At 34.3% G+C, this 72,089-nt stretch overlaps 5 protein-coding genes and 1 non-coding gene across 15 annotated transcripts; 2 read left to right on the top strand and 4 right to left on the bottom strand.

The window, feature by feature from the left end:
- The first annotated feature begins 14,113 nt into the window (after positions 1 to 14,113).
- On the top strand, positions 14,114 to 19,855 carry LOC102614015 (uncharacterized). Of its 10 annotated transcripts, none has more exons than XR_008055649.1 (6): positions 14,123 to 14,432; positions 16,325 to 16,833; positions 16,916 to 17,141; positions 17,285 to 17,378; positions 18,015 to 18,366; positions 18,477 to 19,109. XR_008055649.1 is itself a non-coding variant. In XM_025092448.2 (4 exons), exons 1-3 carry the CDS (start codon positions 16,336 to 16,338, stop codon positions 18,095 to 18,097), a joined length of 663 nt encoding a protein of 220 aa, XP_024948216.1. In that variant the 5' UTR covers positions 14,114 to 16,335; the 3' UTR covers positions 18,098 to 18,366; positions 18,477 to 19,109. The 10 variants fall into 10 exon arrangements, 4 of the variants coding, with proteins under 4 accessions (XP_024948216.1, XP_024948215.1, XP_015389586.1 ...); XR_003062077.2 differs by adding an exon at positions 19,152 to 19,855 and having other exon boundaries at positions 14,125 to 16,833; positions 18,477 to 18,966; XR_003062078.2 differs by having other exon boundaries at positions 14,121 to 16,833; positions 17,224 to 17,378.
- A 1,403-nt stretch (positions 19,856 to 21,258) lies between these two features.
- On the bottom strand, positions 21,259 to 21,362 carry LOC127898907 (small nucleolar RNA R71). The gene has a single exon (XR_008050620.1). It is a non-coding gene; the product is annotated as a small nucleolar RNA R71 (small nucleolar RNA).
- Positions 21,363 to 32,306: 10,944 nt separating this feature from the next.
- LOC102614890 (pentatricopeptide repeat-containing protein At4g02750) lies at positions 32,307 to 35,890 on the top strand. Its single transcript, XM_006490687.4, has 2 exons — positions 32,307 to 33,999; positions 34,758 to 35,890. Exons 1-2 carry the CDS (start codon positions 32,470 to 32,472, stop codon positions 35,562 to 35,564), a joined length of 2,337 nt encoding a protein of 778 aa, XP_006490750.1. The 5' UTR covers positions 32,307 to 32,469; the 3' UTR covers positions 35,565 to 35,890.
- A 3,640-nt stretch (positions 35,891 to 39,530) lies between these two features.
- Positions 39,531 to 42,320, bottom strand: LOC107178661 (double-stranded RNA-binding protein 4-like). Its single transcript, XM_015534114.1, has 6 exons — positions 42,278 to 42,320; positions 41,509 to 41,768; positions 40,168 to 40,378; positions 39,956 to 40,075; positions 39,832 to 39,860; positions 39,531 to 39,647 (listed from the first exon to the last, which is right to left on the bottom strand). Exons 1-6 carry the CDS (start codon positions 42,318 to 42,320, stop codon positions 39,531 to 39,533), a joined length of 780 nt encoding a protein of 259 aa, XP_015389600.1.
- A 3,701-nt stretch (positions 42,321 to 46,021) lies between these two features.
- On the bottom strand, positions 46,022 to 51,540 carry LOC102615190 (kinetochore protein NDC80 homolog). Its single transcript, XM_006490688.4, has 4 exons — positions 50,312 to 51,540; positions 49,037 to 49,283; positions 46,715 to 46,861; positions 46,022 to 46,489 (listed from the first exon to the last, which is right to left on the bottom strand). Exons 1-4 carry the CDS (start codon positions 51,400 to 51,402, stop codon positions 46,244 to 46,246), a joined length of 1,731 nt encoding a protein of 576 aa, XP_006490751.1. The 5' UTR covers positions 51,403 to 51,540; the 3' UTR covers positions 46,022 to 46,243.
- Positions 51,541 to 55,304: 3,764 nt separating this feature from the next.
- On the bottom strand, positions 55,305 to 64,912 carry LOC102615466 (mitogen-activated protein kinase 9). Its single transcript, XM_006490689.4, has 11 exons — positions 64,301 to 64,912; positions 63,124 to 63,532; positions 62,925 to 63,052; positions 62,724 to 62,783; positions 59,122 to 59,271; positions 58,767 to 58,922; positions 57,682 to 57,819; positions 57,506 to 57,579; positions 56,913 to 57,014; positions 56,357 to 56,582; positions 55,305 to 55,702 (listed from the first exon to the last, which is right to left on the bottom strand). The coding sequence occupies exons 1-11, from the start codon at positions 64,592 to 64,594 to the stop codon at positions 55,625 to 55,627; spliced, it is 1,815 nt and encodes a 604-aa protein (XP_006490752.1). The 5' UTR covers positions 64,595 to 64,912; the 3' UTR covers positions 55,305 to 55,624.
- Between the last annotated feature and the right edge of the window lie 7,177 nt (positions 64,913 to 72,089).

Here is a 72,089-nt window from a genome sequence, read left to right as displayed (position 1 = left end):
GCTCATAAAATATTTTCAGATCAATTCAATGATCTTAGAATATATTATTTGCTGGCCAAAAATTAAATCAAATGTGCGAAATTACAGATAAAATAAACGGTTAGACGTTTCTAATAAACGGATCACCGTTTAATTCCAGAAACGAGATTATATGTCTGTCCATTTACTCTTTCACCGTTTGCTACAGTCGGTAAACCGTTTTACAATAGAGAGTCCTCTAATAGTTACTCCTTAGCCGTTAAGCGCTTAGGCTTTCACCGTTGCCCTTTCTTTAGCCTCTGGAAGTTACCCTTTAACCGTTTAAATAAACGGTTAACCGTTTTCGTGGGTATAAAAATTGTTCAAAGGTTTTCTTCTCCTTCTCCAGCTATCCCCTCACCGTTTCAACCATTATTGCGCAGCCGAAGGTCTCTCTACCCTCAAACCCTCATTTTTCTTGCTTTTCTTGCCAAATCAAACCTTCAACATCATTTCTTATCACCTTTAGAATAATTTCACCGATTCAAAACGTCAAATCAAGCCTAAACTTCAAAAATCCCAAATCGAAACCCTAACTGTCGCGGGTCGGATTTCTTCGTTTTTAATCCGATTCTTCCCCTTCTTCAACCAAATTGAGCACCCAACTCACATCCCCTATTCATCCATAAGCTAATCATCAATTCATTTTCTTCTCTCCTGCATTTTCCATGGCTGAACCCTCTCGGAGAAATCCCAGGCGTAAATCTGTGCCTCCAAGGAATCTTATACCTCCTCGGGAAGTCTCTGAATTTGCAAGGATTCACTTCCCCACACCTTCCTTGGCCAAGCGGTTCGAAGAACGCTTCGATGGTCGAAAGGTACTTGACTCTTTCTTTGTTGACATTGATGATTTCCGCAATTTAGTTGTTTGTGGTAGAAGCATTCGGGATATGCTTCAGCCTTGGGAGGCTGCCATTGACCTTGATGACCGGGTTTATCTAAATTTAGTGCGAGTCTTTTACTCCAACATGAAAATCTCAGATACTCGCCCAAATAGGATAGTTACTCAAGTCGGTCGTGTGCCAATAGAATTTGATGATGCGGACTTAGCTGACTTTCTTGGTATCTCTTGTGAGGGGCTTGATATTTACACCTCTAGGAAAGCCTTTTCCTTTGACACTTTTCGTCATACTGATGGTGTCCGCAATATTTGTCGTCGTCAAGACTTGTCCGATAAGATTTGTTTGCTTCTTTTTCGGTCTCAACTTTTACCCCTCCAAATCCGCATTCTTCACACTATTTTACAGCACATAGTGACACCTAGAAAAGGTCACTCGGATGAGGTTACGAGGTTGGACGTTGCCCTACTAGATAGCCTACTTATAGACCGTCCCATTAACCTCGGGTATATTATTGTGCGGCACATGTTGAGTACTCCCGTGGTCAATCACCGCTTGCTTCCTTATGGCAGTATCATTACTAAGATACTGCAACGCTTTGAGGTGCCTCTTCTTGATACTAGACACATGAAGACTAGATGGATTAGTCCCGAGGCCATGACTAGTATCGGTTTCTCTAGAAAGAAAGGAGAGTGGATAAAGACAAGCAACTCCAAAAACCGGGATACCTTGATTGCTCCAGAGGACGATCGGATGCTCAATGATGTCTATTCTCCCGATCAGCTTCCTGACTTTAGATTAGGAGCTCATCCTCATCCTCCGCGTCGCCATTTTGTCCCTCGGCCTCCAGCTGACTCAGACTTTGAGGAGCGTGCGATGGATGCTGATATTCCCTCTTCTTCCGAGCCACCTCCTGCTCCTGAGCCATCTGTTGTTCCTGAGCAGCCATCTGCCTCTATGTCGCCTTCTGCTCCAGTTCAGCCCCCTGCTTCAGATGCTATGCAGCAGTTGGTTGCTGATGTTCACAGGATTTCGAAGCGCCAGCAACTGATTCTTGATCGGTTGGACATTATTTCCCATGACCACCAGCAGTTCAGCTCTAACTTTCAAACTTTCCAGCAGCAGAGCATTGATCAGCAGCTTGAGCTTATCGCTGGACAGCGGACTCTTCTCCGCTATTTCGGCTATGATCCGGGGAGCACATCTTCTCCGTCTCCGTAGTTTCTAAGTTCTATTTTCGCACATACATTTCATATTTTGGTTGTTTGCATTTATATTTTTTATAGATTTTGATGACATGTTTGTGATGTTCTTGATGATTGGTGATTGCTGATTGTTGGCTATTGAAGTGTTGGTTTATTATGTGGATATTGAAGTGTTGGTTTGTTTGTTCATGGAGTTGTTGGTTTGTTAAAAGATGAAGTTGGTATTAATCTATTTTGGAAGTGTTTTAATTTCGTTTTGTATTAGTGGTTTTGATCATTTTTAAGAGGAAACTCTGCCAAAATTTTCGCTCGCCAAAACCGGGTAACTTCTTTAACGGATTTGCATTTTTCATATTCTTTCTTTTCTTTTTGATGATGAAGGGGGGAGATAATTATGGTATTTAAAATGAATTTATGGTATTTAAGAAGGATTTAAAATGGGGAGATTAAGAATGAATTTAAAAATGTTTTCTTGACCAAAAATCATGTTATTGAACATTTCTCAATTTGGCCATACATTTAGGGGGAGCACATATTAAGGGGGAGCTAAACATTGATCGAAATTTGTCATCATCAAAAAGGGGGAGATTGTTAACATAAATATATTAATAATATTGATTTTGATGATAACAAATTTTAAATGGTTTTTAATAAAAATATTGGAGCTATTTCTTAATAAACGAAAGCCTTAATAATCATTCCATTCATTTTTTTATAAAAGATAGACTTTCAAATTAGAAAAAGATTCTCTGCAAAAACTGGTTTAAAATGCAATTCTGGTTATAAACGGTGAACCGTTTATTTAAACGGATAACTAATGTTCATCTTGCAGGTCTTTGGAATTTAATGGCGAAAGGTTAATCCTAAACGGCAAATCGTTTATTTGAAATCTGGCCCAACGGTAACTTTGACCAACCGAAACGGTTAACCGTTTAGGGTTAACGGCGAACCGTTTTCTGTCCGACAGTTTGTAACGGCTAGATTTTCAGCTCCAGATATAAATAAGCTCATTCAAATCCAAAGAAGGTTGATCACAACACTACCACTGAGCTTATATCCGAGAATACAATCTTCATAGAGCTTTAAACACATTCTCTCTTCATCTATTCACACATTGGGCATTGGTTTGTAATCTTAAATATTGTGTGAGAGAAAAACAATTTGCAATCTTTTACTTTGAGTGATTGTAAGTGTTGGGATACACTTGGGTTAAGAGATTGGGGATAATCTCTTGTTGTAAAGGTCCATTGATACCTTGGAAGTCAATTGTAAGCGTTTGAAGCCTTGGGTGGCTAGCTTAGTGAAATCCTCAAGCCCGGTGAGCTTGGAGGTGTGGACGTAGGCGGGGATTGCCGAACCACGTAAAAATCATTGTGTTTGCTCTCTCTTCCCTTATCTTTTTATATTGTGATTGATTTATCTGTTAATGCTTTAAATTTGTGTTGGATTTGCATTGAGTTTTGCTTTAGAATTAAATAATTTTTAATATTCCAATTCACCCCCCCTCTTGGGTTTGCCTAGTTAGTATTTCAAAAAGGCCCATAAAATCAATTACCCAACAATCAAATATTTCAATGACAATGATGGGGTTTAAAGGCATCATGAAATGGACCCTACCATTTGATAATTCTTACACAATTTGCAGAATGCACGTGAATCTTTAAATAATGTAGGCCAATAAAATCAATGTTGTAATATTTTTGCAGTTGTCTTTTTTGAAGAAAAATGGCCACCACATGCTTTAGAATGACAAAATTGAATGACCCTACTTACCTCGTCGTCTGGTATGCATCTTCGAAGAATTTGATCAGAGCAATACTTGAATAGGTATGGATAATCCCAGTAAAAGCTTTTCACTTCTGTTAAGAATTTTTTCTTTGGGAACTGTAGTCACAGGGCATTTCACCTGTTGCAAGATAATTAATAATATTAGCATACCAAGGCATTTTGTTTATAGAAAACAAAAATTCATCTGGGAAAGAATCATTGATGGGTGTTGTTTTAATTGAAGACTCGTTTGTAAGTCTTGAAAGCTGATATGCAACAATATTTTCGGCGCCCTTTTTATCCTTAATTTTCAAGTTAAATTCTTTAAGTAGCAAAATTCATCGTATCAACCTTAGTTTGGCATTTGGTTTCGACATTAAATATCTCACTGTAGCATGATCAAAATAAACAATAGTAAATGAACTAATAAAATACGAACGAAATTTATCCAATGCAAATATTATAGCTAGTTCTTTCTCGGTTGTAGTGTAATTCATTTGAGCACTATTTAAAGTTCTACTTGCATAATAGATGACAAAGGGCTTACTTTTCTTTCTTTGTCCCAGAACAGCACCAACGACATAATCACTAGCATCACACATTAGCTCAAAAAGTAAAGTCCAATTAAAGCGTTACATTTTGGGGCTGATGTCAAAAGAGTAGTTATGTTTTTCAAAAGCTTGTTGACAATCTTTAGTACATTCAAAAGGTGTGTCTTTTATTAAGAGGTTACAAAGTGGTCTAGATATGACACTAAAGTCTTTTCTAAGCCTCCTATAAAATCTTGCATGTCATAAAAAAGAACGGGCTTCTCTAATTGTCTTTGGTGAGGATAATTTTGAAATGAATTCAACTTTGGCTTTGTCAACTTCAATTCCTTTTGAAGACACAACATGGCCCACGGCAATTCCAGAAGTGGTCATGAAATGACATTTTTCCCAATTTAAAACTAGTCTTTTTACTTTGCACCTTTCCAAAACTCTTACTAGATTATCAAGACGTGTATCAAAAGAATTACCTAATACAGTTAAATCATCCATAAAAACCTGTAGACAATTTTCAACCATGTCACTAAAAATGTTTGGCATGCACTTTTGAAATGTTGTAGGAGCATTACAAAGTCCAAAGGGCATTCTCTTAAATGCAAATGTTCCCAATGGGCATGTGAATGTGGTTTTTTCCTGGTCTGCTAAGGCTATAGGGATTTGATAATAACCAGAGTAGCCATCAAGAAAGCAGTAGTAGGGATGTCCAGCTATTCTCTCAAGAATTTAGTTTATGAATGAAAAGGGAAAATGGTCTTTTCTGGTGGCATCATTTAATTTTCTGTAATCAATACAAATATGCCAACTAAATGGAATTCGTGTTGGGATTGGTTCACCTTTTTCATTTTTTACAACGGTTATTCCAGATTTCTTTGGTACTACTTGTGTTGGACTTACCTATTTACTATCAGAGATAAGATAGATAATTCCTATATCTAGTAGTTTAAGAACCTCATTCTTTACCACTTCTTTCATATGAGGGTTTAGTCTTCTTTATGGTTGACGGGTTGTTTTGCATTTTCCTTTAAGTATATTCAGTGTGTGCAGATTAAAGGATTAATGTCTTTTATGTCTTTTAAGGTCCAACCAAATGCAGTTTTATTCCTTTTTAGTACAAACAACAACTTATCTTCTTGATCATGCGTGAGTTAGGAAGATATTATCACCGGATATGTCTGATGCTCTCCAAGATAAGCATATTTTAATTCTTCCAGTAAGGGCTTTAATTTGAGCTCTGGTGCTTCTTTTTCGATTGGTTCTTAAGATTGTGTCGTATCTTCAAAGTTTGATTGATCATAATCACTTATAAGTACCAGCATAGAATCAAGTATATGGTATATGTTAGCAGTATCACAATCTAATTTTTTACTTGATTCAAAAGAACCAGCAAAATAAATTTCCATAGATTTTATAGATTATCATCCTGAATGTGTTCCTCAATGATTGGCTCGATAAGATCAATCTCCTCATTCTCATTATCATCATCTTTTTGGTGATAAGGTTATTTACGCATGTTGAACACATTGAGTTTCAATGTCATGTTGCTGAAAGATAAATTCATTACTCCATTCCTACAATTAATCAAAGCATTAACAGTATCTAAAAATGGTTGACTCAATATAACAGGAATTTGTTTGCATTCATTAGCAATTAGTTCCGTTTCCAAAACAATAAAATCCAAAGTGTATATGAATTTATCGACTCGGACTAATACATCTTCAATTTTTCCTTTTGGAACCTTAATCAATCTATCAGCAAGTAAAAGAGTGGTAAAAGTCAGTTTTAACTCACCGAGATTGAGTTGTTGGTACATTGAGTAAGGAAGCATATTAACACTGGCACCAAGATCAAGTAGAGCATGTCCAATTTTATGATCCCCAATAATGTAATAAATAGTTGGACAGTCAGGATCCTTGTATTTCAAAGAATTATTGGTTGAGAGAATGAAACTTACATGTTCTACTAGAAAATCTCTCTTTTACACCTTATGTTTTCTTTTCATCATGCATGGATCTTCCATAAATTTAGCATAAGAAGGCACCAATTTAATGACATTCAGCAGAGGAATGTTGACCTTTATTTGTTTAAAAACTTCATAAATTTCTAGACTGTGGTTTGATTTTTTTGGTTTGATTAGTGCTTGAGAAAATGAGGGTACAAGGGAGAGTTGGTGATTTCTTTATGAGTTAAAAGTTCAACAGACTCTTTTCTATTTTCTGAAATTGAATATTTACTAGTTTCACGAGGGTCCAAAATATATTTTTCGACAACTTTACCACCACGAGGGTTATAATTGATTTCACTTGACTCATATTTTGGTTTCCTGAATTTTCCATTTCAGGATGTTGTTGACTTTTGGGGTTTGGTTCAGGTTAAGTAGGAAACTTTCCTTTTTCATGCATGGTCAGAACAGATGTAAGTTTGGAGATAGTTTCTGTCAAATTGGTTAAGCTTTATATCTTTTAGTTATTGATGGACTCTTGTTTTTCAACAAACGAATGTAATGTGTCTTTCAGAGTTTTTCTTTGTGGTGGGACATATAGTGGGTAATTATGGGGGTTTTGGAAATTTTGACGTGAAGGAATTGGTTGTGAAGGTTGTCCATGATTGTCATTTCTTCAATTGAAATTTGGATGGTTTCTCCAACTAGAGTTGTAAGTTTGGGAGTATAGATTTGGATTTGGCCTTTTGAAATTGTCAACGACATTTACTTGTTCATGCAAACTTTCTCTCAGAGCTAGCAAAGTTGGGCAGTCCTGCGTAGAATGGTCAATAGAATCACAAACATAACATAAAATATTTTGAACAGACTTTACATGATCATTCTTTTTCGACTCTAATATTTTGATTTTTTTATCTAAGGATGCAAATTTTGCTTGAAAAACATGGTCTTCTCTAAGGTTATGCGTGCCTCCTCCAGATGGAGATGACTGAGGTTTACTTGATGACTCATAAGAACCAACTGTTGTGCATTCTCTGCTATATAGTCAAGATAATCTAATGCATCTTCAGGACTTTTATCCCTAAACTCACCATTGCACATCATTTCAACGACTTGTCTACCTTGGGATGTTAATCCCTCGTGGAAATAAGACAATAATCTCTATATTTCAAAACCATGGTGAGGGCAAATGTTAAGTAGTTATTTAAACCTATCCTAACATTGGTAGAGGGTTTCTCTTTGTTTTTTAGTAAAAGTGGTGATTTGTCTTTTGAAAGAATTTGTTCTGTGGGGTTGGAAGAATTTTTTCAAAAATTGTGCTTGCATTTCATCCCAAGTTCTGATAAATCCTGACATAAGATTTTGTAGCTAAGTTTTAGCTTTATACTTTAGTGAAAAAGGAAAAAACTCAAGCCTGATTATATTCATGCTATAATTTTTATCAGTACATGTGTTATAGACTTCCTCAAATTCCCTTAAATGCAAATATGAATTTTCAAACTCAAAATTATGAAAAGTGGGAAGAAGTTGAATAATACCATGTTTGAAATTAAAACATGATGCATCAGGAGGAAAAACTATGCATGATGGTGACCCTATTCTAGTAGGATGCATGAAGTCTGTAATGGTCCTAGGCTGTTCATGAAGATTTTACAAAGCTTGGTTATCTTCGTGCCCTGAAAAATTTTCAGCTCCTATGTCAGTCATATCTAAGGGTGGTGAAGGTGATCTCCTAATTAAAGAGGTCCAGGCAAACCATTTATTGTGCAAGCGTCTGAAGAATCGGGTCCTCCTCCATACTTCATATCATTTTCTACTGCATTTACATCTCTATTCCATCATTCACGTCTACTCAACCACACACATAGTTTTGTCACGACAAAGTAATTCACCATCTCAGTATTGTTTAACATGTGTTAGATCTTGATCGAGTTTATATTTATTACTATTAAAATGACAATATTACACTACCTGTCAATTGATGAAAGATCATGTATATATGTAACATCGCTTCTTCACCAATAACCAATGAGAAAGAGAGGATGCATATAAAATTATAAGATTTTGAAAATTGATAAAGAGACAAAAAAACTACAAAAATAATGTTAAAACCTGTCCGTTTTACTATGTTAAAAAAAATGATACTCATTCCACCAATGAACTCCACCAAGATAAATGTTTGGTGCAAATTTGTCATAAATTCAAAATTTGGGACAATTTATTATTAATTTAATTTTTATTTATTACTGTGTTGGGTTGACGCGGGGTTTGAAATGAGCTCTCTATCATTGCTCTAAAATTTAGTGACTAAAATAGGCCTGATTTGCTCAAAGAAACTACCGGTAATTATTTGCCCAAATCTAGTCAATAAAGAAGAAACAAGTACGAACATGCAAAAACCAAAGCCAAACTGCATGCCCAATGGGATTATTTGGAAATTTTGAAAATAGTTTTCCACTTTCTGTTTATATCAATGGAATAAGACCATTGATAATGAAATCAGAATGACACCTTTTTTATGTAGCATATTTGAATGGAATAATTTAATGTTATTCTTTTTTTAAATGGGTTATATGATACAGACAGTTTGTGCGTGTATACACACACAAACAAAAGACACATAAACAATTGAAATAAGTACCGAATATAATGGGGATTTCAGCTTGAATTGGAGCTGAAAATGGATAAGGCATGCGAGGGTAGATGATGAAGGCACCATAAACAGAGGCTCTTTGCCAGGAATGATGGGCATGCCATAACAATGTGCCTCTTTGGTTTACTATAGTGAACTTGTATGTGTAGGACTGCCCTCCTTTTATAGGGCATTGGGTAATATAAGCGGGTCCATCTGACCATCCCGTCCTCAATTGCCGAATGCCATGCCTTGGTGCGAAGAATTAAAGATCAGCACAAGTAAGATCAACAATAAATCTAAATCCAAATATATATTTATTAATGAAATCTCAAGAATCTTTAACACATTTTTTTAATCCATTGGATGCATACACTTCCAATAGTTGGATTAAATTTTATATGAATAATTAACTGTGATAATTGAATAAGGTATATGTTTTCTGTATTATTCCATTAGAAATTAATGAAAAGATGTTGCATAAGCACCGAAAATACTACATAGCCCACACATACATATAACTGAAAAAATATACGGTCCAGTGCAAGTCTTGTTTGTGAATTGATATGGCTGGAAAATCAAACTTTTGGCTTGTAATATAAAAACCAATTGAAAGAGATGGCAAAACCCCGGGCCGAGTCCGGGTATTGCCATGACCGGACCCTTCCCGGAAGTAACCGGTCCGGGTCCGGGTCCGGGCCGGGTTTTAATCCGGGTACTCGGATTTTATATTTTTTAATATTTTATGTGTATATATTTTTTATTTTTTGGTAATTTTATAAGTTTTAAATTTATTTCAATAAAATTTGACATAAAAATATAAATTTTAAGTGTTTAAAACTTTATATATGTATAATAAATAAGTCAAATAAATATAAAATATTTAAAATAATATATATTTTATAATTTTTTTTAATAAAATCCGGGTTTCGGATTTATCAAGTGATGCCCAAGACCGACCCGGCTTCATACCCGGGCCGGATAATACCCGGCCTGCAACGCCCGGGTACGGTCCGGGTCCGGACCGGACGGGTATTTTTGCCACCTCTAAAAGCCATGAACCACGCTCCATGAAAGTAAAAGAAATATATATATATATATATATATCAAATTTGCTGAAAACAAATGCTAACTTGACGTGCGGGTAAACTCAATGAAAGTCCGCCCAACAGCAGGATGCACTCAGCAGTAGGGTGGCTTAGAAATGGGCCGCTTTACAAAACTAACCAGCCGTAGTATGCTTAACAAGTGAACAAGTTCGGCCCAAATTCTAGAATTCTCTACAATTGTAAATAATCAAGAAGTTTCCATACTTTTATACTTTAGTCCCTGAGAGTAGGAGATATTCAGGCACTTTGCACTCACTTGCTAGGAAGTTTCATGAGCTAGGCATCCAACTCTATAAATAGGGACTAGCGCCCCGTTTTGCACAACACACAAAACTACACTAGCAACACACAAGCAACTCAAGCTGTTGTAAAAAGCTCTCTTTTATTTTCTCTTTTACGAGTAGTAAAATTATATTTAACTATATTGCTTTCTCTTCTCTCCAATATTATCGCAAGCATACTTGCTTATCTAACTTGAGAAGATTGGAAGGCTTATTTAATAACTTTTGTGCTAAAAGTTGTCTAAGTGCTGCACGGGATATATATATAATGTAATAAGCTACTTTAGAGCTGGCCAACTAATTTCTGTCCAATTTGTTATCGTTGTTTAAAATGCTTCATTATTTTCGGATATGAGATTGCTGTAATAATAATTATAATGATAATCAAAACTAAAGTTCTATTATGATGGTAATAATTCAGCTAAATATTACCCACTACGGTAAAAGGATTAAGACACGCTATTATTAAATATGATTGAATAGTCGATCAACCACAAAATTATAAATAAAATAAAACGTTGTCGAAAATATTATTAGTATGATTATTTATGTAATTTTGTTTTTTAAAACTAAAGTTATAAAAGATATGCTAGGCTGTCAACCTAGATAAAGCATGCAGATCAGCAAAATGGGACATCTTTCTTCAGGAACATGCATCTGTGCTGAATATATCAAAGAAACAAAAAATAATATAGTATATAATGTGCATTTTGACTCATTCGGGGCAGTTTGATAAAAGAAAATTTCAGCTGTTAACTTTCACACATGACAATAAGTTTTTTTTATGTCCGCTTAGGGTTTTACTAAGTCATAAATAAGTATATTTTTTGCATTGTTTTAGTTGAGTTGTAAGTTACAATAAATATAACTTAACGAGATCCAATTGTTTATGACTTTATTGAACAGATCTTATCAAGTGAAATGACTATAACTTACAAAGTCGAGATATAAAATTTAGGATACAGATATGTTAGAATCGCTCTAACGTAGAGCACGTCTTCATAACCATACGATCAAAATTATAACGTGTTTTTTATTATTTATCATTTTACGTGTGTGATTGCGATTTGTGCTATACCTTGGAACAGCCCCAAGGTAGCCATTCCCTAAAATTTATATTTCAAATCTTATGGTATATGTTGTGGCATTATTAAAATTTTTAATATTTCAAGATTTATTTTATAATTTTTTGATGCTATTTTATTGTATCATTTCTCTTCTATGTACTTGGTGATTTAAAAGAGATTACATATATATATATGAGTAATGATACAGCCACAAACTCTTGTACAAACTTATTTTGTACAAACTGACGTGGCATGATTTCATTGGTTGAATGAAAATATAAATTAATAAAAACAAATCATGTGGGCCAAGTGATATTCAATTCAACCAATCTTATTATGCCACATCAGTTTATACAAAATAAGTTTGTACAAGAGTTTGTGGCTGTATCATTACTCTATATATATATATAGAAATATTTCAGTCCGAAATTTTAAAGTAAAGAAAAGTCCGGTAAATCTTTAAATCCGCATGGTTTAAAACGCTTGAAATTGTAAGCTTTTAAAACCGTGCGGTTTTAAAGCTTTCCTGGATTTTCCCGCACTTTAAAATTCAAGACCAAAAAACTACTATATATATATATATATTATTCAAGACGTAAGATTGGTGATGCTTCTAGTAGATTGGTCAATTAATTTTCAAACAACTTTCTTTAATTAATAATCCGATTTCGAAATCTTTGAAAAGGTAAGGGGATAAAAAAAAATCAATATGGCTTAGCCACCTAACTTCAAAAAGGGGGGAAAAAAGATACAAACATTGGATTCAAATTTATAAACGAAGAGAACTCATCAAACGATAGAAAAGGAAATGCTACAACTCAAAAAAAAAAAAAAGATGGAGGGAATGAATTCATAGACACGTTTGAATTAAAGAATGTTTTTATAATTTTGTCTACATTTTGTTATGTATAAAATATACGAATAAATAAAAAGAAGTGTATACGAATAAATAAAAAGAAGTGTACTGACCAACGGATGGTAGTGTTTTGGGCAACGCGATTAGTGACCTTAATTTGCACATTGTCTCCTTCATAGACAGCAATGGCTAGCCCAGAATATTCTCCATTCACCGTCAGAAGTAGTAGCTTTGTATTGCACAAACGACTCACCGTTTTCCACTCCACCTGAAATATAAATATTAACATTAATTCTCTTTTAAATTACTTAATTAGCTAGTATATGAACAAGTTAATTCTCTTACATTAAATAGAAAACTTTTGATTGTTTGTGAAGAAGAAAATGGCAGCATAGTGATAAGTATCTAATCTATTCCAGTGGAGTAACACTTGGAATAAAATCCCCCATGAACTTATGAAAATAACTAGAAGCAAAAAACTCATTCTAATTCATGATTTTGGGGTTTAAGGGGACCACGCCCAAGATCATAAGAATAAGGAAGCACATAAGAACATAATAAATGACGTAGGTGCAAAATAAATATGTTTATTTCCCTACATCAAATTCACATTCATTTGTACAATAATAATGGGTGACACATGTCATTAGGAAAAGAGTTCAAGGCAAAACCCTAAAATAATGTCACTCATCACCTATAATTAGGGACCATCTCACTAAGAAATGGGAGACCCTTAAAGATAGAAAAACGTAATTTTATTTATTATTCTTCTTTCCTCAAATCTTAATCAAACAGTGAATTGGTCATCGGAATGCCTTTTTTAGGTACCCACCTCGTCGGATTCAAGTTCAACAAACATCACAAGTTCTCCACAAATATTGGTGTTAGGGGGGCTGTTGTAGTTGTTTATTTCTTCTGTTTTATGTTTATGTCCTTCGTTTTTCATTTTTTTAATAGTACGTTGTATTGGTGATGCGTTGTATTGCTGTGTGTAACCAGACTCTTTGATTTCTTTTTTCGATTGGTAGGGTCCGTTGGGATTTCCCCTACGCTAGTTATGGTAGGTAGGACAAGTCCTGTAAATTTCTTTATATTTTTAGAGATTTAATGGGTGAAATCTTTCTCTCCTAGGAACTAGAAATTCTTAGTGTCTGGAGATTTTAATATCCGTGTTTTATTGTTTGAGACTGTATTAAGTTAGTCTCATTGCAGAAGTTAGGTTGGAATCATAGTTCTCTATCCTAGTCATAGTACATAAGTCGAATGTAACCTCATGGCGCTTGTCTTGCTAGGCCTCATGTGCTCGAGGTGTTTTGTATTATTGGTGTTCTGGTCCTTCAAACGAAAGTCATATTTTAAAAAAATAAATGTTAAAAGTTCACTTCAATGTGAAATCTCTTTAAATAGGTTAATGAAAAAATTTAATTTTAGTATTTACAGAATTGAGAAAATGGAGACATCTACACACATTTTGAATTTTGAATATACAATTAGGATGAGATTTAGAACGATTTTTATTTCCCTAACAAATGATCACGATAAGATTGGGATTAGATCGTCCTAACCCATCTCTATCCATGAGTCACAAAGCCGCACTTATACCGATCTTATGTTCGGCATGGTATCATTCCGCGTTAAATTTCTTTTTTTCTAGGACTCGTAATTTTATATCATGTATTTGTAGATTTGTATTTGAATACATATTTACTAAGAGCATGTTTGCTTATATTATTAGAGCTCGTCATTGTATTAGAGTATTATAATACCATATTTGGCAATTACACCATATAGTATTATAATGTGGTCAACTCAAAATCTTATGCGGTCAAACCCGCATAAACTAAACCCGAGGGGGGCAGGTTTATATGGGTTATTAACTATTTGTGAGAAAAAAAAATTAAGACTTCTCTCTCTTTCTCATCTTATTCTCAAATCAACTACGGTAGCTCTCCTTGTCGATCTATGATTTCTCCCTGTGCAGTGGCTTAACAAGAGCTAACTCAACGATGCTCCACACCATATCAGCTGCCTTTGCCGCGCAACACCAACTCCACCGTAACCTCATCGTACGATACTCACCCACTGCGCAATACCACTTCCACTGCAACCCACTATGTGACACCATCTCCACCTTGCAATACAACTATTCTCCCTGTCCTTCACCACCTAAGGTTTGATTTTTCATTTGGGTTTAATTTTTTCATTTAGGTTTTATTTATTTATTAAGGTTTTATTTTATTTGCTTTCAATTTAATCATATTTTTTCCGTTATAATCAAACATTCGTGGTAATTGATAAATGGAAAATAAGGGGCTAATTGCTCGCGGTGGGTTTTTAGCCAAGCACAGAAAATTGCCCCTATTTGGATTAGATGAGAACAAAGGAATACATCTCTCTGCATATACTTTTATATATGTGTGTGTGAAATGCTGCGGTAAAATGCAAAAGCATCTACTTGAATGTCTTTATCTATAATGAGCAGCTAGCAATAGGTAGCCAAATGTGGGCTCTAAGCTTTATTATAAGGATGACATATCCATTAAACTGGTAGTTCATCTTTTACCATGAAGATTGGAGGCCTAAAGCTTTTATAATCTTGTTAGCAACGCAGGATAATTAACTTCTATTATTATTATTATTATTGTTGTTGTTATTATTATTATTATTATTATTACTACTACTACTGCTACTATTACTACTTATGTTAGTAAGAATTTGCATTGCTAACTAATTGTGCTAAACTTTTTGGTCAAAAGGTAAAATTCAAAAGACAATAACTTTTTGAACAAATGATTAAAGACCAAACCAAAAATTCAAAAACACCATTATTGTTGAACATTATCTTCTTTTATATAATATATAACCACTTGTAGAGTAATATTGGTGCAATGGATAATCTTTTTGCGAGCAAATTCATGCTGTGTATAGAGGTGGTAAAAATACCCGCCCGGTCCAGACCCGGACCGTACCCGGGTGTTGCGGGCCGAGTAATACCCGGCCCGGGTATGAAGCCGGGTCGGTCTTGGGCATCACTTGATAAATCCGGAACTCGGATTTTATTAAAAAAAATTATAAAATATATATTATTTTAAATATTTTATATTTATTTGACTTATTTATTATACATATATAAAGTTTTAAACACTTAAAATTTATATTTTCATGTCAAATTTTATTGAAATAAATTTAAAACTTATAAAATTACCAAAAAATAAAAAATATATGCACATAAAATATTAAAAAATATAAAATCCGGGTACCCCGATTAAAACCCGGCCCAGACCCGGACCCGGACCAGTTGCATCCGGGCAGGGTCCGGTCATGGCAATACCCGGACCCGGCCCGGGTTTTGCCATCTCTAGCTGTGTAGGGATAAAAAAGTTCTCAAGTTTTGTTGTCCATTCATAAATTAAAAGGAAAAAAAATAGTTTATGAGTAATGAGTTTGAGTTTAAGTACTCATATGAATTTTTATAAGTACTCATTAGTTGCTATATACACACACATATTTATAGCTATTCTAGCTAGCAAATGTTGAATACCTTATATAAATTTTATTTCTAGAGTTAATTATTCATTAAAATTGACATCTTTTTATTAATTTCAATGGGTTATTTTTATTTAGGTTCCAAAACAAATAGATAAACTGGCATTTCATTCCAACGACTGCTGCTTGCTTCCAATGAGTTCAATTTCTTACCATTTATTATTTCTTCAACAAGAAATGGCTTATGAAATATAATTCCTTGGATTTCATTATATTTCCTGTATGCTCTGTTATATGTGTGATAGGCATGATTTTGTGGCCAATCAAATCAAATAAGAATGGATCACATGTTCTATTCCCTCTACCCTTTATTTATTATTATTATTATTATTATTATTATACATACATACATACATACATACATACATACATACATACATATAAAATCTACCTCTATTCTCTTCTTTATGATTCTATTTAGCTCAAGCGTTGAAATCTAGCCCTTATATGGAAATCTAACTTTATGGAAATGTATCAAATGGTCTACTAACTGATTTTTTTCCCCCAATTTTACTAGTTGTGTTAGATATGGACATGGGAAGAAAATTTTCTTTCATCATGTGGCAAATGAAGTTGAGGTTCATGTTCATTGTGATGTATTTTTTGTTAATGATGTTGATCCGAAGGCATAACGAAAGAAAAATGATTCATAGTCGTACATTCCAATTCCATGCTACTCGACAGCAATACTTAGATAGCATTATAGGCAATAGTGACATACAATGTGTAAATCAACTAAGAATGGATAGAAGGACATTTGGCCTACTATGTGAGCTACTTCGATCAAGGGGACTAAAGGCTAGTGGTTCATTGGCTCTTGAAGAGCAAGTTTGCATGTTCCTACACACTTTGTCTCATCATGTTAAGAATCGCACAATTGGCATTAGGTTTTTTAGATTTGGTGAGACTGTTAGTAGATACTTCAATTCAGTGTTAAACAAAGTATTGCAGCTACACAATGTTTTATTGAGGGTGCCAGGCCCCGTACCAAATAATTACGCTGATGAGAAGTGGAAGTGGTTTAAGGTACATTTTCAATTACTTATATTTTATTATAGCGACTTATAATTTAATCCCAATTAAATTTTCATTTTTTTTATGCATGTAGAATTGCTTGGGGGCATTAGATGGAACTTATATTAGACTCTGTGTGCCAGAAAATGATAAGCCAAGATATCGAACAAGAAAGGGTGAGATTGCTACAAATGTTTTAAGGGTATGTTCACAAGATATGAAATTTATCTTCGTGATGCCCGGATGGGAAGGCTCTGCCTCTAACTGAAGAGTACTTCGCAATGCATTAAATAAACCGACTGGCTTAAAAGTTTCTACAGGTATTATTCATTCCAAAATTTAATTTAATCAAATTACATATTCAAAAACAAAATTATATTAATGCTTAAGTGAAATAAATAGGTTATTACTATCTTGTGGATATTGGATATACAAATGCTAAAGGATTCCTTGCACCATATAGGGGAACAAGAAATCACTTATCGGAATGGAGAGATGGGTGTGCTCTTTGCAATAAAGAAGAATTCTTTAATATGAAACATTCATCAGTAGGAAAGGTAATTGAACGGTGTTTTGGATTGTTCAAAATGCGATGGGCCATTCTTCAAAGTCTTTCATTTCATCCAATTAAAACCCAATAATGCATTCTTACTACATGTTGTTTATTGCATAATTTGATTAGAAGAGAAATGTATGTGGATCCAATGGAGCATGAATTAGTTGACTTATCTAATAATGAAGTAGAAGATAATGATAGCATAAGTAGCATTGAAGCTTCAGACCAGTGGACGAGCTGGAGGAATGATTTATCTATTACTATGTATAATAATTGGCTTGGAAATTAGACTCATCTAATATATATGTCATTAAGAAAGTATATGAGCATGTACTTTTGTTAGTATATAGATATCACTAGGAAAGTATCTGAGCATGTACTTTTGTTAGTATGTAGATGTCATTAAGAAAGCATATGAGCCTGTACTTTTGTTAGTATATAGATGTCATTAGGAAAACATCTGAGGTTGTACTTTTGTTAGTATACAGATATCATTAGGAAAACATATTTGGTTAGTATATAGATGTGATTAGAAAAGCATCTGAGGTTGTACTTTTGTTAGTATATAGATGTGAATTGACTTGGTGTTATATTTTAGTTACTTGTTTAAAAAATTGTTATAATATTTATTTTGTAGGAATGGAGAGTGAAGGACCTAGCCATACTACTGGACAGGCTCAAGACGAACATGAACAAAAGATAAAGAAGAAGCAATGTTGAACATTTTAGATGTTGTAGTTGCAAATGGTGGTCGAGCTGATAACGACACCTTTAAATCTGGAAGTTATAAATATATTGAAAATGAATTAGAAAAATTATTACTAAGGAGAGGTTTGAAGGCGTACCCATATATTGATTCTAAGATAAAGATATGGAAGAAAAGTCATGGGGTGATATTTGATATGTTGAACACTAGTAGTTTTGGCTGGAATGATGTGAGAAAATGTGTAGTGGTTGACAATGAAGAAGTATGGAGATCATATGTGGAGGTTAGTAAAGAAAATTATTTTTTTTATGTCATCATTTATAAACATTGTCCTTAATTTGTTTATTGTGAATATAATAGAATTTATTTAATTATCTTATTTTATTATTGTAGTCCCATAAAGATGCAAGCAATTGGAGAGATAAGACATTTCCATATTATGAGAGGCTAGCAAATATATTTGGAAAAGACCATGCAACTGAAAGTTCAACAAAAAATCCAAATGATGTGGCTATAGCAGCACTTCAAGAAGAAATTCATGATGATGATAACGAGATTGATGATAAAGGTTCTCCAATGTCGACTACACTGCCTTCGAATTCCCAATACACTACTCGATCATATTCACAATCATCAAACAGGAGGAAGTCTAAATTAGATGAACAAATTGCGGTTGGTATTAACAAATTGGTTTCAACATTTCACCAAGCCAACGCTGACATGTCTCAAAATACGTTTGGAAGTAGTGAAGATAATGATTACATTAGCTGAGAGCTTGATTCGATGAGACTTTCTGTGAATGATGAGCTTATTGCCTTAAATTTGATGGTTGAGAAGCCTTCACATATAAGGGCTTTTAAGCTATTACGAAATGATCTTGATCGTAAGTTGGCTTATGTTAGGATGCTTTTGCGTGAATGTTGAGTGTTAGAAAATGCATATTTATAAAGGAGAAAACCGTCATTTTACATTTTAAGTCTTACTAACAACCCTTACTTTTATATATTTAACCTTCTTGTGATTTAATTACATGTGTTTTATTTTAATTAAGTATTTTATGTATTTTAGGGGCATTATAGTCATTTCACAATAAAGGAGAGATCAGACAGCAAAACGGACATCACTTTTGAACTCAGGACGGTCGAAAACCTTAGGAGGAGCATAAAAGGAAAAATAGCACTATTCACATGTACGGTACTATTCACGTGTACGGTACTGTATACGTTACTGTTCACGACACTGTTCACATAGACGGATGATGATGTGGCATTGACCGATGATGTGGCATTGACTGATGAGGTGTCACGATCCTGTTGGACTAAAATTCTTATGTACTGTTGATGGTGACGTGGCAGCATATCAGTAGACGAAAAATCTCGCGTACGGTGCATGCATCACACATGATTATTTTCAACCAAACCGCGTTACTGTTCATCCGGGTCAAACCGCGTTACTGTTCAAAGTCGGGTCAAACCGTGTTACTGTTCATCCGCGTGGTCAAACCGTGGACTGTTGACTGATGACGTGGCGCAATCCTGAGCGTCCAAACTGTTTTTAATCCGATGGCCATGATTTACTCCATGTATCTATAAAAAGGGGGCCTCCCCCCCCTAATTTGATATCTCTGAATCCATTTTTGGGATCCATTTTCTGTAATTCCCTCTCCATCTTGTATTTTCTTCGTATTTTAATAAATTCCTATTTTGCCCCTAGTTCAACTATGAGTGGCTAATTTTCTTTCAAGCTTGGGTTGAAGGTGAAGTCTCAACATGTGTCATGGGCTTAATTTGGTAAATTTATTTTCTCTTCCCCTCTAATTTTTGTGGATGTTTTGACTTCTCGTCGACAAATAATAATAGTCTTGTCTAGATACCGCCTTGGTTACACCGGCTCTCTAGTATAAGGTTATTATTATTTGGCACGATAAGCCCTTAGCACCATATTGATTAGAGCGTGGTTCATGAGGTGTGGATTCCCCCCTCATGATTTAATTGGCATTAATACGGATTATTTAGCCCATGATGCATGTTGATACGGATCCAGATACCCAAGTACGTCATTTCAATAGAATTATCTTTAATTTATTCTCGCCATTGCAATTCCAATTTTAGAATTTATTCTCGCCATTTTAATTTAAGTTTTAGCATATACCAAATCATTTCCACCATAAATCCAACAACCCATTTACAAAATTAATTCTACACAATTAAAATCCACCTCCTCGTGGGATCAACACTCGTCACCATAGATCTATACTACAATAGATTCGTGCGCTTGCGAGTACATTAAAATTTGCACAACAAGTTTTTGGCGCCGTTGCCGGGGAGGTAAGTAATTTTAATTCATAGAATTAATTTTTGTGAATAATTTCTTTTATTTGTTTTCTTGTATTTTTTTTTATTATTAAAAAAAAAAAGAAAAAAAAGTGAATCTACATTTAAAGGTTAGTATTTCTTTTCTTTTTCTCTTCTTTAAAATTTTGTAATTTAATTTTCCATTTATTTTTCTTTGTAATTTTTTTTTTTGTTTATTTTATTAATTTAATTTTTAGTTAATTTATTTCATGTATTTGTTTTTGTGTATTTTTATAGAAAGGTTTTAATAGCGCAATAAGGTTAGTATCGTAATTTCTCCCTCTTCTTTATTTTTATTTGTTTTGTTCTCATCCTTATTTTTATTTTATTTGTTTTGCATGCATGGTCGTAGGTCATTATTACCTAATCTTGAACCTATAGACCTTGAACTTGAGAAAACAATTCGCACACAAAAGCACATTAAAAATAAATTTGGAATGGATTTACAAGCACCACAGGAGAGGCCATTTAAGGACTATTTTAGTCCCTTAGCTAATTTGAGCACATTATGCATAAGATACCCAAATGTAGTTGCTAGGAGCTTTGAACTAAAACCTAGTGTGCTAAATTGTCTCCCCACATTCTATGGCTTAGAAAATGAGGACCCATATAATCATTTGAATGATTTTCATGCTATTTGTCAAACATTTAAATATGAGAATTTTTCAGACGATGATGTTAAACTCAGATTATTCCCATTTTCTTTAAAGGATAGAGCTCGTTCATGGCTTAATACATTGCCTGCTAATAGCATTTCATCATGGGAACAAATGGTTACAAAATTTTTAAATAAATATTTCCCAGTGCATAAAACCAATGCTATTCGCAGGGAAATCTCGGAGTTTACCCAGAAAGATGACGAGCAATTTTTCGAAACATGGGAGCGATTCAATGGGCTACTCTTGAAGTGTCCACATCATGGGTACGAGAAATGGCACCAATGCCAATACTTTTTGGAAGGATTATTGCCGAATGTGCAAGAATGGCTAATGGCAACGAGTGGAGGAGAGCTAATGTCAAAAAGTGCATCAGAGATTTGGGAATTCTTCCAGCGACAAGCAGATAATTCCCAACAACGGAGTCGATCACTCAGGACTACTAGAAGAATTAAAGGAGTGAATGAGGTTCAAATTGGCGAATCAAGCTCAGAAATTAAAGAAGTCAAAGCGATAATTGAAGGTCTCTCTCGACAAATAGCATCATTATCGACTGCTAAATCAACAGAGCCACATGACCATGACTCATACTCAGATCAAGCCAATGCCATAGGTGTAATGAGAAAGCTATCAAATTACAACCCATACTCCAACACATATAACCCTGGATGGAGAGACCACCCCAATTTTTCATGGTCTCAAGGATTCCAACAGAATGGACCAACAGTTCCAGCTCCACCAATTCCACAAAATCCTCAAGCCTCTCAGCCACCATTTAGACCATACAATCAGAACCAGAACCACTCTCAACCTAGACCATGGGAGGATGCATTCCAGAATTTTAGGAATGTTACTCACTCCACGATTGAGCAACAGAACCGCACCATTGATGGACTACGAAATGAGTTGAGAGCAGGCTTCAACTCACAAGCTCAATCTGTTTCAAGCCTCGAAAAGATGGTGGGACAACTTGCTTCTTCAGTTCAAACCTTGGCAATGACCGTTGAGAAAGGTAAGTTTCCAAGTCAACCAGTGCCTAATCCTAAAGGAGTACATGAAGCAAGTACCAGTTCACCACAACAGCATGGAGAGGTCAAAGCAGTAATGACCTTGCGAAAAGGAAAAGAAGTCGACAACAAGGTGGAGATGCCAGTGACAAAAGAAAATCAAATTGTACCTGTGAATGTTGATGACTCATCACCGGAGGAGAAAGAAGAAACCAACCCACGAGAATACGTTCCCAAAGCTCCATTTCCTCAAAGGTTAGCTAAAGGAAAAAAGGGAAAATCCACAGGTGAGATTCTTGAAATCTTCAAACAGGTAAGTGTTAACATCCCTTTGCTTGATGCTATTAAACAAGTTCCATCCTATGCCAAGTTTCTTAAAGACCTTTGTACTAAAAAGAGAAATATGCATGTTCAAAAGAAGGCATTTTTAACAGAAAACGTTAGTTCTATACTCCAACATAAAATTCCTTTAAAATGCAAAGACCCAGGCTCCCCCACTATCTCATGTAGTATAGGGAACCACACAATTGAGAATGCTTTGTTGGATTTAGGAGCTAGTGTAAATCTTTTGCCTTACTCTGTATTCGTGAAACTTGGACTGGAAGAATTACACCCAACTCCAGTGGTGTTACAGCTTGCAGATCGGTCCACGAAAATACCTCGTGGTATTGTGGAGGACGTGCTTATCCAGGTAGACAAATTTTATTTTCCTGTTGACTTCATTGTAATTGACACTCAACCAATACAGGATTCAAGGAAGCACATCCCCATTATTCTAGGCCGACCTTTCTTGGCAACTGCGGATGCTCACATTCAATGCAGGACTGGAAATATGCAGTTGTCTTTCGGCAACATGACTATGGAGCTGAACATCTTCAACATTGCCAAACAACCTCACAGTGCAGATGATGGAATTGTTGATGTGGATTTAATTGAAGCATTAGTTGATGATACTTTTGTTTCAAACCTTAGTGATGATCCTTTACAAACATGTTTAACTCACTTTGGTTTTGATTTTGATATTGACAGATCGGTTGATGAGGTCAACGCCCTGCTTGACTCAGCACCATCTATGGACACTAATAAATGGAAGTCAAGAGTTGAGCAACTAGCACCATCAGAGAAGCAACTCATTCCATCATCAGAATCACCACCGAAACTCGAGCTCAAACCATTGCCTAACACTTTGGAATATGCGTTTTTGGGAGAAGAAAGTACTCTGCCGGTAATCATCTCATCATCCCTAAATGACGAACAAAAAGGTAAGTTGTTGGATGTTTTAAAAGAGCACAAAGAAGCATTAGGATGGACCATAGCAGATATTAAAGGTATAAACCCAGTAGATTGCATGCATTACATTCACCTTGATGAAAATGCTAAAACTACTAGGGAGATGCAACGTCGGTTAAATCCTAACATGAAAGAAGTTGTTAGAACTGAGGTCCTTAAGCTATTAGATGCAGGTATCATTTACCCAATTTCTGATAGTTCATGGGTCAGTCCTGTACAAGTTGTCCCTAAAAAGTCAGGAGTCACAGTAGTTACCAATGCTGATAATGAATTGATACCCACTAGAGTGACTACAGGATGGCGTGTATGCATTGATTATAGAAAATTGAATTCTGTCACACGTAAAGACCATTTTCCTTTACCATTTATTGATCAAATGCTTGATAGATTAGCAGGCCATGAATTTTATTGCTTTCTAGATGGCTACTCAGGATATAATCAGATTCCCATAGCACCAAAAGATCAAGAGAAAACTACTTTCACTTGCCCTTTTGGCACATTTGCATATAGGAGAATGCCATTTGGATTATGTAATGCACCTGCTACATTTCAACGATGCATGATGAGCATTTTTTCTGATATGGTTGAACGATTCCTTGAAGTCTTTATGGATGATTTTTCTATCTTTGGCGACTCATTTGATCAATGTTTACATCATCTAACACTAGTTATGCAGAGATGTATCGAGAAGAATTTGGTATTAAATTGGGAGAAATGCCATTTTATGGTAAAACAAGGTATTGTTCTCGGTCACATCATTTCGAGCAAAGGTATTGAGGTTGACAAAGCCAAGGTGGATCTCATTTCTAATCTTCCTCCACCCAGAACAGTCAGAGAAGTAAGATCTTTCCTTGGGCATGCTGGTTTCTATAGACGTTTCATTAAAGATTTTAGCAAAGTTTCTAGACCCTTATGCAATTTACTTGCTAAGGATGTACCTTTTATCTTTAATGATTCATGTCTTATGGCGTTTGAAAAATTAAAACGGTTGTTGACATCATCACCCATCATTCAGGCCCCAAACTGGAGCTTACCATTTGAGCTAATGTGTGATGCATCTGATTATGCAGTAGGAGCAGTATTAGGACAAAGAGTTGATCGAATTCCCCATGTTATTTACTATGCTAGTATGACATTGAATGATGCACAGTTGAACTATTCAACTACTGAAAAAGAAATGCTAGCAGTAGTGTTTGCATTGGAAAAATTTCGATCTTATCTCATTGGTTGTAAAATAATTGTGTTCACAGATCATGCTGCTCTTAAATATCTTCTCACAAAGAAAGATGCAAAAGCTAGACTAATTCGTTGGGTGTTACTTTTGCAGGAATTTGACTTGGAATTCAAAGATAAGAAAGGGTCAGAAAATGTTGTGGCGGACCATCTCTCTCGTCTTCACTTTGACACAATTACAGAGCCATTAATATTAAATGAGTCATTTCCAGATGAACAATTAATGAGTGTGGAAGTATTACCTTGGTATGCTGATATAGTTAATTATCTTGTTACAGGTAAACTTCCAGAGCATTGGACCAAGCAAGACAAGATCAAATTCTTTGCGGAAATAAAGAATTTCTTTTGGGATGACCCGTATTTGTTCAAGTATTGTGCAGACCAAATTGTTAGACGATGTGTCCCAGAAAATGAAATTCAGAATATCCTTTCATTCTGCCATGAACAAGCTTGTGGAGGCCATTTCAGTGCTAAGAAGACAGCGACTAAAGTTTTACAATGTGGTTTCTATTGGCCATCTATATTTCGAGACGCTTACACTTTCTGTTCTTCATGTGATAGGTGTCAACGAATGAGAAGCATTACACGAAGGAACATGATGCCACTAAATCCAATTTTAGTGGTTGAGATTTTTGACGTATGGGGTATCGACTTCATGGGACCCTTTCCCCCTTCTTTTGGCCATCAATACATATTGGTTGCTGTTGACTACGTATCAAAATGGGTAGAAGCAATTCCATGTAGGACCAATGATCACAAGGTGGTAATAGCATTTTTAAAAAGCAACATTGTTTCACGCTTTGGATTCCCTCGAGCAATAATCAGTGATGGTGGTGCCCACTTTTGTAACAAAGCATTCAAAGCTCTTTTGACAAAGTATTCAATCACACACAAAGTGGCGACCCCGTATCATCCGCAAACCAGTGGCCAAGTTGAGATCTCCAATCGAGAAATAAAGCACATATTAGAAAAAACGGTGAGGCCGGACAGAAAAGATTGGTCATTAAGACTTGATGATGCCTTATGGGCATATAGAACGGCTTTCAAGACCCCGATTGGGATGTCACCCTACAGGCTAGTGTATGGAAAAGCTTGCCACCTACCTGTGGAACTCGAGCATCGTGCGTATTGGGCCATCAAGAAATTCAATTTTGACATGCAGCAAGCCAACTCAGAAAGAAGATTACAACTGGCAGAACTTGAAGAAATTCGCAATGATGCATACGAAAATGCCAAGATTTACAAGCAACGAATGAAAGTCTTCCATGACAAGCAAATTATGAGAAAATCTTTCACCCCAGGTCAGAAAGTGCTTTTATTCAATTCTCGCTTGCACCTATTCCCAGGTAAGTTACGCTCTCGATGGTCTGGCCCATTTATTGTTCATACTGTTTTTCCACATGGGGCAATTGAAATTAAAGACCCAAAGAATGGTGTCACGTTTAAAGTTAATGGTCAAAGATTAAAGCCATATCTAGAGTACCAACCACATGAAGAAGACACCGAAATAAATTTGAGTGACCCACCAAATTTGAATTGAATTTTTTTTTTTCTTCTCGTTGATTTGATTTTTCTTTCTTTCTTTTTATTATTATTCTTTTGCTAATTGAAATTGTTTTTGCATAAGTGTGTTTATTTTACCATTAAGTTTTCTCTTATCATTTTTAATCATGAGTCTCATACTTAGACCGTTCCTCCTGAACATTCTTAAACCACTTCAACGTGTCAAAACTCATCTCAAAAGACAGATTCAATTTTGTAAAACACATCGCATTTGGGCTCTACAACCACCAGAGTTAGTAGCCTATGTTGAGGGTTTAGAACACCAACTCAGAGACATTGAGAGAAGTGTTTACGACATCCAGTTGGAGCTTGAGGTAAATTCAATAAGAGGACGATTTTAATTTTCTTTGTGTGTTTTAATTTGTTTTTCTATTTGTGTGCTTTAGTTTGTTACCCTGGTGAAGTGGCGGATAACGGTACTCCGTGACAATCAAGTCGGTTACTTCAGTTTCCCATAATAACTGATATTCTGAGGCGAAGGTATGGACAGAAACGAGATTCTAGCGAAGCTTCACAAGCGATTCCCTTCACTTCCTCAGAATGCCCTCCTTACGATCTATAAAGCTCGGTCCGAACGCATGCGATTACTCATGAGGAATAACATACCTGCTGACATCCGTTGGTTAATCGAGGCTAAAGTACGATCGGCAGGTGAGTTAACTCCAAAATTTATTGCATACATGCCTGGTTGTGGTAAAGGAAATTATGCAAGAAAACGACGAGCTCGAAGAATTTCTGTTGCTTGTCATAAGTGTGCCAGAATGAGTTGCAATAAAAACCTATGTTCTTTAGGAATGGTGTCTGATAACAGGGAAGATAAGATTCAATTCATTAGGGATGGCTTGAATAAGGAGTCATTGGATGATATCCTTTTGTCTCTTGAAACGCATCCCAGTGGATATGTGCAAGGAGCGATTCTCCAGTTATGGCCATTATTCCAGAAAGAGCATGCACGATATAGTCTCGGGAATCTAACTATAAACGACCATGTTTGCCAGTTTATAAGAAAACTGGATAGGAAGCCTATCCTCGACCCATAGAGGGCGTTCAAGCCGTTTCTGGACGTAAAACCAGAGGAAGATGTGAGCCACAGTCGCAACTACCTGTAAATATCCTTTTACTTTATTGTTATTTTATTTCACTATTGTCTTATTGTTTGCATTATTGTCTTTAATAATTTTATTACTGTTTGCTTTTTCCTTTTTACTGTTTTCTTTTTGACTTGCGAGCCACGTGCTTTACGCGTTATTTGACACTAACATATTACCTCATACACAACCATGACCCACTATCACCGAGACTCTTAAATGTGATTTCTTTTTTGTCAAGCACTCACAAATTTTTTTCGAGAAGTATCACAATGGCAGCTACTCCCAATAGACAATTCAAGAACATTTGTGTGCTTTCTGGATTTACCTATGGCAAACATAAAGAGTTCGTTGAGGCAGCCATAGATCTTGGTCGAAGCATAGCAGCGAGAAAATTACACTTGGTGTATGGAGGAGGTAATCGAGGGTTATCAAAAATGGTCTCAGAAGCAGCTTTTATCAGAGGAAGTCAAGTATTAGGCATCATCCCAAGAGTCCTAAAACCATTGGGCAGTTCGTCTGACTCATCAACTGGAGAAGAGTTAGTCGTCTCAGGTATGCAAGAAAGAATAACTGAAATGCTTAATTATGCTGATGCTTTTATTTTCCTTCCAGGAGATCTTGCAACACTAGAGGCACTTATGACACTAGCATCTTGGGCCCATCTACACATTCACCAGAAACCCATCGGTTTGTTAAATGTCAATAACTTTTATGATGGCTTTATCGCATTTCTTAACCATGCAATAAAAAACTATTTCATTCCCTCTAATGCGAAAAAACTCTTTATTTGTGCTCACACTGCTAATGAGCTACTTGATATGTTACAAGCTTATCGACCGGAGCCAGACCCCTGGACCTTTGTGTTGGAGCGTCCAAATAATGATGGTAACAGTAGCCGCAGTAAGAAGTACAAATTAGATTTAACTCTCCGCCTGTAAATATTTTCTTCTGTGTTGCACCAGCCAGGTGATGTCTTCTAAACTCTACTTCTTTCATTTCAAACATTGAGGACAATGTTTCGTTTTGGTTGGGGGGAGGGAATAGTCGACAATTGTGGAATTTTGGTTACGTTTTTACTAATTTTTTGTGCTAGAAACTAACTGTTGCTAACTTTTTGTGTTGAAGATGGCTGAATATGGAGTGTAGTTACTCTAGAAACGCATCTTCATTGTTTGAAAAAAAAATTCAAAAAAAAATTCAGACATTTTCTTTTTCTTTATTATGTGTTTATGTTTATTTTTCTTCTTTAATTTCTCCTCTATAAATATACATTTTCCAACTTTTGAGTCGAAGATGGCTGAATATGGAGTGTAGTTCCTCTAGAAACGCATCTTCTTTTTAAAAAAAAAAAAATCATTTTCGTTTTCTATCATTTTACGTGTAACTTTTCTAATTAGTTTTTATACATCATTTTCACATTTCTGCATGCATATTTTTCTTTCATGTTTAGAATAGGTTGGGGGGTAGAATGATGTTTAAAAAAAAAATGTGTGATTTGTTTTAACATTGGATGACATGATTAATTTCAAATTTTAGTATTTGTATTATCTTTGGTCTTAAGTGATGTTACGCTATGTTTGCTACTTTACATGTTGATGTCGGAGACAAATGTGAGTTGCTTGAAGGAATGAACATGTCATAATAAGTACCAAGTGAGTTTTTGAGCCTATTATTTTTCTTGGAGAATAACCCTTTTGCCCACTCTTTATACAGCTTAGCAGTTTATTATTTTATACACGATCTCTAAATTACTTTTGAGTTAACCCTTAAAAAAAAATTGTAAAATAAAAAAAAAAGAGAAAAAAGAAAAAGAAAAAAGAGTGTGTTGCTACATTTGGAGGCCCATCTAACTAGTAGATATGGAAGATTATTTAGAGCCCTAAAAGACGATGGAGAGGCCATCTTTGATCCGTTTGAGCCTTTCAAGCCATCCCTTTTATTTAATATCCATAGTTAACCCTTTTGAGCCTTTAAAAAAAAAAAAAAAAAAAACTTTTCTTTCTCAACTTATCATCTTGACCCACTCCGATTTGGAGTATTACCCGATATCTTATAAGTTCCATCACCTATTTATGTTTGAGAAAATGTAAATAATTATTTTGTTCAGTGAAGTTATGCCAAATAGAAGCAAAAAAAACAAAAAAACAAAAACAAAAACAAAAGTTGTTGTTTCAAAAGAATAAAAATAGGTGAAATCCACCTTGCAACTTCCAAAAAAAAATTCTCTGCATTTTTCTCAAACATACACTTTGTTTTCCTTATTTTCCTTCTTTGTTAGCCATGTCCCTAGCCTACGTTTCGCCCTAATAAAAGTCCTTCTTGATTTTAGGGAACTATAGTTTGAAGTAGAAGCTAGTTATATGGGCTAAAAAGATGTAGTGATGCATAATTAAAAAAAAAAAAAGATAAATAAAGTGGGTTGACTAACATTTTATTTGACTTGAGATCGTATTATTTCTAAGCTGAGGGCATATTTATTTCATCTTGGTGAGAGCATGTGATATCACTTCTTTATTATTTTCTCTCTCAATTACCATTCATTGGAGTGACTATTTTTATTGGGATTAATTTATTTGTGAGAGTGTCACTACTTCCAGTGAGATTTTGGGGTTTGACATGTCATTCTTGAGAGTAGCTAAAACAAAGTCTACTGGGCTAATTCATGTGGATGGTTGATGTGGGTGTGATGTTGCTTTAGACTGAAGATAATGCTTATACTTTTATTTGATTGCTATCATTAATCTGATGGAATAAATACGAGTGTTTCTATTAAAACAAAAAAAAAATATTTTGAATTTGAATTTTGTTTTCGCTTTATTTGCTAGGGACTAGCAATAAGCTGGTTGGGGGGTGTGTTGAGTGTTAGAAAATGCATATTTATAAAGGAGAAAACCGTCATTTTACATTTTAAGTCTTACTAACAACCCTTACTTTTATATATTTAACCTTCTTGTGATTTAATTACATGTGTTTTATTTTAATTAAGTATTTTATGTATTTTAGGGGCATTATAGTCATTTCACAATAAAGGAGAGATCAGACGGCAAAACGGATATCACTTTTGAACTCAGGACGGTCGAAAACCTTAGGAGGAGCATAAAAGGAAAAATGGCACTATTCACATGTACGGTACTATTCACGTGTACGGTACTGTATACGTTACTGTTCACGACACTGTTCACATAGACGGATGATGACGTGGCATTGACCGATGATGTGGCATTGACTGATGAGGTGTCACGATCCTGTTGGACTAAAATTCTTATGTACTGTTGATGGTGACGTGGCAGCATATCAGTAGACGAAAAATCTCGCGTACGGTGCATGCATCACACATGATTATTTTCAACCAAACCGCGTTACTGTTCATCCGGGTCAAACCGCGTTACTGTTCAAAGTCGGGTCAAACCGTGTTACTGTTCATCCGCGTGGTCAAACCGTGGACTGTTGACTGATGACGTGGCGCAATCCTGAGCGTCCAAACTGTTTTTAATCCGATGGCCATGATTTACTCCATGTATCTATAAAAAGGGGGCCTCCCCCCCCTAATTTGATATCTCTGAATCCATTTTTGGGATCCATTTTCTGTAATTCCCTCTCCATCTTGTATTTTCTTCGTATTTTAATAAATTCCTATTTTGCCCCTAGTTCAACTATGAGTGGCTAATTTTCTTTCAAGCTTGGGTTGAAGGTGAAGTCTCAACATGTGTCATGGGCTTAATTTGGTAAATTTATTTTCTCTTCCCCTCTAATTTTTGTGGATGTTTTGACTTCTCGTCGACAAATAATAATAGTCTTGTCTAGATACCGCCTTGGTTACACCGGCTCTCTAGTATAAGGTTATTATTATTTGGCACGATAAGCCCTTAGCACCATATTGATTAGAGCGTGGTTCATGAGGTGTGGATTCCCCCCTCATGATTTAATTGGCATTAATACGGATTATTTAGCCCATGATGCATGTTGATACGGATCCAGATACCCAAGTACGTCATTTCAATAGAATTATCTTTAATTTATTCTCGCCATTGCAATCCCAATTTTAGAATTTATTCTCGCCATTTTAATTTAAGTTTTAGCATATACCAAATCATTTCCACCATAAATCCAACAACCCATTTACAAAATTAATTCTACACAATTAAAATCCACCTCCTCGTGGGATCGACACTCGTCACCATAGATCTATACTACAATAGATTCGTGCGCTTGCGAGTACATTAAAATTTGCACAACAGTGAACATGAGAGGAGAGGTGGAGTTTGACTAGAGAGTATGGATTTCTAACTAAACAATGATATTTTGCATTAGTAGTTTGGCTTGCAGATGTGTGTACTTAAATTATTTGACGCGAACAACAACTGTATTACTTTACTAATTTGTGATGCTTTTGAAGTATGTATTAACTTTGAATGAATCTTTTATTTTTTAATTATTTATTCATTCTGTGATAGTTTTTAAATGCTATTTGATTGAATTATTCGCTTTAATTTTTATTTCATAGGTTATATATTTACGAATTATTGAAAAAATAAATCTTATATCATTGTAAATCTTAGAATTTGTTAGTTTTACACATGTCTTATAAAGAATTATGATTCTTTTATTTAAACCAAAAAAATTGATGTAAAAATTCTTAAATTTAAGGCTTCTATATTTAGTATTTTTCTAAGTACTAGTAGATATTATTTTTTAAATATATAATTAAAATTAATCACCAAAAGAAATTAATACAGTATAGTGCAGCATCGAATATAATATAACTAAAAATTAATACAATACAGTGTAGCACCAAACATTATATAATATTATTATAATACAGTGCTAATGCAATACAGTATAATACAATACACCTATATTAAAATAATATAGTATAATATAATATAATACAATATGTCAAACACATCTTAAATGAATTATCTTGAATTACCTATTTAAAAATGAATTTTCTGACATTGGACTCCGTATCAACAATGAATTTAATTGCACACACTAAAGAGAGCCCAAACAGTTGATTTATTACATTTAGCGCACGTGGGTATTGGAGAATTTATCAAAGTGAGCAAGTGTTTACACCAATCGGCAATTTGGGGGTTAATTGGTGTATTTTTGCTTACTTCAAATTACACGCAGAAACTTTGAATACAAGTAATGAGCGGGAGAAAATGAAACTCTGATACCAAAGTAAAGTAATGCGCGGGAATAATCGTTTACGACAGTTACACAGCAGCTGCATACTCCATCAACACACCCAATCCATCAATAGGCTTCAGTCTCCAGCAAACACAAATCCATATCCATCAAAGAAAACACTGAAAAGACATTTGAATAGTAAATCCAGAAACAAGCCGAAACCCGCCGGAGACTGGGACATAAGACAATGGAACGTGGCTATTACAACCCACATGCGCAACGGCTGTTGCGACTCTGCTCTCCATGTCTTCAACTCTATGCCTCGTCGGAGTTCTGTATCCTACAATGCCATGATCTCAGGGTACTTGTTAAATGGCCAACTTGATCCCGCAAGACAGGTGTTTGATCAAATGCCTCAAAGAGACTTGGTTTCTTGGAATGTCATGATTAGCGGGTATGTGAGGAATAAGAGTCTTTCTGCAGCACGGAATTTGTTTGAAATGATGCCGAAAAGGGATGTTGTTTCTTGGAACACTATGTTGTCTGGGTATGCACAGAATGGGTATGCCGATGCGGCGAGAAGGATTTTTGATAGAATGTTGGAAAAGAATGAGATTTCATGGAATGGATTGCTTGCAGCATATGTGCAGAATGGGAGGATAGAAGAGGCATGCATGTTGTTTGAGTCGAAGGCAAATTGGGAGGTAGTTTCTTGGAATAGTTTGATGGGAGGTTTTGTTAAGCAAAAAAGATTGGGTGATGCAAAGTGGATTTTTGATCGGATGCCTGTGAGAGATGAAGTTTCATGGAATACTATGATTACAGGTTATGCTCAAAATAATTATCTGGCAGAAGCACAAAGATTGTTTGAGGAGGCTCCAGTTAAGGATGTCTTTACGTGGACGGCCATGGTGTCAGGTTTTGTGCAGAATGGAAAGGTTGATGAGGCAAGGATGATTTTTGATGCAATGCCTGAAAAGAATACAGTTTCATGGAATGCAATGATTGCGGGATATGTGCAGACTAAGAGAATGGACATGGCGAGGGAGTTATTTGAGGCAATGACTTGTAAGAATGTGGCTTCTTGGAATACAATGATCACAGGTTATGCTCAAAGTGGTGAGATAACCCATGCTAGGAATTTGTTTGATAGGATGCCTCAGCATGATTGCATCTCATGGGCAGCTATAATTGCTGGTTATGCTCAGAGTGGCTATAGTGAAGATTCTTTGCGCCTTTTTATAGAGATGAAAAGATATGGGGAAAGATTGAACAGATCTCCATTTACTAGTGTTTTGAGCACATGTGCTAATTTAGCTTCTTTGGAATTGGGGAAGCAGTTGCATGGCCAACTGGTTAAGGTTGGTTTCGAAGCTGGGTGCTTTGTCGGGAATGCCCTTCTTGTAATGTATTGCAAGTGTGGAAGTGTAGAAGAAGCATACCATGCATTTGAAGAAATAGTAGATAAGGATGTCATTTCATGGAACACTATGATTGCTGGTTATGCTAGACATGGATTTGGAAAAGATGCGTTAATGCTCTTTAAGTCAATGAAAACAGTGGGTATCAAACCAGATGATATCACTATGGTGAGTTCTGATATTTTAATTCTATCAAATCAAACCGCATGATATGTTAGTTCTGTTACACTGTTGATGCTTGATTCAATATTTCCATTATAATGTTAATGCATCCTATCGTAAAATTGAAACCCACTATTTTCTTGTTCTCAATTTGATGACTTCACTGCCAAGGAGTGAACAGAGGATATTTCTATGTAACCTAAAATGGAGCTAATAGATTGATGTAGCAATTCCCATGTGGCTGGCATTGGGAGTTAGGTTAACTAGATATAGTATTTCAAACTGTTGTTAATTGAGAAATTGTTTATTGGAAGAAGAACTCTGAGTGGCTTGAGACTGAGCTTTTTGAGGTTCTGGCTTTCATCTCTGGCAAGAAATTATTTACCCTTTACAATTAAGAACCAACCAGCATGGCAGCAAAGGCACTACAAAGGACGTATTCGGTTTGGTGCAGGATTGAAACTGCCCTTTAGTTTATTGTTCTGTGTTCTTAGTGACCAAAATATCACTAATGAGAATTGAAAGGAAAACTCTTGAAATTTGAGGGAATTTCTTTTTCAGCTTTTGCTTATGATTGAGCAATTAGAAGCACTACACAAAATCAGTACAATAGTATTAGATATCTGATTTTGCTTTGTGATGATGCTTGTTTTGTCATTGAATGATGTTTATCTCTTGTTATTGGATATCTCTCTTGCAACGTGTGGATCTTCTCTCTTGCAAATATGGTTCTTCATTTTTCAGTTCTATTATCTGTATTGCAGGTTGGTATATTGTCTGCGTGTAGTCACACTGGCTTGGTGGAGAAGGGCACAGAGTATTTTTATTCAATGAATCGAGATTATGGTGTAATACCAAATTCTAAGCATTACACATGCATGGTGGACCTTCTCGGTCGAGCCGGCCGTCTGGACGAGGCACAGAATTTGATGAAAAACATGCCTTTCGAACCAGATGCTGCAACTTGGGGTGCTTTACTTGGTGCCTGCAGACTTTATGGTAAAACTGAATTAGCGGAAAAAGCTGCAGAGGTGATTTTTGAAATGGAGCCTGAGAATGCTGGAATGTATGTTCTCCTATCCAATTTATATGCAGCTTCAGGTAGATGGGGTGATGTTAGTAAGGTGAGATTGAAAATGCGAGACAGGGGTGTGAAGAAAGTAACTGGCTATAGTTGGCTTGAGGTTCAAAATAAAGTGCATACATTTTCCGTTGGTGATACTCTCCACCCAGAGAAGGATAGAATATATGCTTATTTAGAAGAGTTGGAATTTAAACTGAAGCAGGACGGATTTGTGTACTCAACGAAATTGGTTCTACATGATGTGGGTGAGGAAGAAAAGGAGCATATGCTCAGGTATCATAGTGAAAAGTTAGCTGTGGCATATGGGATACTTTCCATACCAGCAGGTAGACCAATACGTGTGATGAAAAACTTGCGCGTGTGTGAAGACTGTCACAATGCCATCAAACACATATCCAAGATTGTGGGAAGGTTGATAATCTTAAGGGATAACAACCGCTTTCACCACTTCAGTGGTGGTTCATGTTCTTGTGGAGATTACTGGTGAGCGTAAAGAGAACTGTTTCAGTATATAACCTCAAAGAAGTGGACATTTCAGCTGCAAGAGTGAAAGAAAACTTTCATGAAGCCTCTCCTCAGGATGAACTCGATCTCTCGGTTGTTGGTTACTGATTGATGACGCCATGACGGCTTCTAATTTACATAAGAAGGATTGCAGCCGACCATACAAGTATGTTCTGTGTGACTTAATTATTCCACTGCATACTATTACTTTAGGACTGCTAATTTACATAAAATAATTGTAGCAGCATTTTCTTGATTTGTTCACAACTTACTATTTTTCCCCCTTGCAAGTGTTTTCAAATTATTTTAGCCTTCCATCCACTTTAATATTAAAATGGAAAGCCATCTTTCTTATGCTATTACTATTTATTTTTTAATTAAAAAAATGTGTCCAATTAAGTAAATGATGTCCCCTGACAATTTTTTTTTTAAATAATGAAACTCATTAATTTCCTGGGTCCTTGTGGTTTCTCTGTTGATTTGTCTAGTATCATTTATTTGGATGCACAGGAGATCCCTTATATTAGGAGATAATTTCGTTTTTACTCTGCTAGTTTGTTTTTTATTCTTGTTCTTTAGTGTGTTTTTATACTTTTTTTCTTAAATTTGAAGGTTTTGCTTTATATCCCTCTCCATATGTATTTGTTATGTTATGATCTATATTATAGGTAGAAGTCCCTCTTCACTCCACCATCATGGTGGGCTTTGAAATATATATACACAAACATCGTGTGTGTATTATGAATTTATAATACATAGGCCTAACTGGAAATAATAATAATAATAATAATAGAAAAGCTAATTACAAACACCGAAATGGATCTTATGTTGTCTATTATTTTTAGCTTTCAATCTTTATATTATAGACGGTATAGACTCCTAAAAGTAATGATAGAGTCACAAACTCTTGTACAAATTTATTTTGTACAAACTGATGTGGCATAATAAAATTGATTGAATTAAATATCTCTTGGCTCACATGATTTATTTTTATTATTTTATATTTTCATTCAACTAATGAATTAATGCCACATCAGTTTGTATAAGAGTTTATGGCTTTATCATCACTCAAACTCCTAATTGCCTTATCAATTTTCTAAAAATATACCTGGTATTCATCCTCAATGAACAAACACCACTTGATGCGTTATGGGAAGGCAATAATTAATTTAATAAGAGTATATGAGGTCATCTCTATAAATATACTAATAATGATCTCATCGATTTATCCATTCACAATTTCTTCTCGATGCACAACTAAAAAAACCAGTAATTTTTCTTTCAAATTTATTTTTTAAAAAAATCACTTTTTTTGCTTATTAGTCTCTTAAAGTGCATGTCACACCCACATGCGCAATAATGGCTAGTCATTCACGAAACACCCGATCGAAGCAATTTTTAAGAACAAAATATCAATTTATATCTCATTTCCATTCCCCTATCTTCATTTCTGCCACTCCATGGAAAATGATACTTAATCCTCATTCTCAAATTTTGTGGAACCAACCACTTTTATTCTCATTTCATAATTGATTTTTTTTTTTAAATTGAAGGCACACAATGCGAATGACTCCTCATTTTCATTCTCATTCTTCAATCCAAAAAATAAACACACCTTTAATGTTTGACCTCTATGTTGTATTACAATTATATGTATGTAGAGTTCCAATAGATTTTAAGTTCCATGCTACAGTGGAAGATATAACTGAAACAGGGGATGGATTGATAGAAAAAGATAGGGGTATTTTTAATAAGAGTTGAGCTATTGGCACCCCCTTATTGAACTTATAAAACCCCTATTTTCTACAATTACATTTAAGGATAAATGTATCAATTATATTTTTCTCTCTAAAATTCAAACGCTGCCATACGCCGCATAAATACAATTTTTAATTGGTTATGATTTCTTGGCATTCATCTTCAATCCCATTCCAAAGATCAATGAATTGTTTTGAGTCTTACGCATCTAGAAAACTAAAATAAAGTGTTATACATGCAACAATCTTTTGAATAAAGTGTTATACAAGCAACAATCTTTTGTTAAAAACCCTTAGGACTGTCCAATGGCTTAGCATAAATCAAGGATTGGGACTAAAAGAATTTATCAAGGAGCAAAATTGCAAAAGAAGAACTCAAGAGACGGGCAGGAAATTGCATAAATGAGGGACCCAAAACATGACATGAGATCGGCGACATAAATATTGCCGACGTTTATTGTTGGGTGTTAGAGAGAAAATCAAATTTAGAAGAAGGGCAGTTTTGGAATTAAAGTGGGTGTTAATAATAAATATAAATTTTATAACATTGTTTAATGGGGTGTACTTATAATAGGGGTTTTTAAAGGATATTAGAGGGGTGCCAATAGCTCTACTCTTTTAATAATTCATTTAGTCTAAATATATGTGGAATAGTGAAATAAACTAGAATTTGTTGATTCTAAGAATACCCATGAATTTAGATTGTTAAGACTCTATGATTCCATAGAATACCGAAAAATAACGTAAACTCAAAACTTACTCAGAGCCGGAAACAAAAATTTGATAGTAATCAATGCCATGATTTTAAAGTTACAAAAGACAAATATTATAAGCAAGTAACAACTTAAATAAGAAATAAAATTCTAAACAAGTAACCAAATTCAAATAGAAAACACAAATCAAATAAAATAATCATAAAACTCTAATTATTAATCTTTTTTGTTCCACTTGTAAGTTTGAAAGCATTAACATTACTTGTAGCATTTTTTTTCCTTTTTATGCATCACGTTTGAATTGTTATCCAACGAATTTAAATCTAAATCAATTGCATTATCAAACAATTGAATTGCTCATGGGTACTTTGTACAACCACTATATGATGTGCCAATCACAAATTTATTTTTATTATTGGTTATAAATTTTTTATTTCATTTCTCAAAATAATCGTTACATTTATCAATTTGTGCCCTGTAATAAAAAATTGGGAAATGTAACCAAAAAAAATCTTATAACGGACAACGAAAGACTTGCAACTGTTGTACTATAAAACATTAGGAATCCCATTTATAGCTAATATATATGGTAATAATTGTCATAGAATTTCAAGTAAGAAAATTGTTCCATGAAGGATGTATGTTCATATTTAGAGTACAGTGTTATGTAAATATGAATCATGGGCTAACTGATGAATAAGTTCAAAGGCTAATTTAGTCTAAGAAACCTATCAATTTTTCTTCCAGCTAGTTAATGGTTAACATCGTATGTATAGATATAGAGGGCATTGTCATAGAAGGTTCAAGTGCCCAAGCAACCCAAATTACTCCATACTTTAATTGTTCTTGCGATTGCCGAAGAAGACAACACCACCCCCTCCAGAGCAACTTCAAAACCTGCAATATCAAAATAGCAGAATTAAATTCATCCGAATAATTTCATCATTGAATTCAATATTGTTACGAACCCACAAGGTAGAACTCATTCTTGAAAACCAAATTTTAAGAGAAGGGTGTCCTAGGATTAATAACTGCTTACTAGTCTCATACCTAATCCACGTGGGATCCTAACAAATATAATAAAATTCTTCTATTAATAGATGCGATATATTTACCTACAGAAACTTCGTGATACTGAAATAAACAGAGCGTGAAAATATTGTCTCATCTTAATTGCGGGATCTCTTATGCAAAATGTTATTCGATTGCTACTCTTGGTAGTTTCTATTAGTCATTGGAAATTTACTATAAACAGCTCAAACATAGTTTTCCCTTGGGGCCACTGTGCTATCAAGAATATCAATACAAGGCTCGCTTGTAGCAGGAACAGAAAATCAAATGTTACTAGATATTCAAGCTTCAGTGAATGCAAATTCTCATCCACAAAATGAGAATAATTACTTATCAATTTATATCCCATAACAATATCAAATGAAAATCAATTTGTTTTTCAGTGAACTTCAACAGCAGAAGAAAAACTCACTGCTTATGAACTCGCTTTTTCTGCTGTGAAGAGTCTTCAATCAAACGTTTTCGCTTATTCTCCCCGCTTGAATTAGCATGTGGACCTGCAGATTTCATCTCAGAAGTCGAAGGCTACATGGGAGATAAGAATACTAGATATTAGATTGTCAAATAGGACATATATGAAGACATCTTTATACACATTACAAAGGTTTTGTGCTACAGCATCATCAGCTTATGTATGATTTTATTTTAGCACTTGTTAAAAGCAATACTGGTCTGTATTCTAATTTTTTAAGAGAGTTAGGAAACTTACAAAAGCAGCCACTTTCTTCTTGGAAGCCTCTGTAGGGACATATGGATGTTGATGGGTGGTCAGTTTCAAGAGCAAGTTTAACTTAATTAATGTCTCTGATCATATAAAAACACAACAGTATTACCTGACTTTACAACAATTTGTAAATTGCTTCTATCAGTCCCCAAGTCTTTAAACCCCAATGCCGGCTTATGAATATTAAACTTGGAACTGATTATTTGACGAATGACTTCTGAACCAGATTCTGTAAAAGCAATTAGAAGTGAGAGAGCATGTTTCTTCAAATCATGCGTTTAAACTCAAGATCTTGTTAGATATTAAAGCCCCACAACGTACCTAAAAGTGACTGAATGGCAGCACGTGCAGCTAGCTGTTCTGCCATTTTCTTGCTTCCAGCTACCTCACCTTTGTAAGTTTCACCATTGAAAACCATAGAAGAGATAAAAACTGGATGTTTTTCGTTGCCAAAAGTGGTAGTATATTCAGGTTTCTTCAAGTTTATCTTGGCACAATATTCGTTCAGGATTGACTTGCAGTAGTTTGGATCCTAGAAAACACAAAGTTAAATCTAGCAGTTAGCCCTGAATTCCTGGGTAGAATAATCATTCGATTGAGCATAATTTATAAGCATAAGGAGAAAAAAACTAAAAATTAAAATAAAGAACAGGTAAGAATTAAAATAAAGAACAGGTAAGATGCAATCTTACAGTAGGCATACAGCAGACTTTCCTGGTCAATAATAAACATGTGGGAGATGTGATAGAATTATAAGATAACAGGAATTTCGTTTTAAATAAATAAAATGAGATAAAAAATTAAAGTAGCGACAGCAAATGGTGTTCACCCCTGTTTGTATCAGAGCACAACCATTTTGAGTGACAGGGAACAAGCAATCAGGTTTAGATAAAAGTGAGCACCAACTTTTATGTAAGGTTTTGACATCTCTAGTATTGTGGCTTAGTGATAGAGAAAAAGTAATCAGGTGATATTAATCAATTTCAAGCACCTAAAACTTAGAATTAATCCGTTCTCCAGTATCACAAACTGCAGAAACAATTGTGATTACATCTGCATTCAATAATTTAGAACATAAAAGCAGGTCAAAATTTAAACATCAAGGAGTGTGCTTGTCTACATTTAAGCAGAAGTTTGTACAGCCCAGTTATCACTTATCACGACATTCTTTCCAACATAACTAACTATTCCTCTTGTTTCCCACATTATCAAAATAACCTTAACAAATAGCATTCATGCTTATAGAAGTGACAACTGACAAGCACTACTAACAAATTTCAATGTGAGACTATCAGAGCTTTTGAAAATAAAAGAAGCAACACAACAATCAAAGTCAATGAGTCAAAGGAAGAAGTTAATAATTGGCAGGGAAGCACTGTGACTTACTTATATACTAGGATAAGTTAAAATAAAAAATAAACTTTGATATAAGAGTAAACCAAACCCTTCTGTGACATTGATGTGAGCAAGGTTCAAGCCCACCTAAAACCTCTTACACCAAGAAACCTTACGAGTCAAACCAACTGGTATTTGACAATAATACAATAGCAAGTGGTATATATTAAAAAAAAAAAAGAAAGAAAAAAAAAAGAACCTCTTAATATGACTCAACTTGGTTAGTCAAAAGTAAATAAACAAGCCTAAAAGTGCATCAGAGACCACCTGAATGGTAGGGATTCCAGCATTCTTCACAATTTGAGTTATGTGCTCCAGAGCAGTTCTAGCTGCACCCTGCTCAGCCTCTTTCACATGAGTAAATCTTCCTGTAGATGCATATGTTTTTCCATTAACCTCAACTTGTGCCCAAAATTTTGGAGCATGAGGGAATCCTTCGTTTTTACTCCTATAAGTTGGTAATGGTAAGCCAGCTTTCTGGGTATACTCTTGCAATCGGTTCTTGCACAAATGTTTTTCTGGTAAGCCTAAAGCAAAGTTGATTGATAAAGTTAGTTTCCCAACAAGCAATCATACAGTTAAAGACCAAAAAGTAACTAATGCCATAACAGAAACTAATACATGTCACAGAAAATTCGATGCCTAAACTATCACTAATAAATTACATTTTCACAAAACAATTATATTAGTGGAATGAACCGTGAATCAATTCAATGTCAAAAGAACACGACAACAGGATTTGTTCACATGCCTTAGCATCCAGATTCAGTAGACTCTGTTATTATTATGCTCATTTTTTTTTCACAATTATTAATGATTTGAAGGCCCAAAGTTTTAATAATTTTTTTTTAAAAAAAAGAAAACACCAATTATAAAATTGAATTTATGCCTTGTTGCAAATGTTATACATCATCGATCAAAATATTTCTAGTTAGAAGTTATCACAAATGGGCATTGCAATTTGCAAAGAGATAAAGTGTAACAACAAAAATAAAAAGAAAAATAAACAGATCAAACTAAAGAAGAAAGTCACTACGTTCTATTAACCGGCCACAAACAAAAAGTGTTCCACCCACCATTTGTTAAAAGCTTCTTTAATAATACAAAATTTATATATATTAAAAAAATCATTTTCCTATCAAGACAAACATTTCTTTTTTCTTAAAGTTAAAATGTTCTCTCTGTCTTGGCACTCCAAACAATTGCCCAAATGGTGGGCTTCTTGCTCTAGAAACTATTGTTGATGCAGAAATCCGGATGAGTTGGTCAGATCTCAGATCCCTACATCATCATTAAATTTGTTTGGTGAGAAGCTGATGATTAGTTAGCACCATGAGTAGATTTTCAATGAGCAGATGTTCTGTGAGCAGACAACCCATGAGCAGACAATTCATGAGCAGACGATCCATAAGCAGAGAACTCATGAGCAGACAAACATATGAGCAGATAACCCGTGAGCAGACGATCCATGAGCAGATAACCCATGAGCAGACGATCCATAAGCAGATAACCTGTGAGCCTGTGGACACAACCAACAGTCAGGAGGTGCCGGAAGTTTTTCCGGCGAGAACCCTCCGACGCTCAAGTCAGCGATTCGGGTCTTATTTGGAAAAACCCATACCACAATTCATGTGGCTTAATTATGATTGCCTTAAACAAAAAGCTTTTAAGTAAATTTAAAGAAAAAGAATTTGAAATAATCAATCTTAAAGAAATCACAGGCGAGAGAGAAATTTCTCTGTGGTAGAGAGAGAAAAATGTCAAATGGGTTCAGTTGCTTAGAGAGAGAGAGAGAGACCGCCAAGCCCCCTTTCCTTTCCTTTCCTTTTCTAGGGTTTTTATAGAAAACTATAGCGGTTTTCATCCACTAAGAATATGGTCCCTAATATTTCGGAGAAAATGTTTTGACTGAATCGTGTTTTCTGGTAATTTCTTGGTCGAGGTCACCACATATTATTCTGGTCGAGGTCACCACATATTATCCTGGTCGAGGTGACCAATAATATCCTGGTCGAGGTGATGTGCTCGAGGTCACCACATATTATTCTGGTCGAGGTGACCAATAATATCCTGGTCGAGGTGATCTGCTCAACCATTTGCTCGCTTTTACTCTGGAGGAGAGCATGATAATATATGAGCAAACACCTTTATCTTGATCACCCTATTTCATTCCCTAAACAACTATAAAAAAAAAGAAAATTGTTATTTATTCCTTTTTTTACTCTTTTTTTTTTTCATTTGGGTTGTGAACAATAAAATATTGAAAACATAAGTATAACGTTTTGCATTTGAAACTAATAATGGACTGTTCATTAGATAAGCTAGGAAGTTGCTGAGTGAGATGTAGCTTCACTATTAACAATAAAATGAGGAAGAAGAAGAAGAAGAGAAAGGCAAAAAGATCAAACCTTTTGTCATTTTGGGTTTCCTTCAGCTTCTCCTTTAGTGTTGATGGTCCCACACTCTTGGCTCTTACTCTTGAAAAGAAAGAATATTATATGACGGTTCCCACTTGTACGAGGATGCTTTCATCTAGAAAGAATGTAGATCTACGGTCTTGATTAGTTTATTTTGCTTCATGGTGCACGTATCAGACGGTGAATGTTAGTGCACCGAAACACCAGTAGGATAGGGACAAGTCTTGTCCTCTCAGGGAACGAAGGCAACAAAGGATCGCAATCTGCTGTATTTGTTCTCCCCTTTAATGTTTTTCACTTTCAGCTATATCCTAATTCATTTTTTTTTTTTTTGTCAATGCAGGTTTAGTTCTGAATGTGACCACACCAAACATATTAGTAAATTTGATTTTTATTTTGTTAAAATAAAGTTAAATGTATCATTTCTACTACAATATCCTAAAGATATCATATCTTATAATTTAAGTACTATCAGATAATTAGATTTTATTAATTTTTTAACTATTTGAAAGTGTTCGAACTGTTGAAACCGTAATTCCACCCCATTTCTACATAATTATAACTGAAGTAATTATTTACTTTACAAATCGGGGATTCTAAAGACAAATTTAGTAAATTTTTGCCATATAACATAACTTGGGTGTGTTGAATGTAGCAATGAATTTTCTACAGAGACTCGGAACTCATTCCTCTCATAGGACAAGGGTCTTTTATCACCCAACCTAAACCCATTTAGGGTGTATTTACGACACAGCACTGCATTAGAGTATTAGACTAACTATATTCGATTGTGTTAAATTTAACATAAAATTATGTTTAGTGTAATATAAATTATATTATATATTTAAAAATTATATATTATTATTTTATAATAAATAAATTATTATTAAAACAAATGCTGGCCACACCAGGCAACCACTTAGTCTTTAGTACCGTTACAATTGTCGGTATTTGATCTACACAATCCTACAAAGTACAAAGAACCGCCAGCTTCAATTATTCGCCGGCATTTAACGGTAGTGATATGGGAGACACCACCACCATCAGCTTAATTGCTGTCCACTAGTGTTGATGGTGGTGGCGGCGGTGCTTCTCAACTTGCTGCCGTTAACGCGAGTTATGGAAGCCAGTTGTTGTCAACCTTTTGTTGGTTATCGGAATCTCCTTCGCCGGTGATTCTTGTACGAATGCAGAGTGTTGGCATTGAGGAATCTAACGATGTCAAATTTGATTTGAAAAAACTGCTGTGACCATGGTCATCGACGGCGGTGGGCGACGAATGGCCGCCGGTGGTGGCTTCTATTTATTAGTTTTTTAATCATTTATCAAAAATTAAAAATAAATTAAGAAAAATTATTCACCGTCCATATTTTTGCTTTATCTTTATTAAAAATACATTTTTTTCAATGCGCCACTTGAAATTTACCTTTTATTGTAGTCATTCACTTTTGTCTAATCGTTGTTAAAAAATTGTTGACGTTAAAGGAGTAAAATAAACATTTCATTTGAATATCTAAAATTATACTATATTATACTAATTTTTTAAAAAAGAGTAAAACGATGTCATTTAATGCGATTTGAAAAAAAAAAACTGATGTTGTTTAACTTAATTGAAAGCGAAAAAATAAATACAAATTTTTTAAATCTAACAAGCAACAAACACTATTTTCCTCCAAAAAAATAAATACAAATTTTTTAAATTTAGCAAGCAACAAACTCTATTTTCCTCCAATTTTTAGCATCCACCTTTAAAAAAACTTAAATTCAGCCAATTTATCTCTAATTTTCATTTATTTTAGGTTAAATTATAATTCTGAAGGGTAAAAATATCATTTCATTAACATTTCGTTAAATCTATTAACAAATATCATACGGAAGTAGAGGAATGCAACAAAAAACAAACTTCAAATGATGCGCTAAAAAAAAAATATTTGTGTATTTAAAAAAAAAAACAAACAGGTTAATTTTTCATAAATTAAATATTACTAAAAGTAATTTAATTAATAAAAAATAAAAGAAATGTGAAGATCCGCGCAAATCCCAATAATCCGGATTTTTTGGATGAAATGGTCACTTTGTACAAAGCAGACCGTCTTAATTTTACTAAACAAACTTGGGTTGTGTTTTTTTTAACGGTCATACTCTTTCGGTGCCGGGTACCAAAACATACCCTTAAAAGTTTTTTATTTGGACCATGAATTGGTTTATTAACAAAATAAAAGGAAGAAAATGGTAAATTAAATTGCTCCTTTTCGTTACTTAAAAGATTCTTCGTCTGAACTAATTTGAATTGCTTTTACATAACTTCTATTCATTCTATCCAAGATTCACCTAAGCCTTGAGACTTGTTCCTTAAGCGTTGATTTAGACAAGCATTAAGTTTTTAATACATAAATATAATTATCAAATTCCCAGTACATTTATAAATATTTACATCACTTCCTGATGACAGTTCAAGAAGCAATAAGTGCAGTCAAACACATCAAAATGCAGAACTTGCAAAACTTGACATTCTGGAAAGGCACTTTAATTCTCACCACAAGATCCGGGGATGGCAACTTGGTCAAGAAACTCATATGTGAACGTTATGTTGAAGTGTGCTTGGTGCATTCGCCAAATGCAATGCTAAATTGTGCAGGCAAGGAATTCTTGTAGGCTTCTGATACTGTTAAAGCAGTTTCTGAGATGCCTTTATTCATCTTTGAAATTTTGGACTCCATGCGTTCTTTGTACTTTGAGACTGAATCAACCAATGCAAATAGATCTAAAGCACGTATCTGAATTTCTTCTTCACATTGTCTGATGGCTTCCTGCAACTTCGATTCAGAGGCCTTCACAGAAACATATTAGAGGTTCATTAGAATGCATATTAGAGGTTCCCATTCAATGAAGATGAACATTCAGATAATAATGACGGGGAAAATGACTTGAGATTAGAGGATATTTGGCCCTTTCAAACACAGAATTTACTTTCATAACCATCTAGGGGCATGTAATCAATATTTCTTGTAAAAGAAGACTTCAGCAATTAAAACAAATAACTGATGAAGTCACACCTTTAGAACCTCCACTGCTTCTCTTTCCACCATATCCAAGTTATGAGCTTCTGTTTGAATGTCTTCCTCCATCTTTTTAGCTTCTTCTGCACATCTTTTAGTGATCTCTTGTGTCTCCTTACTCAGCAAGTTCAACTGAGTCTCCATCTGTTGGAAGACAATGATGAAGGATCACAGAAAGCTCATACTACATTCCTAATAAAACAACATTCCATAGCTGGATAAAAATGTCCTCAAATCAAATTCAAAGCAATAAACAAAACACCTCCTTGCTGATTTCTAAGAACACTCTTGCTGAATTTTCAGCAATCTCTTCTCCTAGTTTTGTCCTAATCCAATTCTTTTCAAAACCAGAATATTTCTTTAGATCCTCAAGCCTAAGCAATATAATTTCCTTAATAACACCTTTGCTACACATTTCTAGGCCATTCCAACAACCTATGCAAGGCAGCTGCCTTGTCATATGTTTCTCCACACAATCATTGTGGGTGTGTAAGTGGGAAATTAAAGGAAAACAGGCATAGCCCATTAAGTAACGCTAGTAACCGAAGGGAATACTGTTGCTCAAAATGATATGAGGAGCACCCTTTCCTGTTTTTCAGAATTTGTGTTCAACTATGAGAAAAGTGTGAAACAAAAAACTTGATGACAAAAACAACACTAGAAAACCCTAAGAGAAAAATTTCCGTAGTCAATTATCATCCAAGTTCCATTTAAATTCATAGGCTACTTATACTAATTTGTCTTCTCCCATTTCCTTATTTAAAAGTAGGTTAAATTGTTGTAATCATTTTCCTATCTGGAAAGTAGGCCACCTTGCAAAGAAAGCCTGTATGTCTCATTGGACAAATAAATTGCCCCATAGCTTCAAAATCATGAGCACAGAGGAGATCACAGTTTTGCTAAAAATAATTTCTTAAAAAGAAAAAAGAAAGAAAAAGCTAGTTTTCCATTAAATCATTCAAAAAGACATCGAGTGCATGACAGAGGATATTGGCATGTTTTCAATTACATAGACAAAACTAATTTACACATTCAAAACAAAATCACACTTCTCATGCAAGCTAAAAACCTTATCTAGGCATGACTTAACATCAACTTGACCCTATCAACACTGCTATGACATGACTAAGAAAAAAAGTCAAGATAGATACTGCACATAAAGTTACATAATAGGCAAAGTTAAAGATAGATACCTTAAGTAGGCATATTCATTAATGTCAAAGAGTAACACTATCAAAAGTCTAAGCCAAACAACGAATTACAAATAGACAGAAAAAGATTGAATGGGAGAAACACGGTGAGGACTCTCATGTAAAGACCAGGGGACATGTTTGATCATGAATTTTAGTTTATTTCTGGACTTCCTTAGAGTAACCAAGGTAATGAGCATCATATTTTCACTTTCAAGCCTTTCCATGGCAGTGCTAAGGTAACATTTCTATGTTCCACCACCCAATGTAAGTGTTGATGGATAAATTTCACACACTTGTTGAAAAGGAAACCAGGAATGTTTTAAATAACAAAATCCACCCCACAAAGCTTTGTTATCCTTTTTTTTTTCAACTTTGCCCATTATCAGTTCTGAATCAGTGCAATCCTAATACCTCCTCAATCTGTGTAGATGTTAAGTACCATCCCAGTCTTAATCCAAACTTCGAAGCACCCTACACCATCCTAATCTAACTCCCAATTCTAGGTACATAAAGACAAAGTTTAAAACTCCAATGCAGGTATGTGGCTACCACAGTGCTATGTAAATACCTCCAAGAAAAAACTAAGACATTAACTAGTCACCACACCTGACTCATTAAGTAAGATCACCAAGGGAAGCGATAAACATGCATTGTGCTAAGGAAAAAGAGCCATCAACTTATAAAAATAATGGCAGAATGCTTCCAAGTTCTAACTATCAACAGTCTACCTAGTGTGCTTATCCTATAAGAAGAATAAAAAAGTATCAATACTCATAAAATATTCTCAACAGTTTTAATTCTGCAACATGAAACTTCTTTTGACAACCTACTTTATTTTGGAATGGATTTATTTCAAAACCCAAATCTTTTCATTTTCTTTAATGCCTGAATGTGTCTGTCATTATCACATCAAGTAGGGATTATATTTATTCTAATCCCATATTCTCATTGATTCATATATCTGTACCAAGGTTTTACAGAAAAGAAAGATGAAAAGCGAGCACACAGCCTCACAAGCCTCAGAATGTAGCATATAAATGCAAGACTATTGAAAATTAAATGCTGTAAAGCATGATATATATATGCATTAGCTTGGTTGTAAGAAGAGAAATTTTTTTGCACTTACTTCATTTATATGAAATTGAAGTGCATCAATACGTTTTCTTTTTCCTTCAATCTTGGCAGCCATTTCTGATGACTGTTGCTGAAGGGAAATCAACTCTTCTAATTTTTCCACAGAGCTTCTCTTTACGTCATCAGCAAAGGATTCAAGGGCAGGCTTAAGTGTGGATTTGTAGTCAACACCCATTACCTCAGAAGGTGTAGACCCGTTACTGTTCAATGAATACTGGATCTCAGTAGCAAGTTTCAACCTAGTACCGAAAAGAAAAGCAGTTGCATCAGAGATAGTGTGCTAAGAAGCATATTAATACACAAAATTCAGGTACTTATGAAACATATAAAAAGAACCAACACCATAGCAAAATAAAGTGGAATCTTACAGCTCTGATAGATCATGAATATTAGCTTGTCTTCAAATAAACTAGGGAAAATAGAGAAGTAGAAGTTTGAAATGAAAGGTGCAGAAGGTATTGAGAACATGCCAAGAAGCTAAGTAAACTAGCCTGCACAAAAGGTCTAACACCCCACCCCCCCCCAAAAAAAAAAAAAATCAACTCGTCGTTATCCAAAATGACAATTTGCATTTATTGTTTTCAAACTAACAACACATGAGAAAAATCAACATTCAGTAATTACATCAAAGATGTTAAGTCAACACATTAATTCCACTGATTCCTTGAAATTGCATGTAACAGCCAAAATTTTAAAATCTTAACCAAGGGTATCCAAACATTATAATTTAAGGTTTTCTAAGGACAATTAATGGTCATCACACCTGAAATTAATATAACTAATTCATTCCTCAAACAATAGGATAAATAAAATTGCAATTGGTCAATGGTGTGACATTAATATTCGTCTCCAGTCTGGCTTTGTAAAAAGGTAATTCAACAATAACAAAGCCACAAACTGCACTAAATAGTCCTAGGCATCCAAGGAAGTTGGTGAATTTATCTGCATTATTCATAAACGTCCTTATTATGACATTTAAATGAAAGTAATTAAGGTTAACCATAACAATACTCTGGGCAGTTTCTGACAAAGATAAAAAAAATTATAACCCGACCAAAGAAATCACACAGAATAGAGTGTTTTAACAGAAAATGCCAATACCAACCATGACTTTGTCAGCCATCCTATTCAGCTGATATTAATTTCTGAACTGACTGGACACTAAAGCTAGTGATATTGAATAAATAAATAAATAAAACTATGGCAATTAGTTTAGTATAGACAAGTTTATAACACATAAAAAATACAGAGGTTAAAGATACAAAACCTCTTCATGGCTTGATTGCATTCCATGGAAAGTGCCTCGAGCTCCTTAAACTTACGTCCCAATTTAGAATCAAGATCCCAAGTTTTACTCTCCCACTCATTCCTTGCATTCTCAGCATCCGCAATATCTCTCTCCACCGCCTGTAACTCCCTTCTCATCCTCTCCACATCACGCGCATTGATAGTCTGCAGCTTCACTCTCTTCTTGAACTCCTCATTCTCCTCGCAAATCCTTTTATGCTCCTCCACTTTCTTTCCAATTTCCCTCTCTTTTTCCTCCACGAGCTTCTCCATCTTCTCTTTCCGCATGTTTAACTCTCCAATTATCGCATTGAACTTGTTCAAGTCCTCCTCCAAAACACACTTTTCTTTCTCTAATTTCTCTCTTTCAGTAGGGCCTGTCATCGCCCCCTCCATTTCACTCACCTTCTTCTTTAATTCTTCCACATATTCGCTCACATTCTCTTTTTCTTTCTCTAGTTTTTCTATAAAACCTTTATCAATGTTGTCAACATCCCCATCCTTTCCCTCGATATAATTCAAATAACTGTCGGAAGCATACATATACATACTGTTATTCTCCACAAAAGCTTTCGAATTTGTCGTCAAATGGTAGTTATAAGACGCGATTTGAACCAACCAGTGAATCAAAGCGAGGTAAGCCGGCCAGTTGTGAGGCGAATTTGGGGAACGGAGCGTTGATTTGTTGATCTTGAAAGGGCAGCTTAGGGATTTCAAGACGACGAACAGATCCTCTTCGAATTTAGTGGTCGAAGGATAATCAAGCTGAGAAATGAGGAACTTGATAACATCTGTTATGTCTTTAACGGAGGGTACTTGTTTGAGCGGGAAAGCAATGTGGAAAGAGTGCGATGAGAGATGGGCGTTGATGGCGCGAATCGCGGAGCTCTGGTGGGACCGGTCGGTGTAAAGATCGGCGGCCGAGGCGCGACCCATGCCGATTGAAGAAGGTCGGCTACTGGCGAAGCTGGCATCGGAGTCCCGTGAACCGCCGAACCGATTGCCGCCGTAGAGGTCAGGCGTGGGTTGAAGCGCCGATTCTGTTGGACGACGTCGGATTTTGCCTCTCATCTTTTGGCGACTTCGTTTAGGGTTTTGAAAATTTTTATTTTTGAGATTGTGGTGACTTCTTTTTCCCCAATCGAATCTGAAGTGCTCTCTATTTTGATTTTGGTGTTCTGGTTTCCCGCTTACGTAGATTTTTGATTTGCGGATACGAGCTCTTAGATTTTAGATAGGATTTATAACACTGCAGTCCCTCATATTAGATACAATATCATAAAGAACCAAATGGTTTAAAATTTCCACACATATATCATCTTTTTTTTTATCCATACCACTATACCAGTAGTAATTGCAGCAAAGAGAACCCCTCTCTGAGATATTAGGGCAAGGGGCTGGTTGGCATCGAGTGTTGAAGAAAATTTATAATTGTGAAGTAAAGATTAATAGTTTAGGATAAATATGATTTTTAAATAATATTTTTGACAAAAATAGTATAAAATATAGTAGGTTTTTTTTTTTTAATATGAGATAAAACTAACTTATCTTCCAAACTATAGCAATAAGTGTTTTTATACACTTTAAAATTATAACTTTTAAGATATAATTATCTAAGCTATAATACTAAATATGGCCTAATATCGCGGGCTGGTCAAATTTCTCGCAAACGGAGGCTAAATTGGCACGCATGGGTTCGCTCAACAAAAATCCGCCTAATAGTGGAATGCGCTTACCAATAGGGTGCTCTTGGCAGTGGGCCGTCTCATACAATTAGCACGCTATTGTGTGCTTAGCAAGCGGACAACCCAAATTCAACTAGCTTAGCCCAATTTCTAAAATTCCCTACAACTTGCATATGTCTAAAGATTTCCACACTTGTGCATACCTAGACCTCTCTAAAACCTAGGAGATGTTTAGGCAACTTGCACCACTTGTATAAAACCATCTAGACCTAGGCAAGCTTCCTTTATAAATAGGGGAAGACACCCTCTATTTTGCTCAACGCCACACCGTACACAACACCAAGCAACTCAAGCATCCTTGTAAGCTCTCATGTATTCTCTTTTATGAGTAATAAAATTATCTTTGGCCACATTGCTCTTTCTTCTCTCTAGCATATCCGCTATCATCTTATTTGGCTAGTTTGAGAAGTTCATTATACTTGCCTAGCAATTTTTGTACTAGAAGTTGTTTAAGAGCCGTACGACTTCCTATGCAACATACTCATCCCGCGACACTTAGCCCACTATTGAGCTACAATCTAAAATTTTGCCCAAATTTTAAAAAAAAAAGTATTGATAAAATCAGTTAAATAAAAAAAATATTTTAAAATCATATATGCATTGATTGATTATCTTTTGTATATCAATTTTTACCATAAACAGTGTATGTTAGTATATCTATTCATTAAGGAAAAGAAGTTTAGTAACACTTTAAATGAGGAGAAAAAAATATTATTCCTGTTATGTAGCATTGTTTTAGGTTGGCATAATTCCCCGAAACCTGATCAGGATTTGAGATCTTGGCCGTCCAACAAGGGATTAGAACATTTGATTAGGATTTGAGATCTTGGCCGTCCAACAAGGGATTCGAACATTTGATTAGGATTTGAGATCTTGGCCATCCAACAAGGGATTCAAACATTTGATTAGGATTTGAGATCCTGGCTGTCCAACAACATCAGTTTTATCTCAATATATTATTTGATCAGGATTTGAAACATTTGCAAATCGTGGTCGGGATGCCAAATGTCTTAAAATTTGAGTTTTTAGAAGTGTATGACAAGTCGTTTAACGAATTAAATATATCTCATTTGTTAGTCATATATATATGACAATTCATTTTAATAAATAAGATAGACGACATGTACATCACAGTCATATGACATGTCGGTTATATTTGTATGACATGTCGTTCTGTGATAAAATTTTCAAGGTGTGAGAAAAAACTGATGTTGTCCAGAAAAATTAAGCATCTCAATCGAGATTTGGAATAAAGATGGCAATGAGCACCATCAACTATGGGTTTGCCATTACCAAACTTGTATTTGCACAAAATTTAAATTACCAAACCCACTCGCAATCTGCTGTGAGTTTTGATTTTTCTAAAAAAATCAGTCCACTATGGGTTTTGACAATTACCAAATCCTCAATGATATTTGATAGGTTTTGTTGCACATTCCTATATTTAAAATCACAAATGTTAAAATTTATTTTTAATAAAATCTAAAAGTTTAAATTATATAACTCAATATGTAAATTTATAACAATAACCTAAAATTTCACATAAAATATTTAATTCCAAATTGAATCAATGTAGATAAACAATTAAAACTTCAACATCAATCCCCAAAAAAAAAAGAAAAAAGAAAAACACAAGTCCAACGGCAATTATCAACCCAACACCAAATCTCGAATTTAAGCGTAAGATATACAAGTCCATTAAACCGCAAAAGTTCTTTCAATTAAAAAATGAAAAAAAAACCACCAAATCAAAAGTAACAACACAATTACACAAAAGTATCACTACTGCACCGGCAACAATTATCATCTCATATTCTCATTCAACACAATCTCCAAGAGTTAAAGAACTTCATTTCATTCACTACCATTGGCACCCATCCAACACGATTGGTACAATAATGATTTAATATTAATATTTTCTAACACTAACACTTTCTAAACACTACTCCGAAGAACAAAATTATAATAAGTATATAATAATTCATAATTATATAATAGTTATAAGAAGTATATAATAATTTATAAGTATAATTTAAATTTTAATAAGTATATAATAGTCTATAATTATATAATGAAATTAATTTGTATATAATAATTATCAAAATTATTAAACTTTTAAAAAAAATTGAAAAAGGTTGGTTGATGGATACTCGCATATATTCCAGTGTGGATTTTAATTTATCATACCAAACCTGCCCACAATTCACAAAATTACCTACAGCGGAAGGAATTTGGCAGATGGATTTGAGCGAATTTGCAGGTACCATTACCAAATTTGGGATTCTGATCGGGACATAATCGAATCACATTTTTGTTTCTATTTACTACTCATGATAGCATTAGAATCAGCAAATCCTAACCCGTCCCGTTACCAACCTTGCCTCCTTTATCTTACTGATTGTTTATGTATAAAGCCCAATACTTAGTCTATGGCCTTATATTGCCTAAGGATATGTATGATTTAGTAGACGTAAGTCATCATCTGGAATAACCATTTATAGGTTGGGGTTTCAAATGCTTCAATATATCCAAGTGAGACTCAAAATCAACATTGAACATTTGGCTAAGCATGTATAGGAGGTCGTAGCTCATAAGTGAATGTCTTATATGATATGATATTGGTTATTGAAGAACCAGTAACCTGAGGAGGCCGTATAATCTCATAGGCGATGTAACCTGATCTAGTAAGGTAATTGCAGAAGCTTTTACTACCTGCAAACTCTCGCACCACTTGCCTAAATTACTTGGCCTATGGGTTAGCCCTCTCAGGTTAAAAAATAGATTGCTTAATGGCTAAGTTATCTCATAAGACAAATAGAGCTCAAATCTTTTTTTTTTTTTTCCAATCTCTACAATGTAAAGAAGTGAAAGAACATAATTTTTTGAGCTTAGCCAAATCCCTAACTAAAGAGACAAGGGTTTGTCGTATTGTGCAAGCTTTCAACTCCCCTAAGCTATAAGGATTAAGGTTTTCATTTACCCTGAAGCATATAATAGCATTAGCGAGCATGATGTATGCACCAATTAACATAAGAGAAGGATTTCAGCTCTGCAAACAACAGAAATTTACCAAGAAAAAATAGATTTGATGTCTGCAACATTTAACAGAAGAGGCAGCTACAGATTTAATCAGTGAATGACAACAACCTACAGACAATTATTTTCTATGCAAACGATTAACATAAAAACTTTCCTTTTCCATAAATGATGTCATGTTTCTGATAAAGCTATCACAATAGAAATTTATATATTAAAAAAATGAAAACGACAACGCATGCGTTTGCGCACACACACAATCTCATTTCTTCAAACCAAAACTTTTCTCCCTATTGTATCGTTAAGATTATTTAACAAGAGGGCATTTCCTCAGTAGTAACACAATATAGGGTAACTATAACAATGGAGTCCTACAGTTAGTTTCTACCTAAAATAAGTAAAGATCTTTTATGCAGGTCTCTACAAGCACCCCATATCCTCATAATAGGTTAAATATGGGCATGGTGGAGGCCATCTGATTCTTTCAGAAACAAGATCAGAACAGTGCCAAATTAGGCATGAAGGGCTGCAACCTTTTGAGATAACCCATCAACCGCCTCGTCGTTGACCTCGGCAATTGCTTCCCCAGGCTGTGGCAACAGCAAGCATGACACAAACAAAATATTAAATCATACTGCCTCATTAGCACAAATAATTGGGGAAAAAACATATGCACGTGCACGCACACACACAAAGTTTGTTGTATCAATATTACAATTTCAGAAAGTTATGCTTTATGCATAAGTTAAGTTGTGTCCCAAGTATATACATTTGAATCCATTTTGTCTCTAGTATCTTTTGACATCAAAGACCAAGAGTTCAGAAATAACCATAAAAACACGCTAAAGCCAAGGCTAGATAATTGTAGCATTGCTTATAAGAAAGCTCCAATCATCCCAATTCTTGTGTCCAGTAATAATCCCAAAACAGAATAAGAGGAAACTTCTAAGCAATATGATATTGCTACAAACCCCAAATTTTTCTATTTTCAGTTTCTGACTAACAGAAGTTGAAAAGTCACGCAAAAATGACCATTTCATTTAATTTCCATTAGCCATTTTAGTCCAGAAAATTACCCTCATCTTCTTGTCATGCGACATCAAGCCTTGGGAGGATTAAAAAAGCAAAGGTAAACACCAACAGCTACAGCATACTATTCTATCCATCTAATCTTTAGTTCACTCTACATAAATTCAAAGGAATATATCAGCATGGACACAATAGTGTAAAATGACAGCAGTTACCTCTCTATCTGTTCTGTCTTTCACACCAACACACTTAGAAGCACTAATGCTAGCACTCTTCAATAGGCTACGAGCACTGCAATTTGGCCTGTTGATTCCATTTTGTTCCTCTGTGTTTGCATTTTCAGTTGGAGGACTCTGAAGAGTTGCAGCAACAGAATCAGCAGTTCTTCCATAATCATTGTTTTGCCCAGCATTCTCATCCTTGGGAGCAGGAACCCGCTCTCTAAACAAAGATAACACAAAGGACACAGGTCTTGCATAGTTAAATATAAAAACTGGGGAAAGAATAGTAATAAAAACATGACTGGCCAAACTTTTTGACTGACTTGTCATGCCATCCAAAATCCAGGAATCATATGGCTCATAACAAATTGAATCAAAACTTTCAACATATGGGTATTTGAAGAAGAAAAAAACAAACAAATAAATGCACACATGTGCCTACTTATGGATAGATGTTCATACACAGAAGAGGCAGATTATGGATGATTGCTGAAGCAGCTCTCCTTGTTGTGGCTTAAAAACAGCAATAAACTAGGAGAAGCACACATACCTAGGCAACGAAGCATGCTGCCTTTGGAGTGGGGTGCTCCTTTCACCTTTGCCATAATGCTCCTCGAGATGTGCAAATTGTCTCTTGAAACGATCCACTCCACTGTACAGAAACAAAGGTATAACACATCTGTACTACAAATTATGTACTATATACGAACATTTGTGACAATAATGACAATGGAATTCAAGTTTTAAGGACGTGCAAAATTTAAGTATTCAAGATTTAAACACAGTGCAAAAAATTTGAAGACAAATAAAATAATGCAGCAGTAGTTAAAATCAATAGCGAGGAATGGCTAATGAAAGACCACTGTCATAATCAACACGAACATAATCAACACGAAACAAATTGCAAAGGCAGTGAAGGACAATGTTAATCAAGTCAAATTAGGGGAAGGGGAAATTTTCTTAAGTGTTAAGCAATCTCCACTTTTAAAGTATCAGGAAAGTTTAGTAGACGGCTCTAGGACCAGAAATGCTCCAGGGTACATGATTGCAATGAGATGCAATTGATGTAAGATACTGAGTAGAAAATATCTTTTATTCTACGTTGACAGAATAAAAGCAATTAAAGATTTCAGATTGCCTAACCTTGGATACATGAAGCTAGTCTGTTCTCCACCACGAAGATACTCCTGCAGCATCTGAGGATGATACTCTAATATCTGTTCACTCAAAAAAAAAAAAAAAATCAGAATCAAAACAAAACCATCATCATCATAATTCTAACAATATTTCAAATAGAAAATAATCATTCGAGATCATACCTCTCGATATATCATCTCTCTAACATCATCTTTCGCCAGTTTCCTCCTCTCAAACTCAAACTCGAGTTTCGAAATGGGTTGAGTGGATGGTTCACGATCCACATTTGCCAACCCGTGAAAGTAAGGATCAGCTAGTGCCTGCAGGCATGAATATCAGGGACATCAGCAAGCATTATGGTGTTCATACAATTATTCGGCATATCTCTCTTCTCTTATTTTTAATTGCGTGTACAATTGAGAGAAGAACAAGTGGTCATTTTAAAAATACTTGGCATTGGCATAGGAAGGAAGCTGTAAAAGTTTCATATCCAGGATTATCTAGAATAGCTTGACACAGCATCTGGCTGTAGGATTGAAATTGCAGCTGACTGCACTAGAACCTTGGAGCTATTGCATGTGTCATTCAGTGAACTTAACGAACTGCAAATTGAAGATCTAGAAAAGATGCGAGTGGTTGGAGAATGATTCCCAGAAGAAACAAAAACTTTTTTTTAAAAGAATAAAAAACAAAAGGATTTGTTGGATCATTTTATCTGATGAAGACAGGTATTAATCTCCCCGGGAAAAATTTTGATGTACTAGTGCTCCATCAAAGTTGGCTTTAAGCAGAGGATGCTGTGTGCTACAGAATTCACACAGCAGCAAATTTAATGAAGAGAGTCAAATGTTCACTAGTTGGCGGCATTTTTATGCAATTTGGAGTACCTCATATGGTGCTCTAAAATGTCAAACACTACATACTGGAGACTTCAGAGGTGCATCAGCCATGTAGATGGAATGATTGCTTCCTATACTTCATTGGTGTCAAAGGTTGGACAGAAATAATCATATAATTCAAGAAGTTAAGGTGCCACTGCTTCATATACCACAGGAATTTAGAGATATAAAAGTTAATTCCTTAATTTTCAACAAATATCTTAAGATCTATTCATTTCACGCTATTCTTTCAGAATTTATTTGGAAGGTCTCTCTTGTATAGAACGCATGTAACTGGCGTGTTCTGCCATTTAGTTTTTGAAACTATCCAAGTAAAATTTTCATTACCGATCAAACAAAACTATTTCTTTATCCTAAAGTTTACATACCTCTTCAGCTGTTGGACGATCTTTCGGATCAAATGCAAGAAGGCGTTCCAATAGGTGTAGAGCTAACGGATCTGCATTAGGGAACTTGTGAGAGAACGGAACTGGTTGTTTTTTCCGCATGCTACCAAGATACCTCCTAGCCTTTTCATTTCGAATCTGCCGATGTCATAAGAAATTAACTATTTGTAACTTGCACTAATATAAGGTTAAAAAGAAGATTGAAAAAAGAGCAGGACAATTTATGGTCAAAGTTGAATGCTGGGTCATCAACAGAGAAAGCATATAGCAGAAAATTTACAGCAACCTCAAAAAGTAATACAATAAAGAAATGCAGAAGCTAGGGTAGATAACGAACCCTTGAAATGGATTCAGTAGAAGGAGTGCCAAGTAAATCAGTCATGAGATCCAATTGGTGCACCACATTTTTTCCCGGAAAAAGTGGTTTTCCTGTAAGCATTTCTGCAAATATGCATCCTATGCTCCATATGTCAATGGCTGGAGTGTACTGAAAATAAAAGTAAGAGAAAAATAAATCTCAGAAACTCCTGATACAATCTTCAAAATACTACAAACAATAGACTAATTAGTTCATAATGCAAACTGTTCAAGATAAAAACAAATATCTCAGTATAGAACAACACAGTAGCAACACCATTAAATTTGTCCACATGCCAATACCAAGAGAAAGCAAGAACAACGGTCAGGAACAAGAAACACTCCACAATCCTTTAGAAAAAAACTTTTATCTTCTGGATCAACAATCACTGTATGAAGCGAAATTGTAAATATTTAACGGCTCTTCAAAGAAAAATAACAAGGGCACAGACTAGATCGGTTGATAAGTTCCACCGGTAGTTAGGCCCAAAACTATTAAAGCATCTTGTCAAATTCAGTGCACATCAAAGTAAGGAGAATTCCTATACAACTAATAAACTTCTGTTGGTGGTATACCATTTTAAATTTTGCTTCAACTGAACTAACTTTAAGACTTTGTTAAGTTCAAAACTAAGAGAAAAAACTAATACGCCTCGATACAATGAAGCCTTTTTGACAACAATCAGGTAGGACATCAATTATGAATCTATGACAACATCAATTCCAACCCTGCACTACAGAGTCTCAATTGCCAAGGTAGCAAGGTTACAGAAAATAAACTATAGATCTTGAAAGTTGATAGAAATATGGCTGAAATGAGGAAACTTCTTTTCTGTACAAGATGAGAATAAAATGTACTTAGCATTGACAGGTAGTAATACGTCATTCATTTAAAAAATAAAGAATTATCAAAATCTAGAGATGGCCAACGGGCACCAAAGGAAGGCCCATGCGGGCTCGGGCTCAGGCTCGTGCACACCATGTGCTTCGTGCCGTGCCGTGGGCCTTGCCCAAGAAAAAAGCAACACAGGCATTTTCTTAAAATTTTTTTAAGAGGACATGTCAAGCTGTTGGTGTATTTTTTTCAAGCCCATTTACTTTTTTTGGATCCATGTGTCTTTAATCAAATTCAATGAAATCAAAATTTCAAAACTCAAGTTCATAATCAATAATAATAAACTAATAATAGTAAGAGAATGTCATACTAACTATTAAGTTCGACATTAAGGTATTAGAATTCTTTTTTAATACCTAACAATAACAACAATAAAAATAATAATAATAAATTTTCTTAAGGGTAAACTTGATTGTTAACTTGAACTTACATACAATCATAGATTACAATCTATAATAACACTAATACATATATTTCATAAAATCACAATATTTATAATGTTATTGATTAAAATCATGATATCATCTATTCACTTAATAAATTATACACATAAAATAATTAGAGTATTTTTTTTCCCAAAACCAAGAGTTAAATGAATTTTAAGAACTTACGCTAAGAAAATATATTAAAAGATTCAATTTCAAGTTATTTGTAAAATCATAAAATTTTAAGTTTACATTCATTAAAAAAGTGAAACGTGCGCCTTTTACGTGCCGTGTTTTAGTCTATCTCTAACCGTGTTGTGTTTTTAAGGCCCATGTGCCTAAGATTCTCAGCCTAGCCCAGCCCCCGAGTGTGTCGTGCCGTGCTGTGCCGCGTGCCCTAACAAAACGTTCTCGTGGCGTGCCATACTATACGGACACGTGCTGTGCCCGTGTAGTGCCATATGTTGTCTGGTAGGGATGGCAATGGGGAGGGGAGGGGAGGGGACCAATCTCCTCGTACCCATCCCCGATATTTTGCGTATGTCCCCATCCCCTCCCCATTCCCGTCAAAATTATTTAAGAGAATCCCCATCCCCTCCCCGAATAATAACAAGGGATCCCCGATGGTCCCTGATCTCCGAATAACTAATACATTTTTTTTGTTTTCGATTTTGAGTTAATCATATTAAAATAAAAATTTCAAATAAAAGTAAAGTTCGAAATATATCTTACATTAATATCCATTACAAAAGTCACATACATTAAATTAGTAAGTAACACAGCATGCAAGGGATACAAACTATCATGAACAAATTAATAGACTAATACAAAATTGTTACAAATAAAATCAAATTTAGATTCAAAATTAACTTTTCAATGGTGGCGTTGGCACTTTAAAAATGTGGATTATTCCCTTTACAGCACAATAGTTAAGTCGAAGCAAATCAAGAGTAAATATTACATTAGATTAGATATTAAAATTGTGATTTGCTGTGGGCAATTATAACATCTAAAAATAAATAAAAAATAGATTTAACATAAATAAAAAATAGATTTAAATTTAAAATATTTAATGAATATTAAAATTAAAACAAAAGTTTTGGGCTAATAGAATCTGTCCGGTCTTTTTAATGTCCTAAATAAAAATTTAGGACTTTAATTAGTTAATTAGGCCTAAAAGTTTAATAATATAAATATTTTGATATTTTTTATTTTTACCAATACTTATAATTTTATAATTCAAAATTTATTATTTATTTACTAGTAATTTTAAAAAATTAAATTAAATTAAAAATTAAAATGGGGAAATGGGTAGGGGATGGAGATTCCACCTCATCTCCGTCCCCTCCCCGAATAAGAAATTGGGTAAAAATATTTCTCCGTCCCTTCCCCGAATAAGAAATTGGGTATGAAATTATCCCCATACCCTCCCCGAATGGGGAAAATCTCCGAGGGTATCCGTCTCTATGGGGATTTTTGCCATCCCTACTGTCCGGCCCATTGGCCATCTCTATCAAAAACATTTCTAAGAATATTGTCCATATGTGATTGAATAAGGCAGAGAAGAAAAGGAAACAGATCAATGAAGGTGATTTATCTAGAACGACTAATTAGCCCTTGTATAAAAGATACATAATTTATCAAAATAAAACCCTTCATTATTTACTAATCCTAACATTTAATAACCCTAACAATTCTAAAACAGGATCTTTGTAGCAAGAAATTAGAAATAATTGATTCCAAAGAAACACTGAAAATGTGAGTTTGATAGCATCGAAAAGCACATAAGATTAGAGTTTAAGTATAAGCTACAGCCAATGACAAACAGGTTAGGTTAGGTGCAAGGTGCATCCATAAAAATCACAATTTTTACTGGAGCAACATGCAAATGCAAAATTTTTGGCACCACATTTAGCAGATTACCACTCAAGAAAAGTTATGGAAGACGTTTGGAAAGGGTAAACATACGTTTCTCTCTGGTCAACTTATGCAACTCCAAGAGCAAGTTGTATAGAAAATATCTCACTTTTCAAAACAGGGAAGAATCAATAAGATGCAGAGATCGAGAATGAAAAAGCAAGGAATACAGAGAAACAATGACACAACAGCAGAAACCAATGCAAGGAAACATTCATAATGATGATGCAGTTATAACAAAAAGTAACATCATGTAATTATTTTCCATGCCCGAGGCCACCTCAGCAACTTGAAATGGGATAGGAAAACAAAATAAAAGGAAATCAAAGATAGAGAGGAGCTTACTTTGGAGAAAAAAGATCCACATAGTTCAGGAGCACGATACCATCGAGTTGCTACATAGTCCTTCGCAAAATTTAAAAATTTTATTAAGCACATTGCAGTTTCGAGGCACGAATTTTGAGACTCAAAATAACAAAATTAAGCAATTTGCGTAAATTTAAGAATTAGATTAAAGTTCAGCATTTATGTCACAGAGCACCGTACAGTCCAGAAAATAGCAGATGGAGCATCATTAAAAGAAACTCGAGCAAGCCCAAAATCACATATCTTCAATTTGCAATCAGCATTGGCAAGGATATTTTTTGGCTTTAAATCTCGATGAAACACATTTGCTGCATGGAACTCAAAGAAATCAGTCATTGTGAAGAAACATAAATGCCAAAACATACTGCATTGCACCAACCTGTATGTATATATTTCAGACCACGAAGAAGCTGGTACAAGAAAAACTGATAATGCTCAGGAGTAAGATCATCATTTGCCTTGATTACTTGATGAAGGTCAGATTCCATCAACTCGAAAACAACATAAATATCCTTAAATTCCCGTCGTGAAGGAGGAAGCATAATATGCTTGATTTCTACAATATCAGGATGACGAAGCAACCTAAGGAGTTTAATTTCTCTCAGAATCCGCGTGGCATCAGAAACATGCTCAAAAACATCATTTATCTTCTTTATTGCAACCCGTTCTCCGGTGTGGGTGTCAACTGCTGAACCAACAACGCCATAACTTCCTTTCCCGATGACTTCTTGAATTTGGTATCGGCTTGCCTCTCCATACTCTGTGAAAAATTCTGTTTCTAGTGCACTCTGCATAACACTTAGCAACCAGTGATTACAGAATTCAGAACGAACAATTATGGTACATATCACATAAGGATATAGTAGAAGTTCTATTAGTCTATCATGGCTATGGAACTATAAATCTGAAGATTTAATATGACAGATGCAAGCACAACTGAAAGCAAAATTGCTCAACTAGTTATAAGCAACAGAAGATCCAGCAAATTGATTTAGAAAACTCAAAAAACCATAATAGAACACGAGCTTCATTTTGAGTTTGAAATATCACAAGACTCAAATAGCTACCCAGGAAGCTCATAAACCCATCCCAAGTATCAATTAAAAGTGGTTTTGTACAATGCTAAATAAAGAGCAAAAAGTGGGTTCTTCACTTGCTTTTGCTCAAACCTAAATGAGCGTCACAATCATAATGAAAGTCTAGATGCTTTCTTTTCCAAACTTTAAACTGCATTTGCCACAAAGTAAACATGTTCTTGATCCAAAACCACGAACTGTCTTTTCTTTTTCTTTTTACACTAGACGAACATTTGAATACCACAGTATCCATCATCAATCACAACAAAAATTAGAAAGAATATGATGATCATTGGATATGGGCAATGGGGTTATTATGCAACCAAGCAAATCAATGATCCCTTGAAGGCATCTTCAATAGTTTTAAACAAACCCAAAGATTATTAGCCAAAGAGCCTTAAAAAGCAAACAAGACTAAATTGGGGGGAAAAAAAACAACAAAAACATAAAACAAAACAGATCTGAAATAGAGAGACAGACCTTCTTGTGAGGATCCATAGTGGCAGGTGTAGGGGCAATAGGGAATTGGATTCTTTTGGGTACCCTGATGAGCTTTAAGCCAGAGAAATCAAAGTCTTCAACAATTGTAAGCTGCTGTAGATGTTGGCCTTCATGGCTGCTGCTGCTGCTACTAGTATTGATATTGTTGCTCTTCTTGTTGTTAGAATCAAAATTATTGTTGTTGTTGTTATTATTATTATTACTATTATTAGTAAAAGAATGGCGTTGAAACCAGCGACGCACACCGTCCACGAGTGTACTACTTCCCCCCATATAACTCTCTCTCTCTCTCTCTTTCTCTCGCTCACTTCTCAGCCTTTTGTTCTTTCTTTTTATTCACAGCCAATCAATTCCAGCATTCCTCGCTTTCTCTCTCCTATTTTCTCTCCATATTTGCCATCTAATTTGCTTATGGGTACCTTGTTTTTCTTCTTTTCCTTCTCCCTTCTGTATTAATTTTATTTTATTTTCTTTCTTTCTCCGATGCTTGCGGGGGTGAGAGGTGAGGAGAGGAGGAGAGATTTGGGATTGAGACACAAGACAGAAGGTGTTGCGTTGGAGATTTTTGTGTTTTGTTTTTGTTTTGTGTTGCGTGGACGTTATTATAGTGCTGTGTGTGAATGCAATTATTATATGTAACTCGGTTTGACCGCTGTCATCTTTTTTAATATCACTTACCATTATTATTTTCATAATATTCAAAAATTTTATTTTAATTTCAATTTATATATTTTATTTAATTTATAATTAATATAAATTTAAAATATATTTAAAAATAAGATAATATAATAAAATTATGGTGTCAAAGAATTATTATTAGATATTATGAAAACAGTATAGTATATATTGATTTCAGTAAGAGAAATTGGCAATTTCCATTTAATTTTTAACAATATTTTTATAGTTTACAATAGCTTTTCGTTAGATTGTTAGATTAATAAATAATATACTTTTCAATTAAAATCATAACATTAATACCATAGTAATTAAACATAATTATGTAACTAATAAATAAGACTTGTAAATTTAGAATAAAACTTGTAAATTAACACTAACTATGAAATAATAAATCTAGGAGATGAAACATAAAATTTATAACTAGACCATAAAATAAGTAGAATAATATAAACTAATAAATTGATGTATTACTAATAAACAAAATAAAAACTTATAAATATAATATAAAACTAGTAAATCAACATTAAGTGTTAAATAAAACCTAAATTTTGGAAATAGAACAAAAGACTTGTAAATAAAAGATAAAACAAGTATGCATAAGACTCAAAATTATATCTAATTTTATTGATATATCATATATGTATCTAATAATATAAGAATATATTTTTAATTTTTTTTTTTGGCTCGATCCACATTAAGATAAATAATTTTGCTTAATTAACTTGTGAAGTAAACAAATACTATTATAGAAAATAAAAAAATGTCCTAAAATGAATATAAAATGTATGATCAAACAAGTTAAGTAAAACTTGTTATACTTGTTTTCAATACAATTTTTCTCTCTTTTTTTTCAATCGATCAGTGATTTTTTTCTTTGTTTAATTAAAGTAAATGAATAAGCTATTTTCACTAAAATTCTATAGAAACCATGTTAATTATTTTAATAATTATACTTCTATATTAATTTACTTGTTTTACCTTTTACTGATCTTATTTATAATTTAAAAAAATTATGTTTATCACGGTATTAATACTATTATTTTAATCACGACATTATATAATTTGCCTTGAAGTTGAATAAGATTAAATAAAAAAGAAAAACAATATGATATGGATTAATAAAATCTAATGTATAATATTATAACCACAAATATTTTGTATAAATTGACGTGATATAATGCTGTTGATTGAATAATAAAATAAAAAATGATGAAAACAAATTAAGTGGGGCATACAGTTCGTTCCAACTTATTAAAGGTAATTTTTACCTTCAGAACATTAGAAACAAGATGTGGAGAACTTATTGAACTGGCTGATTAAGAGCATAATGGGGTGTACGTAAAAGATAGTACATGTAAAAGATATTCCATTGTAAGAAAGGGTGTGTTTGGTATTGTTTTTTGGTAGCTATTTTTTGTTTTATGAAAACACAAAAATGTAAATTTCATTTGGTGAATGCGGTTTTGAACTATAAATAAAAAATACAAAAATAAAAAGTTTTTATTTTTCAGTTTTTCTTCACAAACTGAGAAATGTTTTTTTGGTTAAGTTTGAGGTAATATGATTTCATCATACTTATTCTTTTATTATCATGGTCAATACATGAATTGACCCATATAATAATATACTACTTATAATGTCAATGTTTATGCATTAAGGCGAAGATAGGAATAAAAAAAAATCATCAATAATTGGAGAACAAATCTTTAAATGATTGCAAAAGAATTTAACCGAATATTTGCATAGCAAATCTATTAAATGATAATAAAAAAATTGATAATTGATCTTTTTATAACTTATTACAATTTTGATATGAACATGAATTGATGGACTTTTTGACTATTATTGTTTTTTCTCTTTCAGGTTTGGCTGCTATATTTACCTGCCAAAAAAATACAAAGTTGAAGCAAGTTGGAGGTTGAGCAAATTGACAATACATCTCATTCTGTACATGTAGCTGTCTGTTTGAACATTTAGCTTAGGCATGAACCAATAAAACCGGCGTCTAATTTTGCGTTGCCAGCAGCCGGCGATTTGCAGGCTGTACTTTTCAGGACGCGGCTGCTTAAGTACACGTCGCTATCATGATGATTGATAAGGACATGAATATGTTAGAAAACATGCAATTGGTGGGTGCAACAAACTGAAAATAGCAACCAAGACCGATCTAGGTGAACAATAAAACTAAATTACAGTAAATAACTTTAAGTAAAATAAAATTATTAAAAAAGAAACCCGAGGTCAGTCATAGATAATTTTTTTAGAGTAATGATACAGCAATAAACTCTTGTATAAATTTATTTTGTACAAACTGACGTGTCATTAATTCATTGGTTGAATTAAAATATAAATTAATAAAAACAAATCACGTGAACTAAGTGATATTTAATTCAATCAATCTTATCATGCCATATCAGTTTGTATAAAATAAGTTTGTACAAGAGTTTGTGATTGTATCATTACTTATTTCTTTCTAATAAATTTGTCACTTACTGTCAGGTACTTTAGATTTGAATAGCAACTGTTTCTTAAGATACAATGAGATATAAAATAGATTTGTCACCTACTGTCAGTGCATTATTGAATCATTTCTAGTTAACTTTTGAACTCTTTGACACAAAAAATATCAAGGGATGAAATTTTTTTTTTTTTTTTGTATTTGTGTGGTTGTTCTGCTTCTTAAATAAAGAGAAGTCAGTAATTTATAGGCATTTGTGTGCGGGTCTGGCACAATTAATTAAAAAAAAATTAAAGCTAAGATGGGTCTGGCACAATTTGGGCCGACAATCATGTACATAAGATGCTGATGCACACGAGTCAAGTTAGTTGAGATAGGGTGCAAACAAGGGCACGCGCAAGAGAGAGCCTCTGTACTTATATTCTTACCCATATACACATAAGTAAATTATATATAAAACCTTCAAGCGTATAATTTTTTTTTTATGTGGGATAAGTGTATTTTTTCTTAATTTTTCCAACTCTATAAGTGTATTAGTGTAACAATTTCTCATTTACTCTAATATCATTTTTAGCATATAAATATATCACTCCAAAGTACTCAAGGAGGAGTATCTAAACCACCTTAGACCTTTCACTTACAGCAAGTGGGTCTCACTTAAAATTATGCCTCAAAATTGCCATTTGTGTGATATTTTTCCAACAATCCTCCACATGAATGAATATTGGCAGAAAATAGAGCACCGAATGCTTTTATAAAAAACATTTTGACCTTGATAGAGTTCAGTGGATCAAAACCTACATAGGATAAGTTGATTTCAACCTTTGAACCTTCGCTTGTGAAAATATATTTACTTTATTAGCTAACTAGTAGACACGATATCTTTCAACTCTTTCGCCGTTCATGTAAATGATGATATATTCCACACAAGAATCTTTCTTTAACACATTTGAATTCTCGTGGGTATACGGCCGTGGACATCTACTTAGTTCTACAAGAGCTTCCAAGAATTATACCATAATAGCTCCCATAGAAGCGGCCCAATTTCTTTCTTATATAGGTGATTTCTTAAGAGTAACTTCTATTGCTGTGCTTGGGTTTTCTGGTGCATAAAAATCATTAAGAGCATAGCTCATCCTTTTTTTCCCTACGACACCACTTTTTCATCATATGAATGGAGAAGAGGGTAACCCTCATAAGAAGATATCTCTATAGTAATCCAACTAGGTATTATATAATTAGGTTTTTCTTTTGAACCTAGATCTTGAAATAGCTAGGTTGGATTTTCTTTTGTAAACATATTTTCTTTTATGGGCTTTTAGTCTCATTCCCCTCGATAATTTATCTACTATCTCTTTATTTAACCCTTAGGTTCGCATATTTGCAATATTATTGTTTGATTTTAAAGTCAATAGACATAACTTTAGTAGATATTAGTATTCTAATGTTATTATGTTTATGATATATGTCTAGACTTATAGTTTTTACCAGTTTACATAAAGTTGCGTGCCAACATAAATTGCTAATTGACGATAGCACAAGCTTTATTCAATCTGGAATATCCTCTAATAGTTTTATAGCTACTTTATCTTTCCATCCAAGGGATTCTTAGCAACAACTTTGGTATGCTTTTGCTGTTAGCAAGAACAATTGTGATTGTCGCCATTATCTCAAACATTGCATCAACACATCTAGCTGCTGCTTGTCAAGGATGTTCCTTTCATCATCTTACGACCATGATTTTGTGGGCAATGATTTAAACACATTCTATAAATAGCCCGCATTGTATGCAAAAATTATACCATTAGATTCCTAGGAAAGAATAGAGAGATCGCAAATGGTCCCACTTAAAATGAAAACTCCTTAGACAATATATAACCTTTGTGACATAACTTCTCTAGAGTATATATATATTTTTTTGATTACATGAGACTATTGCTCAGATTACAACTCATATTACATAAGAGTATAACTGATATTTACAAATCAGACTATTACTGGGACCAACTTACATCAATGCTAATGGAGCTCTGCCCAGATTTTAACCCTCACAAATATTCGAGAGATGTCCACTCATCACTCATGGATAAAGAAGAGGACTACATTCACTCAATTTTTAATTGAGAAAGGAAATACCCCCACAATGCTTTTGTGGGGGTTTGAACTGCTACCCTCCAAGTTGGAGGGCAGCAGCCCTGACCACTCGGCCTTTTGGCCGAGTGGCTTTCTCTAGAGTATTTAAGCTTACCTATTTAGGCACAAAAGCATTTAACAATTCCAAGCATCAATCTATTTTCAATAAAAGTCTTGCAAGATTCAATATTATTAAATAGTTCAAGACGTTCCCACTTAAAACTCAAACTCCTTAAGCAACATATAGCTGACAAAACCTTCCTAAAGTATTTAACCTTATTTATAAGCATTTAGGGATTCTGAGCATGAATTTGCTTTCAATAACAATCTCGCAAGATTCAGTATCGTCAGATGATTCAATATCTATGTCTCCAGTCTTGAAATTCATCCCATCAAATTTCTTGGGTTTCTTTTTAATCCGCAATTTAATAATTGTGCTCAATGATGGATTTTATACAATCCTCCAAGAATCTTCTAGATTCAAGATTCTTGATGGGCATTTTTTGTTCACAAATTTAATTGTTTAAATTTTGCGACTACTGCTTTTAACATTAAATTGAAATCATAACCATTGCCATTAAACCTTTGAATATTTTCTTAAATTAAATTCAATGTTGAACTTAATTTATTGTTACTACTTTAGAATAATTCTGACTTTAGATTTACAATTAATGAAATTAATACTATAATTAATTATGATTTTAACTCATTACAGTCTTTGTAACTTTTTTGAAAATTTAACATAATAATATGTTAATCATAATGTCCAACACTAATTGAAATAAGATCTTATCACTATTAGAGTTAACATTCCATGATCTGAGCTTACATTAACATTTAGCTCTTACACTTACTGACGAAAATTTAATCATATACTCGATCTTATGTACGACACCCATACTTTATGACATTTTCTTATTTAATGCCTTCGAACAGCTCAATTGCAAGCCACCCTTGAGGTTTCTCTAACAGGACACTCTTGTATAGTATGATGTCCTTGACTTATGAAGCATTTTCCATTGCCAGCATTTAGTCCTTAATCAACATTTTGCTCTCCAAAATGTTCCTTGTACACTTTGTACATTTCTCACAATGTAATCAACTAATTAGATCACAACATTTGTAACTGCTGTATTTATTCAAAAAAATATTAGGTGATTTATGTTACAAGATTTGTAACTTATATGCTTTTACTTATTGCAATCAGTCATCCAAAAATTAACAAAAAATGGTTAAAAAAGCTAAGATGGGCTTGGCATGACATTTGTAGACGCAGGAAGTGGGTGCGCATGAGTTAAACTGATCAAGATAGGATCTCCACCCCTCCTGCATGGGCGCGAGCAAAAGAGAGCCTGTATGCTCATATTCTTACCATATACATATCAGTAATTGTATATAAACCTTTTATGCCTTAGATTTCTTTTTCATGTGGGAAATCTGCATTTTTCTTTAATTCTTCCAACTCTATAGGTGTATTTTGAGTAATAATTTCTCATTCACCCAAGCATTATTTTGAGCATATAAATCTCTCTAGACATTTCACTTACATTAAGGGTGTCCTACTCAAAATTATGCCTCAAAATAATCACTTATGCACTATTTTTGGGATAGAATCTTATCCTAAACATAATCTAAGAGTAGATAGTCAATTAATGGAGATAACAATTATATTTATACTTGTGCACACTTGATCATCTCTCTAATAATAATTGTTGATACCTCTTTTTTTTTTATCTTTTTTTGCTTGAGATAGGGATAAAAGATAGAGGTTTTACCTGCGCACACAGTAAATAAAAAGTTGTGAAATGGGTCAGTTTGTGTCTTATAATATAATTTGTTAAGTTATGAGTAATGATGACAATTTTTCCCGATGCGCAGGATCCCATCCCATTTGGGACGGGATTGAGACATATTTTTATCCCATAAAAAAATTTAAGGACGGGAGTGAGACATTTTTTTATCTCACTTGCTTATACGGGACGGGAGTGAGATTGGCAAGTTTCGTCCCATCCTGTCTCATTGCCGACTAAGAATGAGATTTTTTTCAATTAGGATGGGATCCCGCAGGATCCTATCTCTTTTGGGATGGGATCAGGGACGTATTTTTATCCCAAAAAAAATATAGGGATGGGAGTGGGATATTTTTTCATCCCATTTACATATACGGGACATGACTGAGATTAGTAAATCCCATCCCATCCCCGTCCTACTGCCAACCCTAGTTATGAGCATTGTTTAGGTAATTTCTAATTTATAAGGATTGAGTCTTCCCTCGATGTTGACCTAGTATTCGTTTGGCTTGTCTTAGCACTTTGAGAGTCATTTATTCTATCTTAAGGTGAGACTCCTTCCTGAGGTGGGATATGACACATTACTCTATCAACAACAATAATGTGCTAATAATTTATATATTATTTTCATATTTTTCTAATTTAATTATATTTTACTATGTTAATTTTTATCTTAATTTTTATATTTTTTTATTGTAAGCTTATATTG

Source organism: Citrus sinensis, chromosome 1, assembly GCF_022201045.2.
Source record: "Citrus sinensis cultivar Valencia sweet orange chromosome 1, DVS_A1.0, whole genome shotgun sequence".
Classification (NCBI taxonomy): Eukaryota; Viridiplantae; Streptophyta; class Magnoliopsida; order Sapindales; family Rutaceae; genus Citrus; species Citrus sinensis.
Note: the sequence above shows the minus strand (reverse complement) of the source record. Positions and strands in the feature narration are given on the sequence as shown.

Bases quoted from the DNA above. Each gene is read 5' to 3' on its own strand.
- LOC102614890 (XM_006490687.4), top strand. From the start codon at position 32,470: ATGCGCGGGAATAATCGTTTACGACAGTTACACAGCAGCTGCATACTC. The intron at 34,000-34,757 runs GTGAGTTCTGAT...TCTGTATTGCAG, and splicing joins AACCAGATGATATCACTATG to GTTGGTATATTGTCTGCGTG.
- LOC102615466 (XM_006490689.4), bottom strand. From the start codon at position 64,594: ATGGGGGGAAGTAGTACACTCGTGGACGGTGTGCGTCGCTGGTTTCAA. The intron at 58,923-59,121 runs GTTCGTTATCTA...TGACATCGGCAG, and splicing joins CTACTGAATCCATTTCAAGG to ATTCGAAATGAAAAGGCTAG. The intron at 56,583-56,912 runs GTATGTGTGCTT...ATCTTTGTTTAG, and splicing joins CAGCATGCTTCGTTGCCTAG to AGAGCGGGTTCCTGCTCCCA.
- LOC102615190 (XM_006490688.4), bottom strand. From the start codon at position 51,402: ATGAGAGGCAAAATCCGACGTCGTCCAACAGAATCGGCGCTTCAACCC. The intron at 49,284-50,311 runs GTTTTGTATCTT...TTTCGGTACTAG, and splicing joins TGCAATCAAGCCATGAAGAG to GTTGAAACTTGCTACTGAGA. The intron at 46,490-46,714 runs GTGTGACTTCAT...GTTTCTGTGAAG, and splicing joins AAGCAGTGGAGGTTCTAAAG to GCCTCTGAATCGAAGTTGCA.
- LOC107178661 (XM_015534114.1), bottom strand. From the start codon at position 42,320: ATGGTGGGTGGAACACTTTTTGTTTGTGGCCGGTTAATAGAAC. The intron at 40,379-41,508 runs GTGGTCTCTGAT...TGTGTTTTCTAG, and splicing joins CTGGAATCCCTACCATTCAG to GATCCAAACTACTGCAAGTC. The intron at 39,648-39,831 runs GTAAGTTTCCTA...TCTCCCATGTAG, and splicing joins AGAAGAAAGTGGCTGCTTTT to CCTTCGACTTCTGAGATGAA.
- LOC102614015 (XM_025092447.2), top strand. From the start codon at position 16,336: ATGGACATGGGAAGAAAATTTTCTTTCATCATGTGGCAAATGAAGTTG. The intron at 16,834-16,915 runs GTACATTTTCAA...TTATGCATGTAG, and splicing joins AGAAGTGGAAGTGGTTTAAG to AATTGCTTGGGGGCATTAGA. The intron at 17,024-18,014 runs GTATGTTCACAA...TTTATTTTGTAG, and splicing joins TTGCTACAAATGTTTTAAGG to GAATGGAGAGTGAAGGACCT.